The sequence below is a fragment of the Triticum aestivum genome, chromosome 1D (assembly GCF_018294505.1).
Source record: "Triticum aestivum cultivar Chinese Spring chromosome 1D, IWGSC CS RefSeq v2.1, whole genome shotgun sequence".
Classification (NCBI taxonomy): Eukaryota; Viridiplantae; Streptophyta; class Magnoliopsida; order Poales; family Poaceae; genus Triticum; species Triticum aestivum.
In genome coordinates, this window is record NC_057796.1 from 384,801,660 (window position 1) to 384,873,748 (window position 72,089).

At 45.3% G+C, this 72,089-nt stretch overlaps 1 protein-coding gene and 1 non-coding gene across 2 annotated transcripts; both read left to right on the top strand.

The window, feature by feature from the left end:
• Positions 1–17,169: 17,169 nt before the first annotated feature.
• Positions 17,170–20,422, top strand: LOC123182266 (ubiquitin-conjugating enzyme E2 7). Its single transcript, XM_044594776.1, has 6 exons — positions 17,170–17,429; positions 17,526–17,628; positions 18,719–18,816; positions 18,910–19,010; positions 19,534–19,611; positions 20,060–20,422. The coding sequence occupies exons 1-6, from the start codon at positions 17,378–17,380 to the stop codon at positions 20,135–20,137; spliced, it is 510 nt and encodes a 169-aa protein (XP_044450711.1). The 5' UTR covers positions 17,170–17,377; the 3' UTR covers positions 20,138–20,422.
• Positions 20,423–23,244: 2,822 nt separating this feature from the next.
• TRNAV-AAC (transfer RNA valine (anticodon AAC)) lies at positions 23,245–23,318 on the top strand. The gene has a single exon. It is a non-coding gene; the product is annotated as a tRNA-Val (tRNA).
• The last annotated feature ends 48,771 nt before the right edge of the window (positions 23,319–72,089 follow it).

A 72,089-nucleotide genomic window follows, 5' to 3' on the forward strand; every position in this document is an offset into this window, starting at 1 on the left:
TTCTGTTAATTAAATAATTCCAGAAATTCAAATAATCTTTGAAAATTCATATCTTTTAAACCGTAACTCGGATGAAAATGTTTTCTACATGAAAGTTGCTCAGAACGACGAGACGAATCCGAATACGCAGTCTGTTCGTCCACCACACCTCCCTAACCTATCGATCTAGCAACTTTCCCCCTCCGGTCCGTCTGTCCGAAAACGCGAAACATCGGGAATACTTTCCCGAATTTTCCCCCCCTTCACCGGTACCACCTACTGTCGCGTTAGGTCACACCTAGCACCGCTCATTGTCATGTCACGCATCGTCATGCTTATGTTTGCATTGTATTTACTGTTTCTTCCCCCTCTTCTCTCCGGTAGACTACTAGACCGACATTGCTGCTGCCTAGTTCGACTACGGAGTCGACGACCCCTCCTACTTGCCAGAGCAACCAGGCAAGCCCCCCCCCCTTGATCACCAGATATCGCCTACTCTACTCTCTACTACTTGCATTAGAGTAGTGTAGCATGTTACTGCTCTCGATTAATCCTATTCTGTTGCATAGCCTGTCATTGTTGCTACAGTTGTTTCCCTTACCTGCTATCCTACTGCTTAGTATAGGATGCTAGTTACCATCAGTGACCCTACATTCTTGTCCGTCTGCTGTGCTATACTATCGGGCCGTGATCACCTGGGCGGTGATCACGGGTATATAGTTATATACTATATACATGACACATGTGATAACTAAAGTCGGGTCGGCTCGTAGGAGTACCCGCAAGTGGATCTTTGTGGCGGAGCGACAGGGCAGGTTGAGACCGCCTAGGTGAGAGGTGGGCCTGGCCCTGGTCGGCGTTCGCGGATACTTAACACGCTTAACGAGATCTTGGTATTTGATCTGAGTCTGGCCATTTGGTCTATACGCACTAGCCATCTACGCGGGAGTAGTTATGGGTATCCCAGCGTCATGGTATCAGCCGAAGCCTTCGTGACGTCAGCGACTGAGTGGCGCGCGCCGTGTTGGACCACTTTGACGTAACCGCCGTGATCGTGTGGGTTGCTAGGTCTGCTCGCGGCCGCGTTCGCAACGTGCAGGTGTGCATAGGGCGATGGGCCCAGACCCCTGCGCGCTTAGGATTAGACCGGCGTGCTGACCGCTCTGTTGTGCTTAGGTGGGGCTGCGACGCGTTGATCTTACGAGGCCGGGCATGACCCAGAAAAGTGTGTCCGGCCAAATGGGATCGAGCGTGTTGGGTTATGTGGTGCACCCCTGCAGGGAAGTTTATCTATTCGAATAGCCGTGTCCCTCGGTAAAAGGACGACCCGGAGTTGTACCTTGACCTTATGACAACTAGAACTGGATACTGAATAAAATACACCCTTCCAAGTGCCAGATACAACCCGGTGATCGCTCTCTAACAGGGCGACGAGGAGGGGATCGCCGGGTAGGATTATGCTATGCGATGCTACTTGGAGGACTTCAATCTACTCTCTTCTACATGCTGCAAGATGGAGATGGCCAGAAGCGTAGTCTTCGACAGGACTAGCTATCCCCCTTTTATTCTGGCATTCTGCAGTTCAGTCCACTGATATGCCCCTTTACACATGTACCCATGCATATGTAGTGTAGCTCCTTGCTTGCGAGTACTTTGGATGAGTACTCACGGTTGCTTCTCTCCCTCTTTCCCCCCTTTCCTTTCTATCTGGTTGTCGCAACCAGATGCTGGAGTCCAGGAGCCAGACGCCACCGTCGACGACGACACCTACGACACTGGAGGTGCCTACTACTACGTGCAGCCCGCTGACGACGACCAGGAGTAGTTAGGAGGATCCCAGGCAGGAGGCCTGCGCCTCGTTCGATCTGTATCCCAGTTTGTGCTAGCCTTCTTAAGGCAAACTTGTTTAACTTATGTCTGTACTCAGATATTGTTGCTTCCGCTGACTCGTCTGTGATCGAGCACTTGTATTCGAGCCCTCGAGGCCCCTGGCTTGTATTATGATGCTTGTATGACTTATTTATGTTTTAGAGTTGTGTTGTGATATCTTCCCGTGAGTCCCTGATCTTGGTCGTACACATTTGCGTGCATGATTAGTGTACGGTCAAATCGGGGGCGTCACAAGTTGGTATCAGAGCCGACTGCCTGTAGGAATCCCCCTTTCCACACCCCTTGGTCGAAGTCGAGTCTAGACATTACAAAACTTTTTACTAACATGGTTGTGTGTCTTACGGGCCCACGTCGCCATTGGGTGGTACTAGGATCTTTTACTCCTCGACCTTTACTCTGGGACTCTGAACTCTCTTCTACTCGGGTTAAACGAATTTACTAACTTTAACACTAGGATCCCGTGACCGCATTCACCCCAAAGTTGGATAAGCCATAGTTGTTTCTTAGAATAGTATTTTGAACAATTCACACACTGTCATTTGACTCCTTTGAAACGTCTTTGCTTTCAGATGGAACCCACGAGGCAGGTCGTTCGCCACACGATGGCCATTGGTGCCTCGGGATCACCTGCGGTGCTAGCTGAGATGATGACCTATCTGGGTTATCGTTGGCACCCTGAGTACACCGTCTACGAGGAGTACCAGGACTATAACCAGGAGCAGTACCGTGCCATCGTCCACCTCTACTCTCGGGAGTACGACTCCACTACTGTGCTGCACACCGCACATGGTGTTGGTCCACGATGCTGCCTATGCTGCTCTGACACGTCTTCGTGGAGAGTATCGGGAGTTGGACACCTCCCCTTTCAGGCACATTGCTATCGCCTCTGATGTTGGTGCGGAGGGATACTATACTGCTGCCTACTCCACTGTCACCCGAGAGCCCTTCTACCATCAGCACCTGGTTCTGCATGCTGATGGGCTGGATCGAGCTAACCGAGCTCTTCGCCACGAGATGTACACCACCCGTCAGCACCTTTACCGTGCTCTGATGCTGCTGCACCCCTTTGTCCGATCTGGACAGGTACCGCGTACTGCGATCTACCCAGCCAGGACCGTGATGCCCCACGGTGTCGGTTGGCTAGAGGTGGGAGGCTACTCTCCCGCACTTGGTCCTCTTCTGCCACCTGAGCGTCGGGCTCTACACCTGAGTATCCGCGGCCCCCAGTCTGCTGACGTGGAGGGCTATCCGTTGCCTCACTACCAGCTGCCGGGCTACGATTACCTCCACAGTACCTCTTGGGACTGATGTAGGCTTGCTTGTAGTGTTAGATGCATTCGCCGCGAGCCTGTGTGCCGCTTATGATGTTTTAGTCAATGTACTGAACTCGGTGTACTGAACTCTATGCATGACCCCTTTTGTAAGTTATGCCGACTACTATGTAGTAGCTATCGTGCTCCTTTCATTATGCATGTTTCATCATGAATGGTCCTTGTCTTTGCAAATTTCTCAATGCTGAACCCCTGTTATATATTAGCAGGATGGTTAGACCAGGTGGTCGTGGTCGTGGTGGCAATGCCCCACCACCACCTGAGTACATGGCGGGTATGATCCAACAATTTGAACTGAACCGCCAGTTCATGGAAAATATGATGGCTCAGTTTCCTCGCCCCAATATGAACCAGCAGCCAGCCCAAGTGACTCTTCAAGATTTCATACGCCTCAACCCAACCATCTACCGCAGCTCAACTCAGCCTCTGGATGCTGATGACTGGCTCCGTGACATCACCTATGAGATGGAGTCTGCCGATGTAGCCCCTGCTAGCTATGTCAACTTTGCTTCCTTCTTTCTGAAGGGACCCGCAGCTCAATGGTGAGACAACCACAGGCGTACTCTGCCAGCTAGAACAATCATCACCTGGCCAGACTTCCAAGCTGCTTTCCGTGCCCGCTTCATTCCTCAGGGAGTCATGGACCGGAAGAAGCGTGAGTTCCGCAACCTCACCCAAGGCAACAAAACTATCGAAGCTTATCAGCGGGAGTTTCTGGACTTGTCCCGCTATGCTGAAGAAGACATTGCAACTGATGCACGCAGACAGGAGAAGTTCCGTGATGGACTACAAGCTGACATCAAGCTCGCACTTCTAGTGCATGACTTCGCCGATTTCGCCACCTTGGTGAATAAGGCCATCAATGTCGAGACTGGTCTGCAGGAATACCAGAGCTCTTAGTGGCGCAACCGTGACACGGGCTCATCTTCGGGCTCGCCCTCACAGAAGCGTAAGATATGGATCCCGAACAGCATGTATCGTCCAAATGCACCTGCTCCAAGGAAATCTTATGCTGCACCGCGTCTGCCTCCTCCACCAATCTAGGCAGTCAAAGCTACCAGCTCCCCCACCTGGGGCTCCTGTTCCCACTCCCGATAATGGTCTGTGCTTCAAGTGTGGTCAACCGGGTCACTTTGCCAGGAACTGCTATCAGAACCAGAATCAACTGGCCCTTCCAGCAGCTGGCCGTGGTAACAACCAGCCCCGCAACAACAATGCTAAGTCTTATGGTCGTGCTCATGCCAACCACGTTGATCTCAGCGAAGCTCAAGACCAGCCTGCTACTGTGATGGGTACACTCCTCGTAAATTCAGTACCAGCATCCGTTTTATTTGATACAGGAGCATCCCATTCATTCATATCAGCAGAATTTGCATTCCTGCATGGCATTAATTACGAAGAGATAAACACTCCGCTAGTGGTACACACCCCTGCGGGCCAATGTCAAACCTCTATGGTTAGTCACGATGTTACTGTTGAAATTGAAGGACTGGAATTTCTTGTCTCTCCCATCGTACTGAAGTCCTGTAGCATTGATCTCATTCTGGGAATGAATTGGTTAAAAGCGCATACTGCTTCAATCGTTTGCACCACTAAGACAGTCCATCTGCTACACCCTTCAGATGAGATAGTTACTTACCAAGCCCATCTGGTGCAAAATGCCGAGGCAAGGCTCTATGCATTGAACGCTGCTCCACCCGAGGGCATTGAAAACATTCCCGTCGTGCGTGAATTCCTCGACGTCTTCCCTAAAGAACTTCCAGGGATTCCCCCTGCTAGAGCTGTCGAATTCATCATCGACTTGAAACCAGGCACCACTCCTATAGCCAAGCGACCCTACAAAATGCCGCCGCATGAACTCCTTGAGCTTAAGGAGGAAATCGACAAATCTCTTCGCAAAGGATTCATTCGCCCAAGTTGCTCTCCTTGGGGAGCACCTTCTCTCTTTGTCAAGAAGAAGGATGGGACTAATCGATTGGTTCAAGACTACCGTCCTATAAACCAAGCTACCATTCAGAATAAATACCCCCTTCCTCGGATCAATGATCTGTATGATCAACTGGCAGGTTTGTCAGTGTTCTCTAAGCTCGACTTGAGGTTGGGCTACCACCAGATCCGTGTTCGCGAAGAGGATATCCCAAAGACCGCCTTCGTGACTCGTTATGGTTCATACGAGTACACCGTCATGTCTTTCGGTTTAACCAATGCTCCAGCCACCTTCTCTCGTCTGATGAACTATATATTCATGGATTACCTCGACAAGTTCGTCGTGGTTTATCTGGATGATATCCTGGTATTTTCCAAGAACGAAGAAGAACATGCCGAACATCTTCGACTTGTGCTGGAGAAGCTACGAGAGCATCAACTATATGCCAAGTTCTCCAAATGTGAATTCTGGCTACCGGAAGTAACCTATCTTGGGCATGTCATCTCTAAGGATGGTATTGCCGTCAACCCTGAACGAGTTCAGGCTATTCTTGATTGGACTCCTCCCAAGAACGTTAAGCAAGTCAGAAGTTTTCTCGGTCTCGCCAGCTATTGCCGTCGATTTGTCGAGAACTTCTCTAAGATCGCCAGGCCTCTGACTAACCTGTTGCATAAGGGCGTCAAGTTCCAATGGACAGACAAATGTCAGGAAAGTTTCCAGGCACTCAAAGACAAGTTGACTTCTGCTCCAGTTCTAGCTCCACCTGATACTAAGAAGGACTTCGTCATTTACTGCGACGCTTCCCGTCAAGGATTAGGCTGTGTCCTAATGCAAGACCGCAAAGTGATTGCTTATGCCTCTCGGCAATTGCGCCCTCACGAAGAGAACTACCCAGTTCACGACCTCGAACTTGCTGCTGTCATTCATGCGCTGAAGCAGTGGCGACATTACCTTCTCGGTAATCGTTGCGAGATCTTCACTGACCACCAAAGTCTGAAGTATCTGTTTACTCAGCCAGACCTGAACCTCCGTCAGCAGAGATGGATGGAGCTTGTTGCAGACTTTGACTTGGGTATTTCCTATACGCCAGGCAAGGCTAATGTAATGGCTGATGCCTTGAGCCGCAAGTCTTACTGCAACCACCTCCAGGTTCACAAAGTTCAGCCCTCGCTTGTTGAAGAATTCAGGAAGCTGAACCTCCATATTGTTCCTCCGGGTGCACTCGCTCCCCCTCCTAAGGAGTTTGGCAAGGTGAACCTCCACGTTGTTACCCAGGGTTCCCTCAATACCCTAGTTGCTAAACCAGATCTCGTGGATAGCATCAAAAGGCTACAGAAGTATGACTCTGAAGCCCACAAGATTAAGCGCTACCTCGCAGAAGGAAAGCCCTCATTCTTCACCATTGCTGAGATGGCACCCTATACTTCAAGGGCCGCCTAGTGGTGCCATGTTCAGAGAAAAACCTGGATATGACACAGGAAGTTATGAAATAAGCTCATGATACGCCTCTATGTATCCATCCTGGTAGTACAAAGATGTACCAAGACATCCGTCAGAGATTCTGGTGGTCTAATATGAAGCAAGCCATTGCTCGTTATGTTGCTGAGTGTGACGTTTGCCGTCGTATCAAAGCAGAACATCAAAGGCCTGCTGGAACTCTGCAACCTATCTCTATTCCTGAATGGAAATGGGACCATGTTGAGATGGACTTCATCACTGGATTTTCCAAAACACAGAAAGGTAATGATGCTATTCTTGTCGTCATTGACCGGCTTTCCAAAGTTGCACATTTCCTGGCAGTCAAAGAAACGATCACTGCTAGCCAGTTGGCAACGCTCTATATGTCCAGGATTGTTTCACTCCACGGTATTCCATTGGTTATCAGCTCAGACCGTGGTAGCTTATTCACTTCAAGATTCTGGGCTAGTTTCCAAGAAGCTATGGGAACTCATCTGTCATTCAGTACTGCGTTTCATCCTCAATCGCAAGGACAAGTTGAACGCGTCAACCAAGTTCTCGAAGACATGCTTCGGGCTTGCGTTATTTCCTTCGGCAAGAAATGGGAGGAATCTCTCCCGTATGCTGAGTTCTCTTATAATAATAGCTATCAAGCTAGTCTGAAGATGGTCCCCTTCGAAGTGTTATATGGACGAAAGTGCCGAACCCCTCTGAACTGGTCAGAAACTGGGGAACGTCCACTCTTCGGTCCGGATATTATCCAAGATGCCGAAGAACAAGTCCGCATTATTCGTGAGAATCTCAAGACTGCTCAGTCACGTCAGAAGAGTCAGTATGACCGTCATCATAAAGACATGGTCTATCAACCTGGCGAAAAGGCTTATCTTCGAGTCACACCTATGAAGGGTGCTCACCGCTTCGGGATCAAGGGCAAACTAGCTCCTCGCTATATTGGCCCATTCACTATTCTCGAAAGGCGTGGAAAAGTGGCATACCAACTGGAGCTACCGCCGAACCTTTCTCAGGTTCACGATGTGTTCCATGTGTCACAGCTCCGCCGTTGCTTCAAGGACCCAATCCGAGCTGTGGATCATGAAGTGCTCGAATTGCAGCAAGACCTCTCCTATAAGGAACATCCGGTCCGCATTCTCGACCAAGCTGAACGCCGCACCCGTCAGAAGGCGATCAAGTTTCTCAAAGTCCAGTGGTCGCACCATTCTGAAGATGAGGCCACTTGGGAACGAGAGGATCGTCTGCGCGAAGAATACCCCGCACTGTTTCCTTCTACCTCCTAAATCTCGGGACGAGATTTCTTGTAGTGGAGGAGATTTGTAACACCCCGAGAATCATGCTACAGTAACTCTCTGTGATTAAGCTAATCATGTTGCTAAACAGGGCTTGATCACATTTGAATCACATTTCTTTTCAAACTCCTAATTCAAACTTCAATTAAATTTAAAAGTGGAAAATAAAAGTTTTCAAAAATTTAAACAAAAATGTTCGGGCCATGCCAGAAATTGCACTGATAATTATTGTGGAGAAAACACATTTTTATAAAATGCCTAAATACTTTTAAATGAAATAAAGCAGAAAAGAAAATAAACAAATAAAAAGAAAATACAAAAGAGCACAGAACAAACAAACAAAAAAAGAAGAAGGAGAAGGCCCCCCCACTGGACCCCTGGCCCAACTGGGCCGACCCCCGGCCCAGCCGGCCTAGCCCACCTCTCCCACTCGCCCTCCCCTTCCCTGTTCCCCCGACCGGGGTCGGAACAGGGGCTGGTCCCTGCCGCACCCCCTCGCTGGCGACGGGGGAGGATAAGGACGCCAGCCCCCCCCCCCCGCCGCCTCCTCGGTCCCCTCTCCCACTCGCCCCCGCTCACCTCTCGGCCTCTGCGCCTCTCTCTTCCCCCCCCAGATCCGCGCCGCTCCTTCCTTCCCCACGCCCGACGCGGTCGCCGCCGTTCTCCGTCGTTCACACGGCCACCGTGCCCACCTCGCCGCCCCACGGTGTCTCCAAGGACCGCCATCACCCGCTGCTTCGTCTGGTGCAGCCCGTTGGAGACCGGAGCCCCTACAACGAGCACACCGAGCTCGTCTTCAACTTCGGTCGCCGGCGACCCCTTTCTTCCCCGGCACCGACCTGCTGCTCCTAAGCCTCTCACCGGCCTCCGTGTGCCGCGCGGTGAGCTTCTCCCCTCCTCCCCTGTCCTTTCGCTCTCGCGCGCCCCCTAGCTGATTCCCCACGCGCGCCCGAACGCAGCGCCGCGGAGTTCGTCGCCGGCGGGCCTCCGGTGACCAATTGGTCATGGGCGTATGCCCGTTAGCTTGACCGCATCATGTAGCACCCGCCTAGCTGGTTAGTTTGGCCGCTCGCGCGCTCTAACGCCGCACCCGCTCCAGCCCGAACTCCGGCGCCGCTTTTGCTCGTCGCCGGCGCCGTTTCCGGCAACTCCAGCTCCGGCCGGTCTCACCACGCGACGCGGCGGCCTCTCCCCGTTCGAACGCACCCACCCGCGCCCGTGTAGGCCCCCTGTAGACGAATCCCGACGGGGCCGAGCGCCCTCCGCCGCGTTTTCGTGCTCGCCGGCGTTCAACCGCCGGCCTGCTGAGCTGGCACACCTGGGGCCACCCCTGGGTCACTGCCAGCGGGCCCCGCAGGCCCCGTTGACTGGGTCAACCCAGTCAACGTGCTGACTGGGCAGGCCCAGCCACTGACATGCAGGCCCTGCCGCATAATTAACCAAAAAAATGTTTTTATAAATAAAACTAATTAATTAACCTGATCAGTCACTGACAGGTGGGCCCAGTAGTTTTACTAACTAAATTTAGATTAGTTTGAACTCTATTTAACCCACTGTCTATGACAGGTGGGTCCCCCGTGTCAGTTTTGACCAGTCAACCGGACTGTTGACCGCTGACGTCACTCATACGTCATGCTGACGTCATATCCCTTTTCTGTTAATTAAATAATTCCAGAAATTCCAATAATCTTTGAAAATTCATATCTTTTAAACCGTAACTCGGATGAAAATGTTTTCTACATGAAAGTTGCTCAGAACGACGAGACGAATCCGAATACGCAGTCTTTTCGTCCACCACACCCCCTAACCTATCGATCTAGCAACTTTCCCCCTCCGGTCCGTCTGTCCGAAAACGCGAAACATCGGGAATACTTTCCCGGATGTTCCCCCCCTTCACCGGTACCACCTACTGTCGCGTTAGGTCACACCTAGCACCGCTCATTGTCATGTCACGCATCGTCATGCTTATGTTTGCATTGTATTTACTGTTTCTTCCCCCTCTTCTCTCCGGTAGACTACGAGACCGACACTGCTGCTGCCCAGTTCGACTACGGAGTCGACGACCCCTCCTACTTGCCAGAGCAACCAGGCAAGCCCCCCCTGATCACCAGATATCGCCTACTCTACTCTCTACTACTTGCATTAGAGTAGTGTAGCATGTTACTGCTCTCGATTAATCCTATTTTGTTGCATAGCCTGTCATTGTTGCTACAGTTGTTTCCCTTACCTGCTATCCTACTGCTTAGTATAGGATGCTAGTTACCATCAGTGGCCCTACATTCTTGTCCGTCTGCTGTGCTATACTATCGGGCCGTGATCACCTGGGCGGTGATCACGGGTATATACTTATATACTATATACATGACACATGTGATGACTAAAGTCGGGTCAGCTCGTAGGAGTACCCGCAAGTGGATCTTTGTGGCGGAGCGACAGGGCAGGTTGAGACCGCCTAGGTGAGAGGTGGGCCTGGCCCTGGTCGGCGTTCGCGGATACTTAACACGCTTAACGAAATCTTGGTATTTGATCTGAGTAGTTATGGGTATCCCGGCGTCGTGGTATCAGCCGAAGCCTTCGTGACGTCAGCGACTGAGTGGCGCGCGCCATGTTGGACCGCTTTGACGTAACCGTCGTGATCGTGTGGGTTGCTAGGTCTACTCGCGGCCGCGTTCGCAACGTGCAGGTGTGCATAGGGCGATGGGCCCAGACCCCTGCGCGCTTAGGATTAGACCGGCGTGCTGACCGCTCTGTTGTGCTTAGGTGGGGCTGCGACGCGTTGATCTTACGAGGCCGGGCATGACCCAGAAAAGTGTGTCCGGCCAAATGGGATCGAGCGTGTTGGGTTATGTGGTGCACCCCTGCAGGGAAGTTTATCTATTCGAATAGCCGTGTCCCTCGGTAAAAGGACGACCCGGAGTTGTACCTTGACCTTATGACAACTAGAACTGGATACTGAATAAAATACACCCTTCCAAGTGCCAGATACAACCCGGTGATCGCTCTCTAACAGGGCGACGAGGAGGGGATCGCCGGGTAGGATTATGCTATGCGATGCTACTTGGAGGACTTCAATCTACTCTCTTCTACATGCTGCAAGATGGAGATGGCCAGAAGCGTAGTCTTCGACAGGACTAGCTATCCCCCTTTTATTCTGGCATTCTGCAGTTCAGTCCACTGATATGCCCCTTTACACATGTACCCATGCATATGTAGTGTAGCTCCTTGCTTGCGAGTACTTTGGATGAGTACTCACGGTTGCTTCTCTCCCTCTTTCCCCCCTTTTCTTTTCTAGCTGGTTGTCACAACCAGATGCTGGAGTCCAGGAGCCAGACGCCACCGTCGACGACGACACCTACGACACTGGAGGCGCCTACTACTACGTGCAGCCCGCTGACGACGACCAGGAGTAGTTAGGAGGATCCCAGGCAGGAGGCCTGCGCCTCGTTCGATCTGTATCCCAGTTTGTGCTAGCCTTCTTAAGGCAAACTTGTTTAACTTATGTCTGTACTCAGATATTGTTGCTTCCGCTGACTCGTCTGTGATCGAGCACTTGTATTCGAGCCCTCGAGGCCCCTGGCTTGTATTATGATGCTTGTATGACTTATTTATGTTTTAGAGTTGTGTTGTGATATCTTCCCGTGAGTCCTTGATCTTGGTCGTACACATTTGCGTGCATGATTAGTGTACGGTCAAATCGGGGGCGTCACATGGATGATGCTCGAGGAGGCTGGGGAGAGCTCTATTTATAGCCGAGCGATGAGAGGGGCTCGGGCTCCGCCGGAGGACACCTGGACACGACGCCAGTGAGCGAGGGGGAAGGCGACGCAGCTCACGCGGGCACTGTGGGCGAGCGGAGACGAGCACAGGAGCGAGGGGATGGCGACGAACACAGTGCGCAGCGCACTATTGGGTTGGCCGGACCGCGCCCGTGCTCGCTGCGGCGAGCTCCGGCGTTGGTGAGTGCCAGGAGAGAGTTATGAGGGTCGGGACGATGATCGAGGCGAAGTTTGGCAATGTTTGGCAGGCGGGGAAGCGATCACGCACTACTAGAAAAAGGCCTACTAGTGGCGCACGAGTTTTGCCTACTAATGGCGCACTACTGGTGCGCCACTAGCATCACGCCACTAGATTTTTTTACTAATGGCGCACCGTTGGTGCGCCATTAGTATCTGGTATACTAATGGCGCACCAGTGGTGCGCCATAACTATCGGACTTAGTAATGGCGCACCACATAGAAGTGCGCCATTAGTAACAAATTTTTTTCAAATATTTTTTCAGAAATATTTAAAAAAAATTCAAATTTTTTTTTATTTTTTTTCCAGAAATATTTTTTTCAAATTTTTTTCAAAAAGATGTTCAAATTTTTTTTCCAATTTTTTCTTAATCTCTGGTCACTATGGCTTAATCTCAGGTCAATATGCTTAATTTCAAGTCAAATCGCGCTAAGTGGTCAAACTTCCCGGAAGGTCACCCATCCTCACACTACTCCAGCCCGAGCACGTTTAACTTCACGATTCTATCAAACCCCAGCACCACCTCACTTAACAGCCACTTGTTGATATATCTATCATATCAATCCTATTAAACCTTGTTGATGTCTAGGACTTTGTTCATATTCATGAGTATGATGAAATTTTGAAAAATATTTCAAACTTCCCTGTCATATTACGAATCATTTTTTGAAAAAAAAAATCCAAAAAAAATTCAAAACCAATATTTTTTTCTGTTACTAGTGGCGCACCTAGCAACCAGTGCGCCACTAGTAAGTTTGAAATTTTTTGAATTTTTTTGCCTCCAGATCTTGAAAGCCCCGTATCTTTTTTTCTGTTAGGTTTTTGAGGATTTTGAAAATGTTTAACGGGGTTGCCCCCGTTAAATTCGGATGTAACTTTTCGAGTAGATGATTTTTCATATAAAAAACTTTTTCATCCGAGTTCGTATGCAAAAGTTATGCCCATTTTAAGAAATTCCAGAGAGATTTTGCAAATAAAGTCGAAATTCATATTTGTTAATTTTCCCAACAACTAGACCACATATCACATGGGAATCTTATTTTATTTTATTTTTTTGACATTTCCATCATTTTTTTTATTTTTTTTAAACTGAAAAGGCGGTCCGGGGGGGTGCATTCGGTGGAATGGGCCAAGTTACTAATGGCGCACCGTTGGGGTGGTGCGCCATTAGTAGTTCAACTACTAATGGCGCACCACCCCAACCGTGCGCCATTAGTAGTTTTTCAAAAAAAAATTGAAACAAAATTTGTAACAAAATTACTAATGGCGCACCTGTGAGTGGTGCGCCATTAGTAGTTCAACTAGTAATGGCGCACCGTGGGAGTGGTGCGCCATTAGTAGTTGAACTAGTAATGGCGCACCGTGTGCGCCATTAGTAGTTTAAAAAATAAAAATAAAAAAAATTTGAAAAAAAAATTTGAAACATAATTACTAATGGCGCACCGTGGTATGGTGCGCCATTACTAGTTGAACTACTAATGGCGCACCATCCCACGTTGCGCCATTAGTAGTTTTGAAAAAATTAAAAAAAAAATTACTAATGGCGCACCGTGGATGTGGTGCGCCATTAGTATTTTCACACTAATGGCGCACCGACACATGGTGCGCCATTAGTATTTAGTAATGGCGCACCACATATACAGTGCGTCATTAGTGGCCATTCCATCTATAGCCCTTTTCCTAGTAGTGACGCGAGCAACAGAGGTGCGGGCGCGACGCAGAGCGCGTCGGCCGTATGCCAGCACGCCTGGACGAACGCGGTCACCGCGTGAACTCTGACCTCAGGCCGAGCTAAGCCTAAACTTCATGTCTGGCGTGTAGTCCGTGGTAGATTGAGAGGTTACCACACTTTGGTTTGAGCTCAGGCGCAGTAACATGGATTTCAACTTCCTGGTAAGTTTCTGGACAGTAACTTTGAGAGCTTACTGTGGTCAAAATACTGAGAGTTGGGAGCTGGGCTTTGGAGGCTAGCAATCATCTACTAAGGTGATGATGCACAAGAAAATTCAGCCACAATTGAGCAAGTAAAATGGTAGTTGTTGTAGAAACTACCATTTCTGTCCAGAACAGAAAATATTTTTTGTAGCAAAAATATTCCAAAAAAGTGATGAAATATTTTTGCTCAGGAAGGTGCCCTAGGGTTCAAAGAATATTTGGGAATTTTCTCAGATTTTTATGGGCAAGAAAAAATGGGGTTGCTTTGGAACACAAGGGGCTAGTTAGGGTTTTAGAGAGAAAATGAATATTTTTCATTAGAGAAAAATATTCATAATATTATTTTGAGATGGATCAGAGAAGAAATGATGGCTTAGGGAGAGAAATAAGTCACTTGGGTGAAAGTCAAGGGGGTACCCAAGTGTTTAAGTCCATCTGAAGTGATTCAAAAATTTCACATTCAAATCCAAACCAACTGAAAATCAGGCAAAGAGAAGAGGGCAAAAACCAGGCTGTCACAGCGTGCCCTGGTGCCTCGTGGGCACCTGGGTGGCTCCCTCTAGCACTTCTTTTCTCCAATTTTTTTTATTTGAAAATAAACCTCCATGAAATTTCAGCTTATTTGGAGATGTGCAGAATAGGTATCTCTCACATAGCCTTTTCAGGTCCTGAATTCCAGCTGTCGGCAATCTCCCTCTTCAAGTAAATCTTGCATATTAAGAGAGAAAAGGCATTAGAATTACTCCATAAAGTGTTATATTGATTAAAAACACTATAAGTAACAGTAAGAAATCATGATGCAAAATGGACGTATCACACTCAGCTTCCGGGCAACGGCGCCAGAAAAAGCTTGATGGTTTGCAAGTGCACAGGGTTTAGTTGTATCTTTTTCGAAGTAAGAGTATCGATCCCACGAGGAGCGTATGAATCAATCTTTCATCTTTTGGATGGTGCAAAAAGTATGTTTGTAAGTTGTGAGTGATCCAAAGCGGAAGTACGGTAATAGAAATGATGTAGCAAGCATATAAGTGAATATTTCAATAAAAGTAAATAGCGAGAATTCCAAACAAGAGGCTTAAACCAATAGGGCTAAAGTGTTTCCAAGGAGTCCGGAATCCCCTCTAGTGTGCATTTATAGCGGTGCCTAAACACAATGCTACTTCGGATTCCTAAGCCACTTTACATGTTTTTATTTGTGGGCAGAGCCGGTACAGATACGTGCATACTCTCGGCAGCCCCGTATCACATACGCCACCATCGTTCTTCCCCACTCCGGTTACCAAACGGTGATTAAGAGGAAAAAGGTCCCCGTGAACGCAACCTATAGGTGGTCTCTGTTTTACCCCTGCTGCAATGATCCGCTACAAAGGGAGATGGGGCATGTCACGTCACCCGCCTCTGCAACCACACGGTTCGCCAACAGTAATAACCTTCCGTTCAAAATTGGCATACGTTGAATGGTCGACTTCACCCAACAGATGATTATTAACATAAACAGAAAAAGAGGATATTAAATCCTAATATCAATGATCTATTACACACTAGGGTTCATCCATACCCCCGAGAACTAGGGGAACTACTCACTCATGAAGACAACAAACATCATTAACAGCGGGGATGGATGGCATTAATGAATCACACATGTAACACACAAGTTATCCCCTTTAGAGTTCCTAAGATTACAATGAGTGGGAAGTGGATGACAATGACGATGATGATAGTGGGGATGATGTTGAAGCCTTCCCGGTAAGGGTGGTTGAGGCGGCGGCTCCTCCTTGCCGATTCCTCCCCCCGGATCACTCCGACCGCTAGGATTCCTGCTTCTGGACGAGTTTCTGGTGTCTCTGGGTGTCTCCTCCACGATCCGATTCCACGGGGTGAAAATAGTTGATCTGGCGGCGGCGATAGCACTCCATACGACCGTCCATACGAGTGGGCGCGGTCGTATGGAACGCCGTTTTTTGCTTTGACGGCTGTGCGACGACTGCTTTTTTGACCTTTTTGCTTGATTCTTTTTATGGTAAATGATCATCACTTTAAATACGGATTCCACTGCCATTTCTTGATATTTCTTCCATTTTGTCCAAAAAGTGTTACCTGAGAAAAATGACAAAAAGTAGAGCGTGAACGTGATAAAATTCCAGAAAGCCTACTGAGTAGGCACAAAAATACTAACAAAATAATCACGTAATTTGGACTCATCAAGCACCGCTGAGCTGCCCCGTTTCTGCGTCCTTGCCTCTGCACCAATCAGCACCACAGAGCCGCCCGTCCCTGCATCCTTGCCTCTGCACCAACCAGCACCACCAAGCCGCCCCGCTTCTGCCGTTCCATTCAATAATTAGCTATAACGTTTTCATGTATGTTTGTTGATTCCACTACCATGGAAGGTGGGACTATTCCAGAATAAATAACCACACATCTTTGCTAGCGCAACATTTTTACCACGGGCGCTGGCCCAACTTGGCCCATCTGAGGGACGAAAGAAGCCAGGTGGTAGCCCAGACGTACGAAATTACCAGACAATCGAAAGAAACAATTAGATCAGGGCCGCAGGTTGAATACCTAAAACAACAGGGACTATTCTATAACATTGCTGACGGTGAACGGGCAGAAGCAATCGGTACTTTATTTGTAGGTAAAGATAAATATTGTTTATATGACCCCAAAAATATTTATCTAAAAATAGCTACCCGTGCTAAGGCTTGTTTTATGTGATTACTGAGGGCATGTACAATGATTGATAAGTTAGTCTTATCTTAAGTCTTGTATGTAGTTTAGAGATGACAAAAAAATATGTCTACAATGTGTCATCTCTTAGCCTTATCTTTAATAACTAGCCATTCCTAAAAACGTGGTGAGACATATTATGCTAAGAGATCATCTCTTGTCTTCTCTTAAATAACAGAACACAAACTTTTTCTTATGAGTTCCCTCTCCTCCATCTCATTATTTATCCTACGTGACACTCATAAGATACCATCATTGTACATGTCCTAGGTGGCTGACCAACATCGGTGTGTGCCTCCCTGCCGCCTTGTGGGGCCATCCGTATGCCGCCGTGCCGCATCAGTGGGTGTTTTCATGGACGAGACAACTAGAGTTTTTTTTCATACCGTAGCTTGAGGTGTTGTGTTTGCACATAGGTTTCTCGCTAAATTTACTCGATGGTACATGCCCTATGTTCTTTCCTTTCCGGCCGAAGAAGATTGTCATTATAACTCGAGTATTATGGCCTATAAAAAGGGAGTTCGAAAGCTGTTTTAAAAAAGGAGTTCGAAATAATAACGAAGCGTATCTAAAATTAGCCGGGTCGTTGTCGATCACTACCGCGTCCGCGCGGCCGAAGCTTTTCGCTTCGCATATATCATCATCCGGCCTTTACCCCTGCCTTCCCTCCTCCCCTTCCCGGATTCCCACCCTCCACCTCCAAACGCGCACGCACGCGTCCACGAATAAAGGCCGAGGGCGGCGAGCCAGGCCCAATCGCCAAAAACCCTAGCGCCGATCCGATCCGATCGAGCTCTGCCTCCCCTCCCATGGCGGCCCCCCCGAGCCAGGCGAGCCTCCTGCTCCAGAAGCAGCTCCGAGGTACGGATCCGCCCCCCCTCTCTCTCCCCCTTCTCGCCCCCCGATTCGTCGCGATCGCGCGCTGATCCCTGCCCCGGCGTTCGTACTTTGTTGCAGATCTAGCGAAGAACCCCGTGGACGGGTTCTCGGCGGGGCTGGTGGACGACGGCAACGTGTTTGAGTGGCAGGTCACCATCATCGGCCCGCCCGAAACATTATAGTGAGCCCCGATCTTTTACGCTGTAATTCTGATTACTGCAGAGATATGTATGCATCGTCTTGATTCGTGAGTGTGTGTTAGTAGTCGTGTTGAGCTCCGATTGGTTTGCACGGGGTGAAGTGTGGGAATTGCATGTTTCGATGCCGATCCGCAGCGCTTACCGATGAATTTTGTCATAGTGGACGATATGTTTAGGTACTGCAGCATGCCGAATTGTATTGCACATGTATCTAGGTGTCACTCTGTGGGATTGCATAGTGGTTGCCGTCCCGGCATTATGTCTTCGTGGTGCTACAATTGAATCAACTGATGGGTTCCCATAAGCTATGACAGTGTTACTGACGAGTTGTAAGTCGGCACGGGCATTGTCCATCTTTGTCTACGAACAAATAGGTTATGTCAGTTGGCGAAGCTCACTAAACATAGGAGGGCAACAAAGTCTCTGGGTGGGGAAGCTTGTAAATATGTGTCCCTCTCGAGTAACACTTATTCGCTTCAAACAGATTAATTTGGAGGTATGAACTTTGATGAAAAACAATTCCGTGTAATTCTTATATGGCTTTGCTAGATCATTTGGACATGAAATATTTAACTAGGACTGCAGCAACTGACATATGATATAAACTATAAAGTTCAGAACCTCCCTTTACAAGGCATTAAATTCTGGAACCATAAGTTCTCTGTGATCTTGTGTTTTGATAAAATGTAGTTTTGAAAAGGACTAGACATATGCAAAGAATATTGTAATTCCTAACAATTTTGTACTTGCTTGTTTGGAATAAGGATATGAATTTCATCCTCAAATCTAGTCCTGACTTTTCAGATGTGTCAACGATGCTGACCTTTCCTCAAATGAAACTCAGCAAGGACCTAAGGATGATAAAACATACTCCCTCTGTCTCAAAATGTAAGACGTTTTTTGAAAACGGAGGGAGTACTTACATTTTGCGACAGAGGGAGTACTTAGGAGTCTTGCTATAGTGGTCTGAAGAGTTTGCATTAATGATATCTACCAATGAAATAGACGTTTAAGCTTATACATTTCTCTGTTTTCATGTATTTGAAATTAAAAGGGTGTTTTTGTATACAGTGATGGAGGCTACTTCAATGCAGTAATGACCTTTCCTCAGGATTATCCCAACAGTCCTCCATCAGTAAGGTTTACTTCTGAGATGTGGCATCCAAACGGTGAGCTCTTTCTAGCTCTCTCTGATTCTATGTCATCATGCCCATGAGCTCTTTGCTAGTTCTCTGACAATGTTTATGCTGTCGAATTCGCAGTCTATCCTGATGGGCGTGTGTGCATTTCTATTCTTCATCCACCTGGTGATGATCCCAATGGTTACGAGCTTGCAAGTGAACGGTGGACACCTGTGCACACAGTAGGGTTTCTTCTAGTCGCCCATGAGTATTTTTAAATATAATAATTATATGAAGTCTTAAATCTATTAACCTTTCACCCTGGTACAAAACCTGTATAGACCAGAAATTTAGAAGAACTGCTGCTTTTTAATCAAAATATATCCAAGGCTATCATCTGCATTATTTAAAAAAAAGCGGTTCCAGGCTGCTTTTTGTTTAGTGGTGGGACCTGTTTCCAGCTGTAGGGTTCTGATCATCCAAAGTGTTTAAACCTAGTGGCCGACCAGCTCTTTGCCCCTTTTGAAACAGAATTTTGCTGATAAGTTGTCTCAACATCAGATACTTATTTAAAAACTTCTGAGTTCAACCAGGTTAAAAGACTATTGTTTTATTATTTTAACATGTCTCTTGCAAAATAATCCTGAAATCATCTTATTGTACAGCCAAACAGATTGTATATTTCGTCAAATTATTCTTGAAGTGATTTGAACACCAACTTGCATGTAGTCTTTTCCTAATTTTGTTTCTGTTCATAACGTGCAGGTTGAGAGTATAGTTTTGAGCATTATTTCGATGCTCTCTAGTCCAAACGATGAGTCTCCAGCAAATATTGAAGCGGCTGTAAGTGTCCTCGTCATTTATTATAGGCTATCCTCTTTCTCTGTGTGCTGGACGTGTCAAATGGTTTAAACATTATTCCATTCTCATGTGCCTTCGTTGCAATGTTGAAAATTACCATTTATCTGATCTGCAGTAGCTTGTTTCAGTTTTGCTAACTGTTGAAGATATACATTATTGCTAGTTATCATCCAAAATTCCTTTATCCGCACATTGCCTGTGAATAAGTATCTTCAGTTTCTTCTTCTTTTCTTTTTATTGCTAAGTTGCGGAATAAAGCATGTTGTTGTCGCAGGTAGCATACTGTTTTCTACTGGTAGTATTAGCCAACATTTGGTGTGATTGGTTTCATCTCTGAGATTTTCTAGAATTTTTTGGAACATTATTTAGTCTGTGCATCTGGTGAACTTGCTTTGGTTTCTGAAGTTATGCATTGAATCTTGCCGTGCAGAAGGACTGGAGAGAAAAGAGGGCCGAGTTCAAGAAAAAGGTGAGGAGCCTTGTTCGCAAATCTCAGGAAATGCTCTGAAAAAGGAGGATCATATGGGGGAGTCCACAAGCGCTGCAATTCTCTTGCTTTCACCAAATGGGGCACCTGATGCCAGCACTTGCACTTCTCCCCTGTTTATTTTCCATTCAGCGTCGGTCGAATGGTGATGTTGGTCTTGTCTCTCCGAGACACTTGGGGTGCTGCCTATTATGAACTCTCGATTGTATTGTGGCATGGAGTTGGTCAATGTCAAGAAGTATTTTCGTGTGATGCCACTTAATCATAGTCATCGCCGTGAAACAAAGAAATTGGCTGTTCGTTGAATGGATCCTTCCCCAAGAATCTGCCCGCGACATGGTTATTCTGAATGTTAGCTCGTTCAGTGTATAACTGGTATTAATTGCTTTGGATGCGTGTACTTGATGTTAGTAGTACCTAGGGCGATGATAGGCGCTGGCGCGACGGCTCAAAAGTTTCGCCCTGTCGCGCCCCAGCCACCCGATGCATTCATTAGGGTCCATTCAGGAAAAAACGCCCCCCTCCCGCTGTGTGCGCTCCTGTCGAGCTCGACGCTCGCCGGTTTACTCGCCACCGATGCTCGTTGTCGTCAAATCGCAACAAAAAACAGTTGTGCAGGTGCTGCCGACCCGTTGCAGCATTAATGGCGACACGTCGTTGCTCATGGCCAAAGCCGGTGGTAGCAAAAAATTGGACCGGTTCCAGCAAAACAAATATATAGTGGTAGCAAAAATACGCTGGTTCTAGCACAAATCCCACATAGGTGTAGCAAAAATGGATACTAGTTTCAGCAAGACACAAAGCCGGTGGTAGCAAACAAAATGGCTGGTTCGAGCCAAATCCAAAGATTGGGGTAGCAAAAAAAATTCCTCTGATTCCAGCAAAAAAAATTGATGGTGGTAGCCAAAATGGATGCTAGTTCGAGCAAAAAAACAAAAACCGATGGTAGCAAAAGAAATTGGGCTGGTTCCTCGGAACAATTGTTGTCATCCCGCGATCCACCGTCGTCGTAGCTTCTGCGATGCCGGTTGTAGCTTCTGGACAACCGGTTGCAGCTTTTCTACGACCGGTAGCAGCAAAAACCTCGCCACACACCACAACGCCGTCAGTGGCCGCAGGCGATGCTGTGGCCTGTCGCATCAATTTCGTGACCCAGTTGTAGCACAAGCGGATGCGGGTTCCAGCAAATCTTGCAGGGCAGCCGTCACCCGGGAAGAAGTGGAGGTGGGCGGCGGTCATGGCCACTGCCTGGCAGAAGGGGTGTGTGTGTGTGGGACAGCCATGCCGGGTCGGGGCACCGTAGGGCGCAAAGCAGGGAGGAGAGGGAAGGGGGAGTGCAGAACCGCAGGCGTAGAAGGGGAGGTGGGCACCAGCCATGGCCACCACATGGCAGAAGGGAAAGGGAGGTGGGCATCCATGGCGGAGAAGGAGGTGAATTCAGTGGGGAAAGGAACAGAGGAAGGGGACGATAGATGAGTGTGTGGATGGATAAGGAAAGGGGAAAAGGTGGGGCGGTGCGCGGGTCCCAAAGAACATGTCTCGTGTGACGTGTGAGGAGCAGGGAGCGCGTTCGATCTCCCTAGTATCCTACGTGCCGCGTGCAACCGGCTGAAGTTTCAACCGGCATGCCGAACACAAGTGTTTTCCAAATACCTATCTGTGGCAATGCCTGCTTCAGGGAGGCCCCTGTCTTCCTTTGACGGTGGCGACCGCGGGGCTTGCACCTGGCCATGCCATTTCGCTGGCCACCTCCCTCCTTCCCAGCCGATGCTCCCTCCCTCCCATCGTCCCAGCTAATTTCCTAGACGCTTTCTGATCCCCCACCGATCTATCCACCCACCGTCGCGGCCTGCCTCGCATGTCGTGGTCCCCAACTCGTCATCCACGAGGGCGGTTGTGGCTTGGCCGTCATGGCAAGAGAAGGTATTGCCAAGAGGAGTAGGGGGTGATAGAAAAACAAGATAAAATAATGTTGACGCACTTACTGGGAAAATTTCTAGTGCTACGGGAGCACCTAAGTTTAGGTGCTCCGGGAGTTCCCCAACCGTTGATTTCAGATCTCATCTATGGATGTGCTGGAGCTGGACCTAATAACTGGACTTCTGAGAGTTTTTTTTGGCAAATATGCGTCATGTCACACTGTGGCCTTTAGACCTCTGATCCAACGGCTGAAAAGCTCCTGAAGCACCTAAACTTAGGTGCTCCTGTAGCACTGGATACTTCCCCCGCACTTACTTGTGGGTCTCGCGAGTTATAAATATATTGGGGCTGATAAAAAGGAGCCAGTGCTGGAGTTGAGTGCCTTATGAGAGGAGTAGGGGGTTCCTCACAACGGGCGCGTGCGCGCCTCTGTCCAATGTCAGCCACCCGTGTGCCACGACATCCTCTCCGTTCCTACAGGCAGGTCCCCCGCTCACCTGGTTCTCGTGCCTCTCTGGGAAGAGGCAAACAAAGAAGGTCTGGCATGGTGGGCGACAAGGTGATGGGACAGAATGGGCGAATTTGCTCAGGAGGGGAGGGAAGGAAGAAGTTGGCGGCAGAGGCTACATGAAGACGACAAGGGTCGATTGTCGAAAAAGGTCGAGGTGAGCAACGGTGGAGGCTGATTCCCGGAAACGATGCCCAAATTTTTGGCCGTGGAGTTCGATTTCGCATGAGTTGGTTAAGGAAAATTTCCCTCCCGCCATGCCCATAAAAGTATGGAGCAACTCCAAAATTATCACCCAAGTGCTCCAAATATGAAGACTGAGAGATCAAATATAAAGGGGCCACTAAATAATGTGGCGAAGAAGGCAGGTTTGGCTCTTCTAGAGTGTTTCTTTTACTAATATATCCTCCAGATTACGGTATTATTTTTTGAAATGATGATTATGGGGGTAGGAGGTATATAACTATTCTGCTAGAGTTGCTTTTATACACAAACTCGTATAACACATTCAGAAATATGCTCTGTGTGCTTATGCCTCATCTCTTCATTGATGCAAGTTCGCCAGAGGATGTACGGTTTGCCCATAGAGTAGTTGTTTTGGCAGTCCAGCCGCTTTTAATAAGAGGATGATGGTAACAGCATGGTTCAGTGACAAAAGCGATATAGTATGTAGCACGTTTTGTTTCCAATGGACAGAAGCGGTTTCGTGGTGTAGTTGGCTATCACGTCAGTCTAACACACTGAAGGTCTCCGGTTCAAACCCGGGCGAAGCCATAATTTTTCTCTGGAGTTATCATATTTTTTGTACCTTTTTTTCAAAATATTTTTGGTGTACGTTGCATTCATTCACATATGGAAACGAAAGTAAATCGTGTGACCTGTACAAAGTGACATACGGAAGCAACATACAAATCCATTGCAAAACTAACCATGACATTTTTTAAATAGAATTCTTGATTGATTGTAGTTACTTTTTCTCTCTAAAAAAAGAAAAGATTGTAGTTACTTCTTAATGGAACATGTTGTTGGGAACGCAGTAATTTCAAAAAAATTCCTACACACACAAGATCTATCTAAGTGATGCATAGCAACGAGAGGGGAGAGTGTTGTCCACGTACCCTCGTAGACCGAAAGCGGAAGCGTTATGACAACGCGGTTGATGTAGTCGTACGTCTTCACGATCCGACCGATCCTAGTACCGAAAGTACGGCACCTCCGCGATCTGCACACGTTCAGTTCGGTGACGTCCCATGAACTCTAGGTCCAGCTGAGTGTCGGGGGAGAGCTTCGTCAGCACGACGGCGTGATGACGGTGATGATGAAGTTATCGATGCAGGGCTTCGCCTAAGCACTACAACGATATGACCGAGGTGGAAATCTATGGAGGGGGGCACCGTACACGGCTAAGACAACTGTCAACTTGTGTGTCCTAGGGGTGCCCCCTCTCCCGTATATAAAGGAGCAAGGGAAGGGGGCTGGCGGCCTCATAGGGTGCGCCCCAAGGGGGGAATCCTACTCCTACTAGGAGTAGGTTCCCCCTTTCCTAGTCCAACTAGGAGGGGAAGGAAAGAGGAGGAGGGGAGAAGGAAAGAGGGGGCGGACCCCCAAGCCCTAAACCAATTCGGTTTGGGCCTGGGGGGGCGCGCCCCACAGCTCCCTTGCTGCCCTCTATTTCCACTAAGGCCCATGAAGGCCCATTGACCCCCCGGGGGTTCCGGTAACTCCCCGGTACTCCGGTATTTATCCGGTGACCCCCGGAACCTTTCCGGTGTCCGAATATAACCTTCCAATATATCAATCTTTATGTCTCGACCATTTCGAGACTCCTCGTCATGTCCGTGATCTCATACGGGACTCCGAACAACCTTAGGTACATCAAAACACATAAACTCATAATACCGATCGTCACCGAACGTTAAGCGTGCGGACCCTACGGGTTCGAGAACTATGTAGACATGACCGAGACTCGCTTCCGGTCAATAACCAATAGCGGAACCTGGATGCTCATATTGGTTCCTACATATTCTACGAAGATCTTTATCGGTCAAACCGCATAACAACATACGTTGTTTCCTTTGTCATCGGTATATAAAGGAGCACGGGGAGGGGGCCGGCGGCCTCATAGGGTGCGCCCCAAGGGGGGAATCCTACTCCTTCTAGGAGTAGGTTCCCCCTTTCCTAGTCCAACTAGGAGGGGAAGGAAAGAGGAGGAGGGGAGAAGGAAAGAGGGGGCCGGACCCCCAAGCCCTAAACCAATTCGGTTTGGGCCTAGGGGGGCGCGCCCCACAAATTCCTTGCTGCCCTCTATTTCCACTAAGGCCCATGAAGGCCCATTGACCCCCCCGAGGGTTCCGGTAACTCCCCGGTACTTCGGTATTTATCCGGTGACCCCCGGAACCTTTCCGGTGTCCAAATATAACCTTCCAATATATCAATCTTTATGTCTCGACCATTTCGAGACCCCTCGTCATGTCCGTGATCTCATACGGGACTCCGAACAACCTTCGGTACATCAAAACACATAAACTCATAATACCGATCGTCACCGAAAGTTAAGCATGCGGACCCTACGGGTTCGAGAACTATGTAGACATGACCGAGACTCGCTTCCGGTCAATAACCAATAGCGGAACCTGGATGCTCATATTGGTTCCTACATATTCTACGAAGATCTTTATCGGTCAAACCGCATAACAACATACGTTGTTTCCTTTGTCATCGGTATATAAAGGAGCACGGGGAGGGGGCCGGCGGCCTCATAGGGTGCGCCCCAAGGGGGGAATCCTACTCCTTCTAGGAGTAGGTTCCCCCTTTCCTAGTCCAACTAGGAGGGGAAGGAAAGAGGAGGAGGGGAGAAGGAAAGAGGGGGCCGGACCCCCAAGCCCTAAACCAATTCGGTTTGGGCCTAGGGGGGCGCGCCCCACAGCTTCCTTGCTGCCCTCTATTTCCACTAAGGCCCATGAAGGCCCATTGACCCCCCCGAGGGTTCCGGTAACTCCCCGGTACTTCGGTATTTATCCGGTGACCCCCGGAACCTTTCCGGTGTCCAAATATAACCTTCCAATATATCAATCTTTATGTCTCGACCATTTCGAGACCCCTCGTCATGTCCGTGATCTCATACGGGACTCCGAACAACCTTCGGTACATCAAAACACATAAACTCATAATACCGATCGTCACCGAAAGTTAAGCATGCGGACCCTACGGGTTCGAGAACTATGTAGACATGACCGAGACTCACTTCCGATCAATAACCAATAGCGGAACCTGGATGCTCATATTGGTTCGTACATATTCTACGAAGATCTTTATCGGTCAAACCGCATAACAACATACGTTGTTCCCTTTGTCATCGGTATATAAAGGAGCACGGGGAGGGGGCCGGCGGCCTCATAGGGTGTGCCCCAAGGGGGGAATCCTACTCCTACTAGGAGTAGGTTCCCCCTTTCCTAGTCCAACTAGGAGGGGAAGGAAAGAGGAGGAGGGGAGAAGGAAAGAGGGGGCCGGACCCCCAAGCCCTAAACCAATTCGGTTTGGGCCTAGGGGGCGCGCCCCACAGCTTCCTTGCTACCCTCTATTTCCACTAAGGCCCATTGATCCCCCGGGGGGTTCCGGTAACTCCCCGGTACTCCGGTATTTATCCGGTGACCCCCGGAACCTTTCCGGTGTCCGAATATAACCTTCCAATATATCAATCTTTATGTCTCGACCATTTCGAGACCCCTCGTCATGTCCGTGATCTCATACGGGACTCCGAACAACCTTCGGTACATCAAAACACATAAACTCATAATACCGATCGTCACCGAACGTTAAGCATGCGGACCTTACGGGTTCGAGAACTATGTAGACATGACCGAGACTCACTTCCGATCAATAACCAATAGCGGAACCTGGATGCTCATATTGGTTCCTACATATTCTACGAAGATCTTTATCGGTCAAACCGCATAACAACATACGGTGTTCCCTTTGTCATCGGTATATAAAGGAGCACGGGGAGGGGGCCGGCGGCCTCATAGGGTGCGCCCTAAGGGGGGAATCCCACTCCTACTAGGAGTAGGTTCCCCCTTTCCTAGTCCAACTAGGAGGGGAAGGAAAGAGTAGGAGGGGAGAAGGAAAGAGGGGGCCGGACCCCCAAGCCCTAAACCAATTCGGTTTGGGCCTAGGGGGGCGCACCCCACAGCTTCCTTGCTGCCCTCTATTTCCACTAAGGACCATGAAGGCCCATTGACCCCCCCGGGGGGTTCCGGTAACTCCTCGGTACTCCGGTATTTATCCGGTGACCCCCGGAACCTTTCCGGTGTCCGAATATAACCTTCCAATATATCAATCTTTATGTCTCGACCATTTCGAAACTCCTCGTCATGTCTGTGATCTCATACGGGACTCCGTACAACCTTCGGTACATGAAAACACATAAACTCATAATACCGATCGTCACCGAACGTTAAGCATGCGGACCCTACGGGTTCGAGAACTATGTAGACATGACCGAGACTCACTTCCGATCAATAACCAATAGCGGAACCTGGATGCTCATATTGGTTCCTACATATTCTACGAAGATCTTTATCGCTCAAACCGCATAACAACATACGTTGTTCCCTTTGGCATCGGTATGTTACTTGCCCGAGATTCGATCGTCGGTATCTCAATACCTAGTTCAATCTCGTTACCGGCAAGTCTCTATACTCGTTCCATAATGCATCATCCCGCAACTAACTCATTAGTCACATTGCTTGCAAGGCTTATAGTGATGTGCATTACCGAGAGGGCCCAGAGATACCTCTCCGAAACACGGAGTGACAAATCCTAATCTCGATCTATGCCAACCCAACAAACACCATCGGAGACACATGCATATCATCTTTATAATCACCCAGTTACGTTGTGACGTTTGATAGCACACTAAGTGTTCCTCCGGTATTCAGGAGTTGCATAATCTCATAGTCATAGGAACATGTATGAGTCATGAAGAAAGCAATAGCAACAAACTAAATGATCATCGTGCTAAGCTAACGGATGGGTCAAGCCAATCACATCATTCTCTAATGATGTGATCCCGTTAATCAAATGACAACACATGTCTATGGCTAGGAAACTTAACCATCTTTGATTAACGAGCTAGTCTAAGTAGAGGCATACTAGTGACACTATGTTTGTCTATGTATTCACACATTTATTAAGTTTCCGATTAATACAATTCTAGCATGAATAATACACATTTATCATGAAATAAGGAAATAAATAATAACTTTATTATTGCCTCTAGGGCATATTTCCTTCAGTCTCCCACTTGCACTAGAGTTAATAATCTATATCACATCACCATGTGACTAACACTCATAGTTCACATCACCGTGTGATTAACACCTATAGTTCACATCGCCATGTGACCAACACCCAAAGGGTTTACTAGAGTCAATAATCTAGTTCACATGGCTATGTGATTAACACCCCAAGAGTACTTAGGTGTGATCATGTTTTGCTTGTGAGAGAAGTATAGTCAACGGGTCTGTCACATTCAGAGCCGTATGTATTTTGCAAATTTTCTATTTCTACAATGCTCTGTATGGAGCTACTCTAGCTAATTGCTCCCACTTTCAATATGTATCCGGATTGTGACTTAGAGTCATCCGGATCGGTGTAAAAGCTTGCATCGACGTAAATCTTTATGACGAACTCTTTTATCACCTCCATAACCGAGAAATATTTCCTTAGTCCTCCAGTGATCTACTCCTAGATCAAAATTGTACTCCCTTGCCAAACTCAGGGCAGGGTATACAATAGGTCTGGTACACATCATGGCATACTTTATAGAACCTATGGCTGAGGCATAGGGAATGACTTTCATTCTCTCTCTATCTTCTGTTGTGGTCAGGCTTTGAGTCATACTCAACTTCACACCTTGCAACACAGGCAAGAACTCTTTCTTTGACTTCCATTTTGAACTACTTCAAAATCTTGTCAAGGTATGTACTCATTGAAAAAAATTATCAAGCGTCTTGATCTATCTCTATAGATCTTGATGCTCAATATGTAAGCAGCTTCACCGAGGTCTTTCTTTGAAACACTCCTTTGAAACACTCCTTTATGCTTTCCAGAAAATTCTACATTATTTCTGATCAACAATATGTCATTCACATATACTTATCAGAAAGGCTGTAGTGCTCCCACTCACTTTCTTGTAAATACAGGCTTCACCGTAAGTCTGCATAAAACTATATGCTTTGATCAACTTATCAAAGCGTATATTCCAACTCCGAGATGCTTGCACCAGTCCATAGATGGATCGCTGGAGCTTGCATATTTTGTTAGCACCTTTAGGATTGACAAAACCTTCTGATTGCATCATATACAACTCTTCTTTAATAAATCCATTAAGGAATGCAGTTTTGTTATTCATTTGCCAGATTTCATAAAATGCAGCAATTGCTAACATGATTCGGACAGACTTAAGCATCGCTACGAGTGAGAAAATCTCATCGTAGTCAACACCTTGAACTTGTCGAAAACCTTTCGCGACAAGTTGAGCTTTGTAGATAGTAACACTACCATCAGCGTCCGTCTTACTCTTGAAGATCCATTTATTCTCAATGGCTTGCCGATCATCGGGCAATTCCACCAAAGTCCATACTTTGTTTTAATACATGGATCCTATCTCAGATTTCATGGCCTTAAACCATTTTGCGGAATCTGGGCTCATCATCGCTTCCTCATAGTTTGTAGGTTCGTCATGGTCTAGTAACATGACTTCCGGAACCAGATTACCGTACCACTCTGGTGTGGAACGTACTCTGGTTGACCTACGAGGTTCGGTAGTAACTTCATCTAAAGTTTCATGATCATCATCATTAATTCCTCACTAATTGACGTAGGCATCATTGGAACTGATTTCTGTGACGAACTACTTTCCAATTCGGGAGAAGGTACAATTACCACATCAAGTTATACTTTCCTCCCACTCACTTCTTTCGAGAGAAACTCCTTCTCTAGAAAGTATCCATTTTTAGCAACGAATATCTTGCCTTCGGATCTGTGATAGAAGGTGTATCCAACAGTTTCCTTTGGGTATCCTATGAAGACACATTTCTCCGATTTGGGTTCGAGCTTATCAGGTTGAAATTTTTTCACATAAGCATCGCCGCCCCAAACTTTAAGAAACGACAGCTTAGGTTTCTTGCCAAACCACAGTTCATATGGTGTCATCTCAATGGATTTAGATGGTGCCCTATTAATGTGAATGCAGTTGTCTCTAATGCATAACCCCAAAACAATAGCGGTAAATCAGTAAGAGACATCATAGATCGCACCATATCTAATAAAGTGTGGTTACGATGTTTGGACGCACCATTACGCTATGGTGTTCTGGGTGGCATGAGTTGCGAAACTATTCCGCATTGTTTCAAATGAAGACCAAACTCGTAAATCAAATATTCTCCTCCACGATCAGATCGTAGAAACTTTATTTTCTTGTTACAATGTTTTTCTACTTCACTCTGAAATTCTTTGAACTTTTCAAATGTTTCAGACTTATGTTTCATTAAGTAGATATACCCATATCTGCTCAAATCATCTGTGAAGGTCAGAAAATAATGATACCCGCCGTGAGCCTCAACACTCATCGGACTACATACATCAGTATGTATTATTTCCAATAAGTCAGTTGCTCGCTCCATTGTTCCAGAGAACGGAGTTTTAGTCATCTTGCCCATGAGGCATGGTTCACAAGCATCATGTGATTCATAATCAAGTGATTCGAAAAGCCCATCAGCATGGAGTTTCTTCATGCGCTTTACACCAATATGACCTAAACGGCAGTGCCACAAATAAGTTGCACTATCATTATTAACTTTGCATATTTTGGCTTCAATATTTATGAATATGTGTATCACTACAATCGAGATCCAACAAACCATTTTCATTGGGTGTATGACCATAGAAGGTTTTATTCATGTAAATAGAACAACAATTATTCTCAAACTTAAATGAATAACCGTATTGCAATAAACATGATCAAATCATATTCATGCTCAACGCAAACACCAAATAACATTTATTTAGGTTCAACACTAATCCCGAAAGTATAGGGACTGTGAGATGATGATCATATCAATCTTGGAACTACTTTCCAACACACATCGTCACTTCACCCTTAACTAGTTTCTGTTCATTCTGCAACTCCCGTTTCGAGTTACTACTCTTAGCAACTGAACTAGTATCAAATGCCGAGGGGTTGCTATAAACACTAGTAATGATATGGGGTGGCCCGATCTTCTCAGTAAGCTCGTGGTGGTATGATGATGATGATAGATAACTGGGTGTCACCGATGAACTCTCCTCGCTAGATCCCTGATGCCAATGCAACAGCTCTCTACCCTTCGGATATTCACGACTTCACACACTTGCGCAATGTAGCCGTCGACCACGAAACGGTATAATTGCAATTCACTAATTCCCAATGGAACAGCAGATTACACTCAACTTGTAGTTCAAATCTCCAGATCGATACGAATTGGAGATGCAATTTCAGATGAATGCTTGATAGCAAGTTCAACGAAACTAGGGTTTAATTTTAATGTGGTCTAACCCTAATTGTGGGCCCCCCCAAGAGTACTTATAGAGGTGGGGCCGTCCACCACTCAAACCAAACCCGAACCCAACTTGGGTTCAGCCCAAACTGACTCAGTTCGACTCAAACAGATACAAACTGACCCAATGGTTGGGTGCAGCCAACTAGGCGCGCAGGCCGTATGTGTAAGGCGCACAACCACTTGGTGTTGCGCCATATGTGGCCTCCTGCGTGGTGTCCTCCTCATGTTGGTCGCCGTCCTGCCTCTCCTCCCTCGCGTCCATGTGCATGATCACCACGTCTTGCTCTAGCTGCTTCAACTCCTCGTTCCCTCGTGCTATGCCTTCTTCTCCCATGAACCTGAGTATGCAAACACACAAAGACTTAGGCAGTAAACAATTCTTATTAATGAAATAATCAGAATCTATTAAGAGCAAATTCACCTGTTGTTCTATTAGCTTTGCACGGGCTCTTGTAATAGTTCCAATTCTGATTTCATCATTGGACTTCCTCTTTGCATCAATTGGTTGGTCAACATCATGAGATGGAAGAATAGTAGGGATGTCCTCATCACCTCCCCCCCCTTCAAAAGGCGTCGACCTCGACGCTCCAAGGTCTTCTCCATCATACGGTGACAAATCAGCAACGTTGAAGCTGTTGCTAACGCCACCAAACTCAGCAATAGGAATATCAATCGAGTAGGCATTGTCATTTATCTTGGCTAGCACCTTGTAAGGACCAGCTCCACGCGGCCGCAACTTGGAACGCCGCAGATGTGGGAACCTATCCTTGCGCAGATGCACCCAAACCATATCTCCAGGCTGAAACAAAACTTGCTTTCTTGATTGGTTTCTTGCAGCAGCAATGTTCTTGGCTTTCTTCTCAATAGCCTCCCGTGTCTTCTCATGAATTTTCTTCACATAATCTGCTCGTTTTGATGCCTCCATGTTTACTCTCTCATGCAATGGAAGAGGCAGCAAATCTAGTGGTGTGATAGGTTTGAAACCATACACCACCTCAAAAGAACAAAGCTGGGTAGTAGTGTGCACCGCTCTGTTATATGCAAACTCAACATGTGGCAAACACTCCTCCCACTCACATAGATGTTTCTTGATCATAGCTCGCAGCAATTGTGACAATGTTCGATTCACCACCTCTGTTTGACCATCATTTTGGGGATGCCATGTAGTACTGAACAACAGCTTCCTTCCAAGCTTTCCCCGTAGGGTCTTCCAGAAGTAGCTCATAAACTTCACGTCCCTGTCAGAAACAATAGTCTTCGGCACTCCATGCAAGCGTATGATGTCCCTGAAAAATAGGTTAGCAATATGCGACGCATCGTCGCTTTTGTGGCATGCAATAAAATGTGCCATCTTAGAAAATCTATCCACTACCACAAATATAGAATCATGACCTCGTTTAGTGCGTGGCAAACCTAACACAAAATCCATACTTATATCTTCCCATGGTGTGGTAGGTGTAGGTAGTGGTGTATACAAACCGTGAGGCTTTAGTTTTGACTTGGACTTGTTACATGTAATGCAGCGCCTAACAAACCTGTCCATGTCGCGCCTCATCTTGGGCCAATAAAAGTGGTCAGCTAGCATGAGCAACGTCTTCTCACGCCCAAAGTGACCCATCAATCCTCCTGCATGTGATTCCTGGAACAATAGCAAACGCACCGACGATTCTGGAACACATAGTTTGTTAGCACGAAACAAAAATCTATCATGTATTTGGTACTTGTCCCATGCGTTTCGAAGCATACACAAACGATATGCTTCAGCAAAATCATGATCAATTGCATACAAATCACACAAACTCTCTAAACCAGGAATTTTAACATCGAGATGTGTCAATAACATGTTCTTCCTAGATAGAGCATCGGCAACAACATTATCTTTCCCTTTCTTATGCTTAATTATGTAGGGAAACGACTCAATGAACTCAACCCACTTAGCTAGGCGCCTATGCAAGTTAGATTGAGCTTTCAGATATTTTAAAGCTTCATGATCAGAATGTATGATGAATTCTTTTGGCCACAAATAATGTTGCCAAACCTCAAGAACTCTAACAAGCGCATACAATTCTTTGTCATAAACAGGATAATTCAGTCTAGCACCAGAAAGTTTCTCGCTGAAATAAGCAATAGGTCTACCTTCTTGCATCAACACACCAACAATCCCTATACCACTAGCATCACATTCAACTTCAAATTGCTTAGAAAAATCAGGTAGCGCAAGTAATGGTGCAGAAGTTAGCAAACGTTTCAGCTTATCAAATGCATGATCTTGTGCAGCGCGCCAAACAAAAGGCACTCCTTTCCTAGTTAATTCATTCAATGGTTCAACAATAGTACTAAAATCTTTCACAAAACGCCGATAGAAACCAGCAAGACCGTGAAAACTTCGTACTTGACTAACATTGATGGGAGTAGGCCAGTTTTGAATTGCTTCAATTTTAGATGAATCTACTTCTACCCCATGCTTAGATACAACATATCCCAGAAATATGACCTTATCTTTTGCAAATGTGCACTTCTCAAGATTATCATATAATTTAGCATCACGCAACACTTGCAAAACTTGTCTAATATGATCACAATGTTCAGATTCATTGCGGCTGTAAATAAGTATGTCATCAAAATATACAACCACGAAACGGCCAATAAACTCTCGCAAAACATGATTCATTAATCTCATGAATGTACTAGGTGCATTAGTAAGACCAAAAGGCATAACTAGCCACTCATATAAACCAAATTTAGTTTTGAAAGAAGTTTTCCATTCATCCCCTTCTTTCATCCTAATTTGATGATAACCACTACGCAAATCAATTTTAGAGAAAACAGCAGCACCACTCAATTCATCTAGCATATCCTCCAAGCATGGAATAGGATGACGATATCGAATAGTGATGTTGTTAATAGCTCTACAATCGACACACATGCGCCATGTACCATCTTTCTTAGGCACCAAAATAACAGGAACAGCACAAGGACTAAGAGAAACACGAATACCCTTTGTCTAGTAGTGCTTGCACTTGCTTCTGTATTTCCTTCGTCTCTTCGGGGTTGGTCCTATATGGCGCTCGGTTGGGGAGGGTAGCGCCTGGTATGAGATCAATTTGGTGCTCAATTCCACGCAATGGTGGCAGCCCCGCTGGTACCTCCTCTGGAAACACATCGCCATATTCCTGCAAAACAGTAGACACACCAGGAGAAACAGGTTGCATATCATTAGAAACTAAAACCTCACCTTTGTACATAAGCACAAGAGGCATGGCTGTAGGATCCTCTCGAAATTCTCTCATGTCTTCTTTGGTGGCTAATATAAGCAAACTAGGCTCTCTTGCACTTTTCGTTATAGTGTCACCCACGGCTATTACATTGTTCTCTCGTGCAGGTGGCTGTTCGATATTCACTTCTGTTTTCTGACGAGACTCATTCACAATTTGTTGTGGTAACATAGGTTGTAAGTTGGTTTTCTTGCCCTTGAACTCCAAGTGATAGGTATGGGCACGGCCATTGTGCTGCACATGGCGGTCATAGAGCCATGGCCGACCCAATAAAAGATGGCAAACTGTCATAGGAACCACATCAAATTCAATGGAATCCTTGTATGGTCCTATCTCAAAATTTACGCGCACCATATGATTCACCTTCATCTCACTATTGTCACTCAACCATTGTATGTAATATGGATTTGGGTGAGGTAAATATTTCAGATTTAGCTTGGCACATAACTCCTTGCTTGCAAGATTGTGGTAGCTACCTCCATCAATGATCACCTTACAAGCTTTGTTGGGGCCAACTAGTGCTTTTGTTTGGAACAGATTGCAGCGCTGTGAATCAGCATGTGGCTGCACACTAAGAGCACGCTGTGAGACAACAATAGTAGGCGCTGGAGAAGCAAATGCATCTATGCTGCCTTCACTTGTGAACCCATCATCATCGGAAGCATATGGGTCAACGTCATCTCCAGTCTCATATTCATTGTCATCGTTCACAATCATCACTTTTCTGTTTGGGAACTCTCGCTTGAAGTGTCCCTTGCCTCCACATGTATGACATAGTATATCGCGATTACGGGCTGTAGACATGTTGGAACCTGAGCTAGCAGCAGGAGCAGCAGGTTTCTTTGATTGTGAAACAGTGGAGGCTGGTTTTGTTGCAGAAGAAAGGGGCGGCTGGCAGCACCCTCACCAGACGTGTAAGGGGGCGGCTGTGTTCTGTTGGAGAACCGCCCAGCTGTAGCATAACGGGCTTTAATTTGAGCTTCTTCGACCAACTGGGACTCGGCTTTCTCTTGCATGATGTAGCAGCTCATTCATTGTATTATATTGGTGATGCCTAACAATACCCTTGATGTTATATTTCAGCCCATGGAGAAAACATTGCATAGACATCTCAACAGATTCTCTAACTCGTGCACGCTGCAGCAACATCTCCATCTCCATGTAATATGCATCAACTGTCATGGAACCTTGCTTCAATTGTGTCAATTTATCATAAACTGTCTGCAAGTAATTAGTGGGAACAAAACGAGCTCGCATGGTCTCCTTCATATTGCGCCAAGTAAGAATAGGTAACTCATTGTCTTCCCGTCGTTCGCGCACAATGCTATCCCACCAACGCAAAGCATAACCATCAAATTCTGAGGAAGCAAGCTTGATCTTCCTATCTTCAGTGTAATCATGCAAACGCCATAGTTTCTCCATCTTGAGCTCCCATGTGAGGTACTCTTCTACATCAGTGGAGCCTTCAAATCTGGGAATTGTGAACTTAGGCTTGCCCAAACCATCATCCTCCTGAAGTGGTACACGTCGAGCACCAAGTGGTGGTGGGCGAACAGGCCCTTGAAAGCCACGCCCACGACCGTTATTGCCCATCATGTTTTCATTGTCTCCATGGACACTATCATCATCGCCATGGCCCTCATGTTGGCGTTGCTCAATAGCTACACGCAGTCCATTGACTGAAGTTGTCAATTGTTGTATGCTTGTTTGGAGATCATTGACTTGTGTTTGCATAGCATTGACTGTAGTTTCAGTTGCATCCACTTTCATTTGTACAGCTTGAATATCAGCATCAATATTGTCAGTGGATCTATTGATAAGCCCTGTCAAATGATCACGGAGAGCTTCATATTCCTTCCATGTAACACACTCATCACCATCCTTTTTCTGCATCACATCAACACCATTCTCAGACATGATTAGCAGGTTAGTGTACTAAATCAAAAATCGTTTTGGTGGAACACTCACAACTCACTGAAAACTGACAAGAAAAGGAAATCTTACCGTTCCAAAGTGAATAGCAATGCACACTTACCAGGTCGGATAGAAGACTAGTGCACGGATGTGATGAAGTGAATACCAGGGTATAAGAGCTACCACACGACAGAGCAGGATTATATTTGGTGGAGCTGTAGGTATGGTACCCTATCTACATCGAAGACAAGTCCTAGTGCTGATCGTGTGATACACACCCAAAGAAACTCACGCAGTGGAGATAAATGGGGCAATTGCAACTCTGAAAATGAGCGTAAATTTGATGTATGTGTCGGAGTAATGCTCGTGTTGCAATGCACAGGGAGAGACGCTAGCAAAAAGCTCAGGGTATACGGGCACAAGATTGCTCACTACTAGTGCAAATACCAAAATAATATAATTCGAAGACTGCAATAGATAGCAGCAACTTCTAGCCAATGTCTCTCTCTTTTCTTTCTTCCTTTTTCTTATTCACGCTTTCTTTTTCTCTTTTTTTTTGCTCTTTTTTTATTCACTCTTTTTTTGTATGGTTGCTACAGTAAAACCATATCAATCTTGGAACTACTTTCCAACACACGTCGTCACTTCACCCTTAACTAGTTTCTGTTCATTCTGCAACTTCCGTTTTGAGTTACTACTCTTAGCAACTGAACTAGTATCAAATGCCGAGGGGTTGCTATAAACACTAGTAATGATACGGGGTGGCCCGATCTTCTCAGTAAGCTCGTGGTGGTATGATGATGATGATAGATAACTGGGTGTCACCGATGAACTCTCCTCGCTAGATCCCTGATGCCAATGCAACAGCTCTCTACCCTTCGGATATTCACGACTTCACACACTTGCGCAACGTAGCCGTCGACCACGAAACGGTATAATTGCAATTCACTAATTCCCAATGGAACAGCAGATTACACTCAACTTGTAGTTCAAATCTCCAGATCGATACGAATTGGAGATGCAATTTCAGATGAATGCTTGATAGCAAGTTCAACGAAACTAGGGTTTAATTTTAACGTGGTCTAACCCTAATTGTGGGCGCCCCAAGAGTACTTATAGAGGTGGGGGCGTCCACTACTCAAACCAAACCCGAACCCAACTTGGGTTCAGCCCAAACTGACTCAGTTCGACTCAAACAGATACAAACTGACCCAATGGTTGGGTGCAGCCAAATAGGCGCGCAGGCCGTATGTGTAAGGCGCACAACCACTTGGTGGTGCGCCATATGTGGCCTCCTGCATGGTGTCCTCCTCCTCATGTTGGTCGCCGTCCTCCCTCTCCTCCCTCGCATCCATGTGCATGATCACCACATCTTGCTCTAGCTGCTTCAACTCCTCGTTCCCTCGTGCTATGCTTTTTTCTCCCATGAACCTGAGTATGCAAACACACAAAGACTTAGGCAGTAAACAATTCTTATTAATGAAATAATCAGAATCTATTAAGAGCAAATTCACCTGTTGTTCTATTAGCTTTGCATGGGCTCTTGTAATAGGTCCCATTCTGATTTCATCATTGGACTTCTTCTTTGCATCAATTGGTTGGTCAACATCATGAGATGGAAGAATAGTAGGGATGTCCTCATCAAGTAAAGTACACATAAATAACATGTATATCAAATATACCTTTGTTCACTTTGCCATCCTTCTTATCCGCCAAGTATCTAGGGTATTTCCACTTCCAGTGACCAGTCCCTTTGTAGTAGAAACACTTAGTCTCAGGCTTAGTTCCAGACTTGGGCTTCTTCACTTGAGCAGCAACTTGCTTGTCATTCTTCTTGAAGTTCCCCTTCTTCCCTTTGCCCTTTTTCTTGAAACTAGTGGTCTTTTCAACCATCAACACTTGATGCTTTTCTTGATTTCTACCTTCGCCGATTTTAGCATCGCGAAGAGCTTGGGAATTGTTTTCGTCATCCCTTGCATATTATAGTTCATCACGAAGTTCTAGTAACTTGGTGATAGTGATTAGAGAACTTTGTCAATTACTATCTTATCTGGAAGATTAACTCCCACTTGATTCAAGCAATTGTAGTACTCAGACATTCTGAGCACATGCTCACTCGTTGAGCTATTCTCCTCCATCTTGTAGGCTAAGTACTTTGTCAGAGGTCTCGTACCTCTCGATTCGGGCATGAGTCTGAAATACCAATTCCAGCTCTTGGAACATCTCATATGCTCTGTGGTGTTGAAAACGTTTTTGAAATCCCGGTTCTAAGCCGTATAGCATGGTGCCCTAAACTATCAAGTAGTCATCATACCGAGCTTTGTCAAAACGTTCATAACATCTGTATCTGCTCCTGCAATAGGTCTGTCACCTAGCGGTGCATCAAGGACATAATTCTTCTGTGCAGCAATGAGGATAATCCTCTGATCACGGACCAAGTCCGCATCATTGCTACTATCAACTTTCAACAGATTTTTATCTAGGAACATATCAAAATAAATGGGGAGCTATATCGCGAGCTATTGATCTACAACATAGATATGCTAATACTACCAGGACTGAGTTCATGATAAATTAAAGTTCAATTAATCATATTATTTAAGAACTCCCACTTAGATAGACATCCCTCTAGTCATCTAAATGATCACGTGATCCAAATCAACTAAACCATGTCCGATCATCACGTGAGATGGAGTAGTTTTCAATGGTGAACATCACTATGTTGATCATATCTACTATATGATTCACGCTCGACCTTTCGGTCTCCAGTGTTCCGAGGCCATATCTGCATATGCTAGGCTCGTCAAGTTTAACCCGAGTATTCTGCGTGTGCAAAACTGACTTGCACCCGTTGTATGTGAATGTAGAGCTTATCGCACCCGATCATCACGTGGTGTCTCGGCACGACGAACTTTCGCAGCGGTGCATACTCAGGGAGAACACTTGTACCTTGAAATTTAGTGAGAGATCATCTTATAATGCTACCGCCGAACTAAGCAAAATAAGATGCATAAAGGATAAACATCACATGCAATCAATATAAGTGATATGATATGGCCATCATCATCTTGTGGCTTTGATCTCCATCTCCAAAGCACCATCATGATCACCATCGTCACCGGCGCGACACCTTGATCTCCATTGTAGCATCGTTGTCGTCTCACCAACTATTGCTTCTACGACTATCGCTACCGCTTAGTGATAAAGTAAAAAAAATTACAGGGCGATTGCATTGCATACAATAAAGCGACAACCATATGGCTCCTGCCAGTTGCCGATAACTCTGTTACAAAACATGATCATCTCATACAATGAAATTTAGCATCATGTCTTGACCATATCACATCACAACAAGCCCTGCAAAAACAAGTTAGACGTCCTCTACTTTGTTGTTGCAAGTTTTACGTGGCTGCTACGGGCTGAGCAAGAACCGTTCTTACCTACGCATCAAAACCACAACGATAGTTCATCAAGTTAGTGTTGTTTTAACCTTCACAAGGACCGGGCGTAGCCACACTCGATTCAACTAAAGTTGGAGAAACTGACACCCGCCAATCACCTGTGTGCGAAGCACGACGGTGAAACCAGTCTCGCGTAAGCGTACGCGTAATGCCGGTCTGGGCCGCTTCATCCAACAATACCGCCGAATCAAAGTATGACATGCTGGTAAGCAGTATGACTATTATAGCCCACAACACTTTGTGTTCTACTCATGCTTATAACATCTATGCATAGACCTGGCTCGGATGCCACTGTTGGGGAACGCAGTAATTTCAAAAAAAATCCTACGCACACGCAAGATCCATCTAGGTGATGCATAGCAACGAGAGGGTAGAGTGTTGTCCACGTACCCTCGTAGACCGAAAGCGGAAGCGTTATGACAACGTGGTTGATGTAGTCATATGTCTTCATGATCCGACCGATCATAGTACCGAAAGTACAGCACCTCCGCGATCTACACACGTTCAGCTCAGTGACATCCCACGAACTCTAGATCCAGCTGAGTGACGGGGAAGAGCTTCGTCAGCACGACGGCGTGATGACAGTGATGATGAAGTTACCAATGCAGGGCTTCGCCTAAGCACTATAACGATATGACCGAGGTGGAAATCTATGGAGGGGGGCACCGCACACGGCTAAGACAACTGTCAACTTGTGTGTCCTAGGGGTGCCCCCCTCTCCCGTATATAAAGGAGCAAGGGGAGGGGGCCGGCGGCCTCATAGGGTGTGCCCCAAGGGGGGAATCCTACTCCTACTAGGAGTAGGTTCCTCCTTTCCTAGTCCAACTAGGAGGGGAAGGAAAGAGGAGGAGGGGAGAAGGAAAGAGGGGGCCGGCCCCCAAGCCCTAAACCAATTCGGTTTGGGCCTAGGGGGGCGCGCCCCACAGCTCCCTTGCTGCCCTCTATTTCCACTAAGTCCCAATGAACCCTCGGGGGGTTCCGGTAACTCCCTGGTACTCCGGTATTTATCTGGTGACCCCCGGAACCTTTCCGGTGTCCGAATATAACCTTCCAATATATCAATCTTTATGTCTCGAGAATTTCGAGACTCCTCGTCATGTCCGTGAGCTCATCCGGGACTCCGAACAACCTTCGGTACATCAAAACACATAAACTCATAATGCCGATCGTCACTGAACGTTAAGCGTGCGGACCCTACGGGTTCGAGAACTATGTAGACATGACCGAGACTCACTTCGGGTCAATAACCAATAGCGAAACCTGGATGCTCATATTGGTTCCTACATATTCTACGAAGATCTTTATCGGTCAAATCGCATAACAACATATGTTGTTCCCTTTGTCATCGATATGTTACTTGCCCGAGATTCGATCGTCGGTATCTCAATACCTAGTTCAATATCGTTCCCGGCAAGTCTCTTTACTCGTTCCGTAATGCATCATCTCGCAACTAACTCATTAGTCACATTGCTTGCAAGGCTTATAGTGATGTGCATTATCGAGAGGGCCCAGAGATACCTCTCCGAAACACGGAGTGACAAATCCTAATCTCGATCTATGCCAACCCAACAAACACCTTCGGAGACACCTGTAGAGCATCTTTATAATCACCCAGTTACGTTGTGACGTTTGATAGCACAGTAAGTGTTCCTCCGGTATTCGGGAGTTGCATAATCTCATAGTCATAGGAACATGGATGAGTGATACGTCTCCATCGTATCTACTTTTCCGAACACTTTTGCCCTTGTTTTGGACTCTAACTTGCATGATTTGGATGGAACTAACCCGGACTGACGCTGTTTTCAGCAGAATTGCCATGGTGTTATTTTTGTGCAGAAATAAAAGTTCTCGGAATGACCTGAAATTTCACGGAGAATATTTTTGGAATTAATAAAAAATAATGGCGAAAGAATCAAGGCCAGGGGGCCCACACCCTGTCCACGAGGGTGGGGGCGCGCCTACCCCCCTGGGCGCGCCCCCTGCATCGTGGGCCCCCTGGAGCTCCACTAACCTCAACTCCAACTCTATATATTCACGTTCGGGGAGAAAAAAATCAGAGAGAAGGATTCATCGCGTTTTACGATATGGAGCCGCCGCCAAGCCCTAAAATCTCTCGGGAGGGCTGATCTGGAGTCCGTTCGGGGCTCCGGAGAGGGGAATCCGTTGCCGTCGTCATCATCAACCTTCCTCCACACTAATTTCATGATGCTCACCGACGTTCGTGAGTAATTCATCGTAGGCTTGCTGGACGGTGATGGGTTGGATGAGATTTTTCATGTAATCGAGTTAGTTTTGTTAGGGTTTGATCCCTAGTATCCACTATGTTCTGAGATTGATGTTGCTATGACTTTGCTATGCTTAATGCTTGTCACTAGGGCCCGAGTGCCATGATTTCAGATCTGAACCTATTATGTTTTCATGAATATATGTGAGTTCTTGATCCTATCTTGCAAGTCTATAGTCACCTATTATGTGTTATGATCCGGTAACCCCGAAGTGACAATAATCGGGATACTTACCGGTGATGACCGTAGTTTGAGGAGTTCGTGTATTCACTAAGTGTTAATGCTTCGGTCTGTCACTCTATTAAAAGGAGGCCTTAATATCCCTTAGTTTCCAATTGGACCCCGCTACCACGGGAGGGTAGGACAAAAGATGTCATGCAAGTTCTTTTCCATAAGCAGGTATGACTATATTCAGAATACATGCCTACATTACATTGATGAATTGGAGCTAGTTTTGTGTCACCCTATGTTATAACTTTCGCATGAGGAATCGCATCCGACATAATTATCCATCACCGATCCAATGCCTATGAGCTTTTCACATATTGCTCTTTGCTTAGTTACTTTACCGTTGCCACTGTTACAATTAATACAAAACTGCCACTGTTACTTTTGCCACTGTTACCATTACTTCCATACTACTTTGCTACTACATACTTTGCTGCAGATATTAAGTTATCCAGGTGTGGTTGAATTGACAACTCAACTGCTAATACTTGAGAATATTCTTTGGCTCCCCTTGTGTCGAATCAATAAATTTGGGTTGAATACTCTACCCTCGAAAACTGTTGTGATCCCCTATACTTGTGGGTTATCAAGACTATTTTCTGGCGCTGTTGTTGGGGAGCATAGCTCTATTCTTTGACTCACTTGGGATTTATATCCGCTGATCACTATGAGGAACTTGAAAGACGAAAGAACTAGGATTTTTCCCTCAACTACGAGGGGAGGTAAGGAACTGCCATCTAGCTCTGCACTTGATTCTCCTTCTGTTTTGAGTAAACTTGCGACACCTAAACGTGCTTCTGCTATTAATTCTGATATGTCGCATGTTATTGATGATGCCACTTCTGCTATGCATGATACTTATGATGAAACTACTTCTATGCTTGATACTACTGTGCCATTAGGTGAATTTTTTGATGAACAACTTGCTAGGGCTAGATAGAATGAAATTATTGAAACTGATGATATTGATGAAAATGATGATGAAGATTCTCCCCCTAGATATGAATTGTATGTTGTGCCTGAGGGTTATGTTATGGATGAAGAAACTGCTAGAGACTTTCTTGCTTGCAATGATAGATATGATCTTAAGAAATTATTAGCTAAGCTGAAAGAAAAATCTTTGAATGCTAGAATGAAATATGACCCTGCTTTTGCTACTTCACCTATCTGTATTACTGATAAGGATTATGATTTCTCTGTTGATACTGAGATAATTACTTTGGTTGAATCGGATCCTTTTTATGGCTATGAATCTGAAACTGTTGTGGCACATCTTACTAAATTAAATGATATAGCCAACCTATTACTAATGATGAGAAAACTCGCTACTACTATATCCTTAAGTTATTTCCGTTCTCATTAAAGGGTGATGCTAAAACATGGTTTAATTCTCTTGATCCTGGTTGTGTGCGTAGTCCCCAGGATATGATTTATTACTTCTTTGCTAAATATTTCCCCGCTCACAAGAAACAAGCTGCTTTAAGGAAATATATAATTTTGTGCAAATTGAAGAAGAGAGTCTCCCACAAGCTTGGGGGAGGCTTCTCCAATTACTTAATGCTTTGCCTGATCATCCTCTCAAGAAAAATGAAATACTTGATATCTTTTATAATGGACTAACCGATGCTTCGAGAGGCCACCTGGATAGTTGTGCTGGTTGTGTTTTCGGGGAAAGAACTGTTGATCAAGCTGAATTGCTATTGAATAATATGTTGACTAACGAAATTAATTGGACACTTCCTGAACCAACTCCTAAGCCAACTCCGAAGAAAAGGGGTATTCTATTTCTCAGTCCTGAAGATATGCAATAGGCAAAGAAATCTATGAAAGAAAAAGGTATTAAAGCTGATGATGTTAAGAATTTACCTCTTATTGAAGAAATACATGGTCTTAATTTGCCGCCTATTGAAGAAATACACGGTCTTAATAACCCGACACAGGTAGTAAAGGTAAATTCTCTCTATAGATTTGATGAAGGTGATATTCCTCGTTATAAGTCTGCTAGCCAATGCTTAGATGAGTTTGATAATTTTATTGTTAAACAAGAAAACTTCAATGCTTATGTTGGTAGAAAATTGAAACGAAATGCTTATATGATTGAACACTTGAGTGATTATATATCTAGAGTTAAAGGTGAACTTAAACTCGTTAGTAAACATGTTTCTATGGTTACCACTCAAGTAGAACAAGTGCTTAAAGCTCAAAATGATTTGCTAAATGAATTAAATAATAAGAAAAATGATAATGCTATTAGAGTTATGACTAGAGGGGGTAAAATGACTCAGGAACCTTTGCATCCTGAGGGCCACCCTAAGAGAATTGAGCAAGATTCTCAGAGAACTAATGTTGATGCACCTAGTCCTTCTATAAAGAAGAAAAAGAAAAATGATAGGACTTTGCATGCTTCTAGCGAACCTGTTGTTGACACACCTGAGAATCCCAATGATATTTCTATTTCTGATGCGGAAACACAATCTGGTGATGAACATGAACCTAGTGATAATGTTAATGATAATGTTCATGTTGATGCTCAACCTAGCAATAACAATGATGTAGAGATTGAACCTGTTGTTGATCTTGATAACCCACAATCAAAGAATCAACGTTATGATAAGAGAGACTTTGTTGCTAGGAAGCACGGTAAAGAAAGAGAACCATGGGTTCAGAAACCCATGCCTTTTCCTCCCAAACCATCCAAGAAAAAGGATGATGAGGATTTTGAGTGCTTTGCTGAAATGATTAGACCTATCTTTTTGCGTATGCATTTGACTGATATGCTTAAAATGAACCCTTATGCTAAATACATGAAGGATATTGTTACAAATAAGAGAAAGATACCGGAAGCTGAAATTTCCACCATGCTTGCTAACTATACTTTTAAGGGTGGAATACCAAAGAAACTTGGAGATCCAGGGGTACCAACTATACCATGCTCCATTAAAGGAAACTATGTTAAAACTGCTTTATGTGATCTTGGAGCCGGTGTTAGTGTTATGCCTCTCTCTTTATATCGTAGACTTGATTTGAATAAGTTGACACCTACTGAAATATCTTTGCAAATGGCTGATAAATCAACTACTATACATGTCGGTATTTGTGAGGATGTGCCTGTTGTGGTTGCAAACGTTACTATTTTAACGGACTTTGTTATTCTTGATATTCCCGAGGACGATAGTATGTCGATTATCCTTGGTAGACCCTTTTTGAATACCGCAGGGGCTGTTATTGATTGCAACAAAGGCAATGTCACTTTTCATCTTAATGGTAATGAGCATACGGTACACTTTTCGAGGAAACAACCTCAAGTCCACAGTATCAATTCTATTGGAAAATTTTCAACTATTACTATTGGAGGTTTTGAATTTCCTCTTCCTACTGTTAAAAAGAAATATGATATTCTTATTGTTGGGGACGTGCATATCCCCGTTGAGGTAACCAAGTGTTATTCGAAATTTCTCCGGTTTCATGTGATTCGGAATGGGTTTGTTAAGAAGACTTGATCAACCTTGTTAGTGGATTCCTTTTGATGAGCATGAGATGGATGAAGTTAGAGAGCACAACCTTCTGTACCCTCCTTTTACTTTCTGTTATTTAGATTAAATAAAGCAAAAATAGTATTTTCTGTTTGTTTTCTGAATTATCCTTGCAATAAAAAATACCCCGAAAATAAAAGTTCTCCAAATGCCCTGAAATTGAAATATGATATTTTCCAGAATATTTAAGAATATCTCGCACTGAGAACACATCAGGGGAAGCCACCACCTGGCCACGAGGGTCCAGGGCGCGCCATGTTGGGGAACATAGTAATTTCAAAAAATTTCCTACGCACACACAAGATCATGGTGATGCATAGCAACGAGAGGGGAGAGTGTTGTCCACGTACCCTCGTAGACCGAAAGCGGAAGCGTCAGCACAACGCGGTTGATGTAGTCGTACGTCTTCACGATCCGACCGATCAAGTACCGAACGCACGGCACCTCCGAGTTCAGCACACGTTCAGCCCGATGACGTCCCTCGAACTCTGATCCAGCCGAGTGTTGAGGGAGAGTTTCGTCAGCACGACGGCGTGGTGACGATGATGATGTTCTACCGACGCAGGGCTTCGCCTAAGCACCGCTACAGTATTATCGAGGTGGACTATGGTGGAGGGGGCACCGCACACGGCTAAAAGATCAAATGATCAATTGTTGTGTCTAGGGTGCCCCCTGCCCTCGTATATAAAGGAGCAAGGGGGGAAGGTGCGACCGGCCAGGAGGAGGCGCGCCAGGAGGAGTCCTACTCCCACCGGGAGTAGGACTCCCTCCCTTCCTTGTTGGACTAGGAGAGGAGAGGGAAGGAGAGAGGGGGAAAGAAAAAGGGGGGCGCCCCCCCCCCCCCTTGTCCAATTCGGACTTGGGGGGGGGAGGGGCGCGCGGCTGCCCCTTGGCCGCCTCTCCTCTTCCACCAATTGGGCCGATGAGGCCCAATAGCCTCCGGGGGGGTTCCGGTAACCCCCCGGTACTCTGGTATATATCCGATAACCCCCGAAACCATTCCGGTGTCCGAATATAGTCATCCAATATATCAATCTTCATGTCTCAACCATTTCGAGACTCCTCGTCATGTCCATGATCACATCCGGGACTCCGAACAACCTTCGGTACATCAAAACATATAAACTCATAATATAACTGTCATCGAAACGTTAAGCGTGCGGACCCTACGGGTTCGAGAACTATGTAGACATGACCAAGACACGTCTCCAGTCAATAACCAATAGCGGAACCTGGATGCTCATATTGGCTCCCACATATTCTACGAAGATGTTTATCGGTCAGACCGCATAACAACATACGTTGTTCCCTTTGTCATTGGTATGTTACTTGCCCGAGATTCGATCATCGGTATCTCAATACCTGGTTCAATCTCGTTACCGGCAAGTCTCTTTACTCGTTCCGTAATACATCATCCCACAACTAATTCATTAGTTGCAATGCTTGCAAGGCTTAAGTGATGTGCATTACCGAGAGGGCCCAGAGATACCTCTCCGACAATCGGAGTGACAAATCCTAATCTCGAAATACGCCAACCCAACAAGTACCTTTGGAGACACCTGTAGAGCACATTTATAATCACCCAGTTACGTTGTGACGTTTGGTAGCACACAAAGTGTTCCTCCGGTAAACGGGAGTTGCATAATCTCATAGTCATAGGAACATGTATAATTCATGAAGAAAGCAATAACAACATACTAAATGACCGAGTGCTAAGCTAACGGAATGGGTCAAGTAAATCACATCATTCTCCTAATGATGTGATCCCGTTAATCAAATGACAACTCATGTCTATGGCTAGGAAACATAACCATCTTTGATCAACGAGCTAGTCAAGTAGAGGCATACTAGTGACACTCTGTTTGTCTATGTATTCACACAAGTATTATGTTTCCGGTTAATACAATTCTAGCATGAATAATAAACATTTATCATGATATAAGGAAATAAATAATAACTTTATTATTGCCTCTAGGGCATATTTCCTTCAGTCTCCCACTTGCACTAGAGTCAATAATCTAGATTACACAGTAATGATTCTAACACCCATGGAGCCTTGGTGCTGATAATGTTTTGCTCGTGGAAGAGGCTTAGTCAACGGGTCTGCAACAATCAGATCCGTATGTATCTTGCAAATTTCTATGTCTCCCACCTGGACTAAATCCCGGATGGAATTAAAGCGTCTCTTGATGTGCTTGGTTCTCTTGTGAAATCTGGATTCCTTCGCCAAGGCAATTGCACCAGTATTGTCACAAAAGATTTTCATTGGACCCGATGCACTAGGTATGACACCTAGATCGGATATGAACTCCTTCATCCAGACTCCTTCATTTGCTGCTTCCGAAGCAGCTATGTACTCTGCTTCACATGTAGATCCCGCCATGACATTTTGTTTAGAACTGCACCAACTGACAGCTCCACCGTTCAATGTAAACGCGTATCTGGTTTGCGATTTAGAATCGTCCAGATCAGTGTCAAAGCTTGCACCAACGTAACCATTTACGATGAGCTCTTTGTCACCTCCATAAACGAGAAACATATCCTTAGTCCTTTTCAGGTATTTCAGGATGTTCTTGACCGTTGTCCAGTGATCCACTCCTGGATTACTTTGGTACCTCCCTGCTAAACTTATAGCAAGGCACACATTAGGTCTGGTACACATCATTGCATACATGATAGAGCCTATGGCTGAAGCATAGGGAACATCTTTCATCTTCTCTCTATCTTCTGAAGTGGTCGGGCATTGAGTCTTACTCAACTTCACACCTTGTAACACAGGCAAGAACCCTTTCTTTGCTTGATCCATTTTGAACTTCTTCAAAACTTTGCCAAGGTATGTGCTTTGTGAAAGTCCAATTAAGCGTCTTGATCTATCTCTATAGATCTTGATGCCCAATATATACGCAGGTTCACCGAGGTCTTTCATTGAAAAACTCTTATTCAAGTATCCCTTTATGCTATTCAGAAATTCTATATCATTTCCAATCAGCAATATGTCATCCACATATAATATTAGAAATGCTACAGAGCTCCCACTCACTTTCTTGTAAATACAGGCTTCTCCAAAAGTCTGTACAAAACCAAATGCTTTGATCACACTATCAAAGCGTTTATTCCAACTCCGAGAGGCTTGCACCAGTCCATAAATGGATCGCTAGAGCTTGCACACGTTGTTAGCTCCCTTTGGATCGACAAAACCTTCCGGTTGGATCATATACAACTCTTCTTCCAGAAATCCATTCAGGAATGCAGTTTTGACATCCATTTGCCAAATTTCATAATCATAAAATGCGGCAATTGCTAACATGATTCGGACAGACTTAAGCATCGCTACGGGTGAGAAGGTCTCATCGTAGTCAATCCCTTGAACTTGTCGAAAACCTTTTGCAACAAGTCGAGCTTTATAGACAGTAACATTACCGTCAGCGTCAACCTTCTTCTTGAAGATCCATTTATTCTCAATGGCTTGCCGATCATCGGGCAAGTCAACCAAAGTCCACACTTTGTTCTCATACATGGATCCCATCTCAGATTTCATGGCCTCAAGCCATTTTGCGGAATCTGGGCTCACCATCGCTTCTTCATAGTTCGTAGGTTCGTCATGGTCTAGTAACATAACCTCCAGAACAGGATTACCGTACCACTCTGGTGCTGATCTTACTCTTATTGACCTACGAGGCTCAGTAACAACTTGATCTGAAGTTCCATGATCATCATCATTAACTTCCTCACTAATTGGTGTAGGCATCACAGAAACCGGTTTCTGCGATGAACTACTTTCCAATAAGGGAGCAGGTACAATTACCTCTTCAAGTTCTACTTTCCTCCCACTCACTTCTTTCAAGAGAAACTCCTTCTCCAGAAAGATTCCGAATTTAGCAACAAAAGTCTTGCCCTCGGTGTGATAGAAGGTGTACCCAACAGTCTCCTTTGGGTATCCTATGAAGACACATTTCTCCGATTTGGGTTCGAGCTTATCAGGTTGAAGTTTTTTCACATAAGCATCACAACCCCAAACTTTAAGAAACGACAACTTTGGTTTCTTGCCAAACCACAGTTCATAAGACGTCGTCTCAACGGATTTTGATGGTGCCCTATTTAACGTGAATGCGGCCGTCTCTAAAGCATAACCCCAAAACGATAGCGGTAAATCAGTAAGAGACATCATAGATCGCACCATATCTAGTAGAGTATGATTACGACATTCGGACACGCCATTGCGTTGTGGTGTTCCGGGTGGCGTGAGTTGCGAAACTATTCCGCATTGTTTCTAATGAAGACCAAACTCATAACTCAAATATTCTCCTCCACGATCAGATCGTAGAAACTTTATTTTCTTGTTACGATGATTTTCAACTTCACTCTGAAATTCTTTGAACTTTTCAAATGTTTCAGACTTATGTTTCATTAAGTAGATATACCCATATCTGCTTAAATCATCTGTGAAGGTGAGAAAATAACGATATCCGCCACGAGCCTCAACATTCATCGGACCACATACATCTGTATGTATGATTTCCAACAAATCTGTTGCTCTCTCCATAGTTCCGGAGAACGGCGTTTTAGTCATCTTGCCCATGAGGCACGGTTCGCGAGTACCAAGTGATTCATATTCAAGTGGTTCCAAAAGTCCATCAGTATGAAGTTTCTTCATGCGCTTTACACCGATATGACCTAAACGGCAGTGCCACAAATATGTTGCACTATCATTATCAACTCTGCATCTTTTGGCTTCAATACTATGAATATGTGTATCACTACTATCGAGATTCAACAAAAATAGACCACTCTTCAAGGGTGCATGACCATAAAAGATATTATTCATATAAATAGAACAACCATTATTCTCTGATTTAAATGAATAACCGTCTTGCATCAAACAAGATCCAGATATAATGTTCATGCTTAACGCTGGCACCAAATAACAATTATTTAGGTCTAAAACTAATCCCAAAGGTAGATGTAGAGGTAGCGTGCCGACCGCGATTACATCGACTTTGGAACCATTTCCCACGCGCATCGTCACCTCGTCCTTAGCCAATCTTCGCTTAATCTGTAGCCCCTGTTTCGAGTTGCAAATATTAGCAACAGAACCAGTATCAAATACCCAGGTGCTACTGCGAGCATTAGTAAGGTACACATCAATAACATGTATATCACATATACCTTTGTTCACCTTGCCATCCTTCTTATCCGCCAAATACTTGAGGCAGTTCCGCTTCCAGTGACCAGTCTGCTTGCAGTAGAAGCACTCAGTCGCAGGCTTAGGTCCAGACTTGGGTTTCTTCTCCTGAACAGTAACTTGCTTGCTGTTCTTCTTGAAGTTCCCCTTCTTCTTCCCTTTGCCCTTTTTCTTGAAACTGGTGGTCTTATTGACCATCAATACTTGATGCTCCTTTTTGATTTCTACCTTCGCAGCCTTTAGCATTGTGAAGAGCTCGGGAATCGTCTTATCCATCCCTTGCATGTTATAGTTCATCACGAAGCTCTTGTAGCTTGGTGGCAGTGATTGGAGAATTCTGTCAATGACGCTATCATCCGGAAGATTAACTCCCAGTTGAATCAAGTGATTATTATACCCAGACATTTTGAGTATATGCTCACTGACAGAACTATTCTCCTCCATCTTGCAGCTGTAGAACTTATTGGAGACTTCATATCTCTCAATTCGGGCATTTGCTTGAAATATTAACTTCAACTCCTGGAACATCTCATATGCTCCATGACGTTCAAAACGTCATTGAAGTCCCGGTTCTAAGCCGTAAAGCATGGCACATTGAACTATCGAGTAGTCATCAGCTTTGCTCTGCCAGACGTTCTTAACGTCGTCAGTTGCATCGGCAGCAGGCCTGGCACCCAGCGGTGCTTCCAGGACGTAATTCTTCTGTGCAGCAATGAGGATAATCCTCAAGTTACGGACCCAGTCCGTGTAATTGCTACCATCATCTTTCAACTTTGCTTTCTCAAGGAACGCATTAAAATTCAACGGAACAACAACACGTGCCATCTATCTAGAATCAACATAGACAAGCAAGATACTATCAGGTACTAAGTTCATGATAAATTTAAGTTCAATTAATCATATTACTTAAGAACTCCCACTTAGATAGACATCCCTCTAATCCTCTAAGTGATCACGTGATCCATATCAACTAAACCATGTCCGATCATCACGTGAGATGGAGTAGTTTCAACGGTGAACATCACTATGTTGATCATATCTACTATATGATTCACGCTCGACCTTTCGGTCTCCGTGTTCTGAGGCCATATCTGTTATATGCTAGGCTCGTCAAGCTTAACCTGAGTATTCCGCGTGTGCAACTGTTTTGCACCCGTTGTATTTGAACGTAGAGCCTATCACACCCGATCATCACGTGGTGTCTCAGCACGAAGAACTTTTGCAACGGTGCATACTCAGGGAGAACACTTATACTTTGATAATTTAGTGAGGGATCATCTTATAATGCTATCGTCAATCAAAGCAAGATAAGATGCATAGAAGATAAACATCACATGCAATCAATATAAGTGATATGATATGGCCATCATCATCTTGTGCTTGTGATCTCCATCTCCGAAGCACCGTCATGATCACCATCGTCACCGGCGCGACACCTTGATCTTCATCATAGCATCGTTGTCGTCTCGCCAATCTTATGCTTCTACGACTATCGCTACCGCTTAGTGATAAAGTAAAGCATTACAGGGCGATTGCATTGCATACAATAAAGCGACAACCATATGGCTCCTGCCAGTTGCCGATAACTCGGTTACAAAACATGATCATCTCATACAATAAAATTTAGCATCATGTCTTGACCATATCACATCACAACATGCCCTGCAAAAAAAGTTAGACGTCCTCTACTTTGTTGTTGCAAATTTTACGTGGCTGCTACGGGCTTAGCAAGAACCGTTCTTACCTACGCATCAAAACCACAACGATAGTTTGTCAAGTTGGTGCTGTTTTAACCTTCGCAAGGACCGGGCGTAGCCACACTCGTTCAACTAAAGTTGGAGAAACTGACACCCGCCAGCCACCTGTGTGCAAAGCACGTCGGTAGAACCAGTCTCGCATAAGCGTACGCGTAATGTCGGTCCGGGCCGCTTCATCCAACAATACCGCCGAACCAAAGTATGACATGCTGGTAAGCAGTATGACTTATCTCGCCCACAACTCACTTGTGTTCTACTCATGCATATAACATCAACGCATAAAACTAGGCTCGGATGCCACTGTTGGGGAACGTAGTAATTTCAAAAAATTTCCTACGCACACGCAAGATCATGGTGATGCATAGCAACGAGAGGGGAGAGTGTTGTCCACGTACCCTCGTAGACCGAAACCGGAAGCGTTAGCACAACGCGGTTGATGTAGTCGTATGTCTTCACGATCCGACCGATCAAGTACCGAACACACGGCACCTCCGAGTTCAGCACACGTTCAGCCCGATGACGTCCCTCGAACTCCGATCCAACCGAGTGTTGAGGGAGAGTTTCGTCAGCACGACGGCGTGGTGACGATGATGATGTTCTACCGACGCAGGGCTTCGCCTAAGCACCGCTACAGTATTATCGAGGTGGACTATGGTGGAGGGGGCACCGCACATGGCTAAAAGATCAAACGATCAATTGTTGTGTCTAGGGTGCCCCCTGCCCTCGTATATAAAGGAGCAAGGGGGGAAGGTGCGACCGGCCAGGAGGAGGCGCGCCAGGAGGAGTCCTACTCCCACCGGGAGTAGGACTCCCTCCCTTCCTTGTTGGACTAGGAGAGGAGAGGGAAGGAGAGAGGGGGAAAGGAAAAGGGGGCGCCGCCCCCCCCCCTTGTCCAATTCGGACTTGGGGGGGGAGGGGCGCGCGGCTGCCCCTTGGATGCCTCTCCTCTTCCACCAATTGGGCCGATGAGGCCCAATAGCCTCCGGGGGGGTTCCGGTAACCCCCCGGTACTCTGGTATATATCCGATAACCCCCGAAACCATTCCGGTGTCCGAATATAGTCATACAATATATCAATCTTCATGTCTCGACCATTTCGAGACTCCTCGTCATGTCTGTGATCACATCCGGGACTCCGAACAACCTTCGGTACATCAAAACATATAAACTCATAATATAACTGTCATCGAAACGTTAAGCGTGCGGACCCTACGGGTTCGAGAACTATGTAGACATGACCGAGACACGTCTCCAGTCAATAACCAATAGCAGAACCTGGATGCTCGTATTGGCTCCCACATATTCTCTCGAACCTTTTCAATTTGGTATGTTATACATAGATCATCAATTGCACATCATATTTTATTGCATTTTGACAAATCCCCGATAAATCCTAAGCAACTCAAGGACCCTCGGAGAGAGTTGGGGATTTTCTCGAATTTTCATATTTGATTTTCATCAAATAATAAAACGAGGATTTTGGTTTTAATTATTTTTCCCTCCGGAAAATATTTCATTAAAAATAAATGGGAGGAGAAAATATGACTTCTCCAAAACAATTGAAATATTGGAGGAAAAGTGTTAAAATCATTTATTGGAATTTATTCGCAATTTTAATTGCATTAAAAAAATAGTGCACGTTTTCAAAAATTTATTTTGTGTCAAAAAAATGTTCACCCTATTCTAAATTTTCTAACTAGACGGGAAAAAATTGTTTTATCTTTTTTGGATTTTTATTTATTTCTCTACGAATTTTTCGGCGGAACGTTTTAAAAAAAACTGCGCCGCGCCCGACCTGGTCGAGGCCTAGCCGAGCCGCCGGCCCACCCCGCATCTCCTCCCCGCGTACGCAGCGCCGCCGCCGCGCCGTGTCCGGCTCGAGCACGGGAGCCCCGCCGCCTTGCCCCCTCCTCCAAGCCGCCACCCCCCCTCTTATAAGCCGCCGCCGCCCCTCCCTCTCACCCCGTCGCCGCCCCGAGCCCGCCCACACCGCCGCCGCTGGGAGCCCGCACCGCCGCCGCCTAGCGCCGCTGCCCCGCTCGCTGCTTGCGCCGCCGGAGCCGCCCCTCGCCGCCCCGAACCCCGCCGCACCCCGCAGCACCCGCCGCCCCTTGCCGGAGCCAGCCGAGCCACGCCGGAGCCCGCCCCGACGAGGTATTACCTCGCCGTCGTTTGCCGTTTTTTTATTAAAAAAACCGTTCGTTAAAAAAAACCCTAGATCGGTTTATTTCTTCGGTTTTGTATTTTGTGAGCGTTCACTGACCCGTTCGTTTTAACGAACGCGTTCGTCGGATTTTCTCTGTTAACAAACGTCCGTTCTTTAACCGTTCGTTCGTTTTTCTTTTTCGTCGGATTTTTCCGCGATTATCTCAGATCTCGATTTCTGATCGAATCTTCGTTTCTGTTTAACTTTTCGCTCGTTTATCGGAATCAGGCGATTCAAGCGCCTAGAGTTTCGTCTCGAAATTCTCTTTCCGTTTAACCTACTCAAACAAGTTTTTGCTATTGTAAAATTTGACCTAGATCCAGATTAGTAAACGAAGCTTGTTTCTTTCGCCGTTTGACTTTCGTTGCTTCGTTCGAGTTGATTCTTTTTGCAACCCGGAGTTTTTAAGTTGAACTTTCTGGTTGGATCTTTCATTCGAGTTTTACCTGTGCATTAGATGAGTACTGATTGTCTGCTTGTTTGTCTGCGATAGAGTACCCGGAGTGTGCCGCTTGTTACTTCGAATCGCTAGGTTTCTCGGATCATCAGCAAGCCAAGTAACACTTTGATCATACTTTCCATACCCAGTTTTATTGCATTAGATCTATTCCTCAAACAATTGCATGATTAAGATCTAATTAAATTGTGGGATTTGGGAAGTAGTTGATGAGGTAGTACCTATTGCCCTGTTTATAATCAAACCCTTGGGAGTTACTTCTACGTTGCTATTATATTGCTATGCTATGCTCGTAGACGTGGATTGGGTTTGAGAGATATTCATGACAGATGTGAGATTGTTAATAATGGTTTACCTAAGGTGGCAACTAAAACTCACATCTGGGTGGATTGAGGCACCTGGAGAATCCAGTGTTGTCTGTTTGTATAAGGACCGCCACCCAGGCTCAAAGGGATCATAAGATTATTCATGCTAGAAACTTCCGTGTGCAGCCACAAGCTATTATGGGCTCTAGCATAGTTGAGTAGGTTACATGATCTCTTGAAGAGGTGGGCTAGCAGATGTAGGGGAAAGTAGGTGTACCGGTCCACCCGGAGTAAAGAGTGATTGTTCCTGAAAGACTGTGTCTCGGTCATCCGTTTCTCAAACATCATGCAGTGCGAGAATCAAGCGGAGGCGATCGAGTCTTGTGGGGAAAAGTGCGCAAACCTCTGCAGAGTGTACAAACTAATCATGGTTAGCCGTGTCCCCGGTTATGGACAATTTGAGTATCTAGTACCTGGATTATCATTTGAATCTCATCACCATGTTACTTTTAAATAATTTTGTTGGGTTAATGATGACTTTTAATTGGGATTGAGATGTTGTCAACCATCTCAATGTTTCACAACCACCATGATAGTTAAATAAAATTTATTCCTTTGAAGTAGGGAAAAATTGGCTTTTCGCAAAAACTTAGCTGTAGTGCTTTCCACCAGCCATATATGCATGTAGTATAGCATTATTATTGTTCATTATTCTCTATGTGTTACATTGCCAGCATATTCCATGTGCTGACCCATTTTCGGGCTGCAATGTTTCATGTTGCAGACTTTTCAGACGACGAGTAAGGTGCCTTAGGTCGTGGTCTTATACTCAGTGATGCCGCTGGAGTTGATGGACTCACTTATCTTCCAAGTCTTCCGCTGTTATCGTTTTTAGATGGCCTTAAGCCATATTTATCATACTTAATCTCTTTGGAGATATTCGATGTAATAAGTGTGTGATTGCTACTCTGTTATAAATCCTCCATTTGTACTGTGCGTGTCAGCATTACTGATCCAGGGATGACACTAGTGCACAGCAGCACAGACCATTTGAGGTCTGGTCGCTACACTCGAACTCCGATCCAGCCGAGTGTTGAGGGAGAGTTTTGTCAGCACGACGGCGTGGTGACGATGATGATGTTCTACCGACGCAGGGCTTCGCCTAAGCACCGCTACAGTATTATCGAGGTGGACTATGGTGGAGGGGGGCACCGCACACGGCTAAAAGATCAAACGATCAATTGTTGTGTCTAGGGTGCCCCCTGCCCCCGTATATAAAGGAGCAAGGGGGGAGGTGCGGCCGGCTAGGAGGAGGCGCGCCAGGAGGAGTCCTACTCCCACCGGGAGTAGGACTCCCTCCCTTCCTTGTTGGACTAGGAGAGGAGAGGGAAGGAGAGAGGGGGAAAGGAAAGGGGGCGCGCCGCCCCCCCTCCTTGTCCAATTCGGACTTGGGGGGAGGGGCGCGCAGCTGCCCCTTGTCCGCCTCTCCTCTTCCACCAATTGGGCCCATGAGGCCCAATAGCCTCCGGGGGGTTCCGGTAACCCCCCGGTACTCCGGTATATATCCGATAACCCCCGGAACCATTCCGGTGTCCGAATACAGTCATCCAATACATCAATCTTCATGTCTCGACCATTTCGAGACTCCTCATCATGTCCGTGATCACATCCGGGACTCCGAACAACCTTCGGTACATCAAAACATATAAACTCATAATATAACTGTCATTGAAACGTTAAGCGTGCGGACCCTACGGGTTCGAGAACTATGTAGACATGACCGAGACACGTCTCCGGTCAATAACCAATAGCGGAACCTGGATGCTCATATTGGCTCCGACATATTCTACGAAGATCTTTACCGGTCAGACCGCATAACAACATACGTTGTTCCCTTTGTCATTGGTATGTTACTTGCCCGAGATTCGATCGTCGGTATCTTAATACCTGGTTCAATCTCGTTACCGGCAAGTCTCTTTACTCGTTCCGTAATACATCATCCCACAACTAATTCGTTAGTTGCAATGCTTGCAAGGCTTAAGTGATGTGCATTACCGAGAGGGCCCAGAGATACCTCTCCGACAATCGGAGTGACAAATCCTAATCTCGAAATACGCCAACCCAACAAGTACCTTTGGAGACACCTGTAGAGCACCTTTCTAATCACCCAGTTACGTTGTGATGTTTGGTAGCACACAAAGTGTTCCTCCGGTAAACGGGAGTTGCATAATCTCATAGTCATAGGAACATGTATAAGTCATGAAGAAAGCAATAGCAACATACTAAACGATCGAGTGCTAAGCTAACGGAATGGGTCAAGTCAATCACATCATTCTCCTAATGATGTGATCCCGTTAATCAAATGACAACTCATGTCTATGGCTAGGAAACATAACCATCTTTGATCAACGAGCTAGTCAAGTAGAGGCATACTAGTGACACTCTGTTTGTCTATGTATTCACACAAGTATTATGTTTCCGGTTAATACAATTCTAGCATGAATAATAAACATTTATCATGATATAAGGAAATAAATGATAACTTTATTATTTCCTCTAGGGCATATTTCCATCACGCCCACCCCCTGGGGCGCGCCCCCTGCCTCGTGGGCCCCACGTGGCCCCCTCCACTTATTCCAGCACCCACACACTTCGTCTTCCTCCAGAAAAAATCACCACAGAGCTCAAACTCATGTTCTAGCTCGTTTTGCTGCGATTTTTGATCTCCTTGCTCAAAGCTCCACCCACAAAACTGTTTTGGGGGATTGTTCTTCGGTATGTGACTTCTCCAATGGTCCAATTAGTTTTTGTTCTAGTGCTTTATATATTGCAAAAAAATTCTGCTTAGGTGATCCTATTCTTGAGCTTGCATGTCAAATTTATATGGTCCCAAGTAGTTCTAATGCATGATATAGTCTCTAGGCACTTGTGGGAGTAGTTGCTATCAATTTTGTTGAGTTTGGTTCACTTTTATCTAAGTTACTAAAAATTTCAGAAATTTTCAGAAAAGGATGAAGAGATTTTTGAGGGGCTCTTCGAGCCGAAGCTCGAAGGACAAGCATAGTGAAGAGGATAAGAAGCCCAAATATAATCTTCCTCGCACTGCGGAGGCCTCACCGACTTCATCCACGACCAGCTCGAACAGAGTCTATTTATCAGTGGGATCCGGAGGAGATCGCTACCCAGCGGCACCCTGAGGACCCTCCTCAATACACCGGAGAGAGCAGCTTTGATCCGTGGGCATAGACCAACTTAGGCCAAAAGCCTAAGCTTGGGGGAGTACGTATTTCTCACCGATATTACATTCATGTTCACACACTCATGCCAGTTGTCGGTGCTCATACTTTTTCACTGTACTATCCATGCTAGTTTATTTTCTTTTCTAGACTTCTTCTTGTGTGTTTGAAAAATGAAAGTGCGTTAAGTTGACTAGAGGGGGGTGAATAGGCGATTTTTATGAATTCTTCACTAAGGAATTTCAGGGTGAGGAAATTCCTAAGCGAAGAACTACTTGCAGCGGAATAAGTGCTCAGATGTAAACATAACAGAACACAAGCATGGTCATCATGATGAAATGAGGACAAGCACAGAGTACAGAAAGCGTAAACACGGGATAACACAGGATGAAGACAAACAGACTGAAGAAATTGAACTGAGGAAATTGAGAAAGACTTCAGTCGAAGTCTTCAAACAGATATGAACAAGCACACAACAACTGTAATGAGGAAATGAAAGAGTTGAGGAAATAGAACCAGTAGGCTTGGTGAAGACAATGATTTGGTAGACCAGTTCCAACTGCTGTGACAGTTGTACGTCTGGTTCGAGCGGCTAGGTATTTAAATCTGAGGACACACAGTCCTCACCGTATTCTCCTTGATCTAAGGTCGCACAGACCTCGCCCAATCACTCGTGGTAAGTCTTTAGGTGACTTCCAAACCTTCACAAACTCGGTCACTCGGCGATCCACAATTTCCTTTTGGATGCTCTAGACCATGATGCCTAACCGTCTCGAAGATGCACAGTCTTCAAAGGTAACAAGCGTCGGATCCACGCAGGATCAATCTCTTCAGTGATGCTCAATCACTTTGGGTTTGTAGGTGTTTGGGTTTGGGTTTTCCTCACTTTATGATCTTCGCTCAAAGTCCTCGGAGGATTGGATGCTCTCAAATGACAAGTGTCAGTTTCTCTCGGAGCAGCCAACCAGCTAGTGGTTGTAGGGGCGGCTATTTATAGCCTAGGGAGCAGCCCGACATGATAAGACATAAATGCCCTTCAATGATATGACCGTTAGGTGGGTAGATATTTTGGGACAGCTGGCGCGTAGCACAGCAATGGTCGGAAATTTGACTATCAAATTCCTCAGGGCTATCATGTTCCTCACTGTGTAGGCAATCCGCACTGGCGAATTCCTAACTCCTTAGTCAGAACAAATTCCTCAGCGACCAGAAGAACTTCGTCTCTGTCACTGAAGAATATGACTGAACTGTATGAGATTGCCAATGGCTTCACTCGAAGGGATTGCTAGGTGTAGGATTTTGAGTTGAGCATCACATGGACATTTTTCCTTAGTATTTCCTCGCCCCCCTTTAACAGTACGGTGTTTCTTGTGACTCAAGAAAGAGAAAATGAAACTATGAAAACAAAAGTCTTCACGCTCCATGTTCCTCGAATGAATACCAAGTCTTCAAGGTCACACCAATTTCTTCACTTTCAAAGTCTTCAGAAATCCAAAGTCTTCAGTCGAAGAACTTCATTTTTAGGGGTCGACTTTCTCTGTAAATATCAAACTCCTCATAGACTTATAGACCTGTGTACACTCATAAACACATTAGTCCCTTAACCTATAAGTCTTCAATACACCAAAATCACTAAGGGGCACTAGATGCACTTACAATCTCCCCCTTTTTGGTGATTGATGACAATATAGGTTAAGTTTTCAACGGGGATTATCATATGAAGTGTAATTACTGATATTGAGGAATTTGATTGCAAGATATAGAAGAACTCCGCCTGAAGATGTGCATAGTGAGGAATTTGCTTTTGAAGCAATGCACACTTGAAGAGTAGACTCATGGAGATCTACGCATTTGACATATAATATGAAGAATTTGAAATGCATGATGAAATATGGTGACTGATGTAATTCAGCATGCGTGCATTAACATTAATGAGGAGTAAGCATGCAGAAGAACACAGCAAAAGCATCAGACCACCATAGAGTTTAAGTTTACAACTCGATCCAACAAAGTCATCAAAAGAACGAGAGTTGTAACTTAGCAAAAAAACGCCCATATATGTAGACCCGCTTGAAGACTAACTCAAATTTCTCCCCCTTTGTCATCGAATGACCAAAAGGGTTGAAAATGAGGACTAACGCCCCTGAAGAATATCAAGTTGATGGAGGAGCGCCAGCGTTGTTGGGGTCAGTTGTTGTTGTAGGGCCTGCCGCAGTGTCGTCCAAGTCTTCATATTCATCGGTTTCGCGTGATGAAGAATATGAGCTGGCCACCAAGGAAGGAACCTTGACCTTCTTGAATTTCTTCGGAGGAGGAGCAGACCAGTCAAAATCTTCCTTGAGACCCTTTTGCTTCAGATCTTCTTCACCATACAGATTTGACAGAATAGCCCAGGTGCGACTGAAGACTTCATGGAGGTAGAAATGGTTTTTCTTCACTGCATTGTGTGTAGCAGTCATGTTGTGAAGAATAGAACCAAACTGACGCTTAACCCATTTGTGGTTTCGATCCACCTTCTGGTGAAGACTAAGAAGCAGCTCACGGTTTGTCATCACTCTTGGAGTTGTGGCTTGAGGATTTGGCTTTGAGGCATGAGCAGCAGAATCATGAGTAGCAGAATCATCATTGGTGGAGTAAGATGCAGCTTTGCGAAACTGACCATCCAATGGACGAATGCCTTCATCAATAACAGCAGGTGCCTTGCCCTTTTCATCAGCTGAGGAATATGTCCGATTGAGGACTTCAATTGGGGGCAAGTAGCTGAGATGATTCTGAAAATCAGCCTTGTAGTTGAGTGAAGACCTTATTCTGAGGTATCTCATAATCCATGGTGCGTAAGGCTTCAACTCAAATAGAGAGAGTGCAACATTGGCCAGAGTCCTCATGAAGAAATCATGATAATTCACAGGAATGCCATGCATGATATTGAACAGCAGATTCTTCATGATGCCAACGACTTCTTCATCAGACGAGTCGTGGCCTTTGATTGGACTCATAGTCTTCGTCAGAATGCGATAGACTGTTCTGGGCACATATAGAAATTCCTTCACGAGGAACTTGGTCCTTGGAGCTTGAACGGGCTTCAGAGGCTTCATAAGCACTTGTATGTAATGAGCAGTGAGTTCAGGCTCCTGGTACAGGCAACGAGCTCCTTCAAGGGGTGGACAGATGGGCAGGGCGTGAAGTAATTCAGAGGCCGGTGCCTTATAATGAGTGTTTTCGGTCATCCAGTCCAACACCCAAGATTTGATATCATCAGCATCGCTTGTGATGTGCAGGGTTGCATAGAATTGAAGAATAAGCTCTTCATTCCAATCACAAATATCCGTGCAAAAATTGAGCAGTCCTGCATCATGAAGCACACTGAGGACTGGGGTAAAGCAAGGCAATGATTCCATATCCACATGAGGAATGTGCTCGTGGTCGAAGACTTTGTCCTTGTTGAAGAGTAGTGAAGAATAAAAATTTGCTTGGCTGGCAGTCCAGAAGCGTTTCCTTCTAAGACGAGCAGAGTCATACGGGTTGTAGTCAGTGAAGAAAACATGCTCCCCGAAGAAGTCATTAGCCTTGAATTTCTGCTTCTTCGAGAAGGGATCCTTTGGCTTGGGATGAGGAGTATCAGTCAATTGCATCACCACCTCAGGAATCGTAATCTCAGGCTCCACGGGCTGAGGAATTTCAGGTTCTTCTTAAGTGACATCCTCGGTCTTCACTTCTTCATTAACATTTTCTTTAGCACTAGTGGCTGGAATCTCTTCATGGACAGATGGGGTTGCACGAGGTTCTTCAGATCCCATTTGTACTTCAGTGTTGACAGGGGACTGAGGAATTTGTTGCAGTGGTGTGAACAGAGGAGAGTTGGGATGCTGACTTTCCCAAAAGTCATCATTCAGCACTGGGGTTGTACACCCAATGTCCACATCTTCATCTTCACTCATTTCTTCAATGCTGGCCTCTTCAGCAGTGAACTAAGGCATGGGCGATGAGACTATTGGGGTTGAAGGGATTGCATCCGCTTCAATTTCTTCGTCCAACTTCTCTGAAGAAGCAGCAGAAGGAATCTCTTCATCTGATTCACTTGGAATCACATATTCTTCATCAAAAGGAACAAGGTCCTTTGATGGCATGGATGAGACAGGAATGGCATCAATTGGATTTGCAAAAGAGCTAGTCAATGGCTTCATCTTCTTCGGAGCTGAAGAATCTGATGAAGTTGATGCTTTCCTTTTCTTCACTGCTGCACGCTCTGCAGCCTTGGTCTTCTTCACATCTGATGCAGATGGAAGGATCGGAGTTGGTGTAGGTGCAGGAGGAGCAGAGGAATTTGGTTCAATTACTTTAGGCACAACTGATGCAGTTTCCCTGACTTCTTCAGTTTCTTCAGGCGCAACACTAGTGGTTGCCCTGGCAATTTCTTCAGCGGCTGGAATGCAGTCATCAGCCCTGGTACTCTGAGTTTCTTCAGCAGCCTGAATGTCATCAGCGGTGCTGGCATTTTCTTCAGTCGGCTGAGCAGATGCCTCAGCCTGAGGATTTTCTTGTTGCGTTGGGGCTGCAACATTGGAAGTGAACTTTTCAGTGAAATTCACAAACCTGACTTTGGCTCCAAGCCAGTTAGCGCGGTATACGTCAAATTCATCACTGAGTTTCTTGATCTTAGATTGAATAGTGACAAGTTCTTTAGTTGTCATAGAGACAACGTGTTTCTTCAGGAAAGGCTCCTTCTTGTACTGCGCTTTCTTGATCTGCCTGGCCTTTTCAAATTTCCATTTTTCTTCTTGAATGAAGGCAGTCAGCATATGACTTTGGCCAGGAGTCAGCTTGAAATCAGGCATAGGAGTGTTTGGGTCCTTGTGCCAGAGATCAATGTAATCAAGGATCAACTTTGGATCCAAAAGCAGAGGCACATTTGTGCCTTTGGCTCTAGCGGCCTTGAGCTGCCTGTCTCTGATGATTTCAGCAAGTTCTTCATCATCAGCTTCGTCTTCATCAGACGGCACTTGAAAGGTGACCTGCATTTTGTGAGGACTTGGTCGAGAGCCTCATCCAGCAATGGCCTTTTTCTTCAGCAGAGAGGGGCCAGTTGATGAATTTGGTGCAGCTGAGGAACTAGCAGAAGCTCCTGAGGCAATAGAGATGCCTGCTGTCCTTTGGCACGTGGCGAGATGCACAGGTGCTGAGGATTTGGTCGGAGCTGCTGAGGACTTTGGCGGAGGAGCTGAGGACTTTGGAGGAGCTGGAGCAGCTTGAGGAGTTGGCCGTGAGGGCTTTGGAGAATCTGGCCGTGAGGGCATTGCTGAGGAACTTGGCCGTGAGGGCATTGAGGGTGAAGCACTTGGCTTATGAGCAGGCTTTTTAGCCATGGCCTTCTTTGGCTTGCTTGCAGAGGCCTCGGCAGTGGTAGCAGCAGCAGCAGCAGAGTCTTCATTAAATTTCCTCACTGCTTCCTTAGCCATCTTGGCTAGTTTGGCCTAGCGCTTGGCCCATTCATCAGGATAATCCTCACCATGCTTGAGGCTGGTAGGATCAGCTACTTGGCCAGGTGCCAATGGAGGTCTTGGGCATGGAGGATTTAGAGCGAATTTCTTCATATACTTGGGAGTAACATATCTGTACTCCCTCCATTCCCGTGCCCATCTCCTTTCTATCCGTTGTATGCGCACCTTGCACTGATTTTTGTCCTCCTTGCTAAACTTGGCCTCATCAGGAGTGCAATAATCCTTGTATATGTCATCAGGGATCTCAAAAGCAGTATTGATCTCAGGCCTTTTTCCTCCTTTCTGTGGCTTCTTACCGTCAGCCATTTTCTTCAGCTGAGGAATATGAACAACTGAATTTTCTGAAGAGGTATGCAACTTTTCTTCGAGGAATGCTGCAAATGAGTTAAGTTGATGAGAACCTAGTGATTCAGCAGCGGACATGTGTACCTGTGAACAGAGTATAGTTGCGAGGAATTTGGAGAGGTCATATGCGTTCTCAGAGGTTTTTCAAAAAGAACAAGTTTGAGGAATTTGACCAGATGAGTCTTGAAAAATTTCACTAAGCGTTCTTTGTCTTAGGTTCCAGAGTTGTACAGATCGAAAATCCACACAATTGAGGAATCTTGAAGAAAAATGTTGCTTAGAGAAACAGATCAAGAACAGATGACAGGTGAGGTGTTTTAGTGCGTGAAGATTTGAAGAATAAAACACCTTTGAAGATTTTGTAGAAAACATTTGAATCAAAGAGGGTAGTAAAATTAACTTTTAATTACCCTGGACGAAGAACACGACGAACTGGGAAGTGTAGATGTGAAGTTCGTTAGTTCAGATCTTCCACGCCCTAACTTGGCAAAGGAAGACAGCTACGGCGGCGGTGGAGTGAAGAAATCCACAGCCGGCGCGAGTACGACGGCGACGAGGTCGAGGCAGTGAAGCCCTTCCTCACCGGCGATGATGAAGTAGCGGCGGTGCTAGGGTTTGAGAAGCTCGAGCGGGAGTGAGGTCGAGCGGAGTAAAAATGAAGTGAGGAAGGGGAGGGGTATTTATAGCCGAAGTGAAAAACTGTTCGCCCGAAGAAATTGGACGAACGTGCCCCTGACCCTTCTCATTCGCTTGACATGTGTCACCCACGTACTGAGAGGTGGCGATCGTGTGAGATCGTGGGTGAATAGATAAACATTTCACAGAATGCGGAACGGTTTGAGCGACAAAGCCGAAAATTTAGATAAGATAAGCTTTAAAGTTCCGTTCACAAAATCTTCAGCTGACAAGGACATAGTGAAGATTTTGAACGAGTTTCAAATGGAACGCACATGAAGAATTAGTGAATAGACTGGGTTGAGTTTAGCATAGAGGGGGAAGGGTCCGATCACATTCACTTAGTAGAAAAAGCAACTTGAAGAATTAGCAATAAGTGAATGCTATAGAGGACATAAACTCATATATATAATTAGCCAATGAAGAAAAACGACGGAAATGGTGAAGACAATGCAAAGTTGAAGAAAATGAACAACTGAGGAATTTCAAAAAAAACTGAGGAAAAACTCAAATTGAAGATTTTTAACTTTTGGTGGTGGCGTGACCCACCGTATAAGAATGATGATTCCAGACACCGCGTACAATTGTCGTAGGGCTCTGAGAATCAAATTCTTTGTTAATTTCTTCACACTTAGAGTGTTAGTCTTCATTGATTGAAGAAAAACGTTTCTTCGCGTGCTGCACATCTAAGTCATCAATTTTGCATAAGTGTTAGGATGAGTGTCCTTTTCAAAGAACATTCGAAGATTGTAGGATATTTAGCTCACACCGCAACTTGCTAAATCTCTTCTCATCCAAGGGCTTTGTGAAGATATCGGCTAGCTGTTCTTCAGTCTTCACATGCTCAATAGAAATGTCGCCCTTCAACACATGATCACGATGAAAATGATGACGAATTTGAATGTGCTCTGTCTTCGAGTGCTGAACTCGGTTGTGAGCAATCTTGATTGCACTCTCATTGTCACAGTAGAGAGGCACATTCTTCATGTTGACACTGTAGTCCTTGAGAGTTTGCTTCATCCACAGCAATTGAGCACAGCAAGAACCAGCAGCAATGTACTCAGCTTCAGCAGTAGACAGTGATACAAAGTTCTGTTTCTTCGAGGACCAACAGACCAATGATCGTCCGAGGAAATGGCATGTGCCTGATGTTGACTTACGGTCCACACGATCACCAGCATAGTCAGAGTCTGAATATCCAATGAGATCAAAGCCGAGCCCTTGGGGTACCATAATCCAAGTGTTGGTGTGTGAGCTAGATATCGAAGAATATGCTTCATAGCCTTATGGTGTGATTCCTTTGGTGTAGCTTGAAATCGGGCACACATGCAAACACTAAGCATAATATCTGGCCTAGATGCACATAAATACAATAAAGAGCCAATCATTGAGCGGTATACCTTTTGATCAAAGTCAATACCATTTTCATCAGTGCATAGATGGCCATTTGTGGGCATTGGAATTTTGACCCCTTTGCAATCTTGCATGCCAAATTTCCTCAGCACATCCTTGAGGTATTTCTCCTGAGATATGAATATGCCATTGTGTTGTTGACGAATTTGAAGACCTAAGAAGAATTTCAATTCTCCCATCATAGACATTTGATATTATTCACTCATCATATAGGCAAATTCATCACTGTAACGTTGGTCAGTACAGCCAAAGATAATATCATCAACATAAATTTGGCACACAAACAATTCACCATCATAAGATTTAGTGAAAATAGTGTTGGGGAACGTAGTAATTTCAAAAAAATTCCTACGCACACGCAAGATCATGGTGATGCATAGCAACGAGAGGGGAGAGTGTTGTCCACGTACCCTCGTAGACCGACAGCGGAAGCGTTATCACAACACGGTTGATGTAGTCGTACGTCTTCACGATCCGACCGATCAAGTACCGAACGCACGGCACCTCCGAGTTCTACACACGTTCAGCTCGATGACGTCCCTCGAACTCCGATCCAGCCGAGTGTTGAGGGAGAGTTTCGTCAGCACGACGGCGTGGTGACGATGATGATGTTCCACTGACGCAGGGCTTCGCCTAAGCTCCGCAACGGTATTATCGGGGTGTAATATGGTGGAGGGGGGCACCGCACACGGCTAAAATATCGTATCTCAATTGTGTGTCTTTGGGGTGCCCCCCTGCCCCCGTATATAAAGGAGCAAGGAGGAGAGGGCCGGCCAAGGGGAGGTGGCGCGCCCAAGGGGAAAGGAGAAAGAAGGAAGGGGGTGCCCCCCCTCCCTAGTCCAATTCGGACTAGCCCATGGGGAGGGGTGCGGCTACCCTTTGGAGTCTTTTTCTCCTTTCCCGTATGGCCCATTAAGGCCCAATATGAATTCCCGTAACTCTCCGGTACTCCGAAAAATACCCGAATCACTCGGAACCTTTCCGAAGTCAGAATATAGTCGTCCAATATATCGATCTTTACGTCTCGGCCATTTCGAGACTCCTCGTCATGTCCCCGATCTCATTCGGGACTCCGAACTCCTTCGGTACATCAAAACTCAATAAAACTGTCATCGTAACGTTAAGCGTGCGGACCCTTCGGGTTCGAGAACTATGTAGACATGACCAAGACACCTCTCCGGTCAATAACCAATAGCGGGACCTGGATGCCCATATTGGCTCCCACATATTCTACGAAGATCTTTATCGGTCAGACCGCATAACAACATACGTTGTTCCCTTTGTCATCGGTATGTTACTTGCCCGAGATTCGATCGTCGGTATCTCGATACCTAGTTCAATCTCGTTACCGGCAAGTCTCTTTACTCGTTCCGTAATACATCATCCCGCAACTAACTCATTAGTCACAATGCTTGCAAGGCTTATAGTGATGTGCATTACCGAGTGGGCCCAGAGATACCTCTCCGACAATCGGAGTGACAAATCCTAATCTCGAAATACGCCAACCCAACAAGTACCTTTGGAGACACCTGTAGAGCACCTTTATAATCACCCATTTACGTTGTGATGTTTGGTAGCACACAAACTGTTCCTCCGGTAAACGGGAGTTGCATAATCTCATAGTCATAGGAACATGTATAAGTCATGAAGAAAGCAATAGCAACATACTAAACGATCGGGTGCTAAGCTAACGGAATGGGTCAAGTCAATCACGTCATTCTCCTAATGAGGTGATCCCGTTAATCAAATGACAACTCATGTCTATGGCTAGGAAACATAACCATCTTTGATTAACGAGCTAGTCAAGTAGAGGCATACTAGTGACACTTTATTTGTCTATGTATTCACACATGTATTATGTTTCCGGTTAATACAATTCTAGCCTGAATAATAAACATTTATCATGATATAAGGAAATATATAATACTTTATTATTGCCTCTAGGGCATATTTCCTTCAGTCTCCCACTTGCACTAGAGTCAATAATCTAGTTCACATCGCCATGTGATTTAACATCAATAATTCACATCACCATGTGATTAACACCCATAGTTCACATCTCTATGTGACCAACACCCAAAGGGTTTACTAGAGTCAATAATCTAGTTCACATTGCTATGTGATTAACACCCAAAGAGTACTAAGGTGTGATCATGTTTTGCTTGTGAGAGAATTTTAGTCAACGGGTCTGTCACATTCAGATCCGTAAGTATTTTGCAAATTTCTATGTCTACAATGCTCTGCATGGAGCTACTCTAGCTAATTGCTCCCACTTTCAATATGTATCTAGACCGAGACTTAGAGTCATCTAGATTAGTGTCAAAACTTGCATCGACGTAACCTTTTACGACGAGCCTTTTGTCACTTCCATAATCGAGAAACATATCCTTATTCCAGTAAGGATTATTTTGACCGCTGTCCAGTGATCTACTCCTAGATCACTATTGTACTCCCTTGCCAAAATCAGTGTAGGGTATACAATAGATCTGGTACACAGCATGGCATACTTTATAGAACCTATGGCCGAGGCATAGGGAATGACTTTCATTCTTTTTCTATCTTCTGCCGTGGTCGGGTTTTGAGTCTTACTCAATTTTACACCTTGTAACACAGGCAAGAAACTCTTTCTTTGACTGTTCCATTTTGAACCACTTCAAAATCTTGTTAAGGTATGTACTCATTAAAAAAACTTATCAAGCGTCTTGATCTATCTCTATAGATCTTGATGCTCAATATGTAAGCAGCTTCACCGAGGTCTTTCTTTTAAAAAACTCCTTTATGCTTTGCAGAATAATTCTACATTATTTCCGATCAACAATATGTCACTTACATATACTTATCAGAAATGTTGTAGTGCTCCCACTCACTTTCTTGTAAATACAGGCTTCACCGCAAGTCTATATAACACTATATCCTTTGATCAACTTATCAAAGTGTATATTCCAACTCCGAGATGCTTGCACCAGTCCATAGATGGATCGCTGGAGCTTGCATATTTTGTTAGCACCTTTAGGATTGACAAAACCTCCTGGTTGCATCATATACAACTCTTTCTTTAATAAATCCATTAAGGAATGCAGTTTTGTTTATCCATTTGCCATATTTCATAAAATGCGGCAATTGCTAACATGATTCAGACAGACTTAAGCATAGATACGAGTGAGAAAATCTCATCGTAGTCAACACTTTGAACTTGTCGAAAACCTTTTGCGACAATTCTAGCTTTGTAGATAGTAACACTACTATCAGCGTCCGTCTTCCTCTTGAAGATCCATTTAATCTCAATGACTCTCCGATCATTGGGCAAGTCAATCAAAGTCCATACTTTGTCCTTATACATGGATCTCATCTTAGATTTCATGGCCTCAAGCCATTTTGCGGAATCTGGGCTCATCATCGCTTCCTCATAGTTCGTAGGTTCGTCATGGTCAAATAACATGACCTCCAGAATAGGATTACCATACCACTCTGGTGTGGATCTCACTCTGGTTTACCTACGAGGTTTGGTAGTTACTTGATCTGAAGTTTACATGATCATCATCATTAACTTCCTCACTAATTGGTGTAGGAGTCACAAGAACAGATTTCTGTGATGAACTACTTTCCAATAAGGGAGCAGGTACAGTTACCTCATCAAGTTCTACTTTCCTTCCACTCACTTCTTTCGAGAGAAACTCCTTCTCTAGAAAGGATCCATTCTTAGCAACGAATGTCTTGCCTTCGGATCTGTGATAGAAGGTGTACCCAACTGTCTCCTTTGGGTATCCTATGAAGACACATTTCTCCGATTTGGGTTTGAGCTTATCAGGATGAAACTTTTTCACATGAGCATCGCAACCCCAAACTTTAAGAAACGACAACTTTGGTTTCTTGCCAAACCACGGTTCATAAGGCGTCGTCTCAACAGATTTTGATGGTGCCATATTTAACGTGAATGTAGCTGTCTCTAATGCATAACCCCAAAACGATAGTGGTAAATTGGTAAGAGACATCATATATCGCACCATATCTAATAAAGTACGGTTACGATGTTCGGACACACCATTACACTATGGTGTTCCAGGTGGCGTGAGTAGTGAAACTATTTCACATTGTTTTAACTGAAGGCCAAACTCGTAACTCAAATATTTTACCTCTGCGATCATATCGTAGAAACTTTTATTTTCTTGTTACGATGATTCTCCACTTCACTCTGAAATTCTTTGAACTTTTCAAATGTTTCAGACTTGTGTTTCATCAAGTAGATATACCCATATCTGCTCAAATCATCTGTGAAGGTCAGAAAATAATGATACCTGCTACGAGCCTCAATATTTATCGGACCACGCACATCTGTATGTATGATTTCCAACAAATCTGTTGCTCTCTCCATAGTACCGGAGAACAGCGTTTCAGTCATCTTGCCCATGAGGCACGGTTCGGAAGCATCAAGTGATTCATAATCAAGTGATTCCAAAATCCCATCAGTATGGAGTTTCTTCATGCGCTTTACACCAATATGACCTAAACGGCAGTGCCACAAATAAGTTGCACTATCATTATTAACTTTGCATCTTTTGTCTTCAATATTATGAATATGTGTATCACTACGATCGAGATCCAACAAACCATTTTCGTTGGTGTGTATGACCATAGAAGGTTTTTATTCATGTAAACAGAACAACAATTGTTCTCTAACTTAAATGAATAACCGTATTGCAATAAACATGATCAAATCATATTCATGCTCAACGCAAACACCAAATAACACTTATTTAGTTTCAACACTAATCCCAAAAGTACAGGGAGTGTGCGATGATGATCATATCAATCTTGGAACTACTTTCAACACACATCGTCACCTCGCCATTTTACTAGTCTCTGTTTATTCTGCAACTCCCGTTTCGAGTTACTACTCTTAGCAACTGAACCAGTATCAAATACCGAGGGGTTGCTATAAACACTAGTAAAGTACACATCAATAACATGTATATCCAATATACCTTTGTTCACTTTGCCATCCTTCTTATCCACCAAATAGTTGGGGTAGTTCCGCTTCCAATGACCAGTCCCTTTGCAGTAGAAGCACTTAGTCTCAGGCTTAGGACCAGACTTAGGCTTCTTCACTTGAGCAGCAACTTGCTTGCCGTTCTTCTTGAAGTTCCCCTTCTTCCCTTTGCCCTTTTCTTGAAACTA

Bases quoted from the DNA above. Each gene is read 5' to 3' on its own strand.
- LOC123182266 (XM_044594776.1), top strand. From the start codon at position 17,378: ATGGCGGCCCCCCCGAGCCAGGCGAGCCTCCTGCTCCAGAAGCAGCTC. The intron at 18,817-18,909 runs GTGAGCTCTTTC...TCGAATTCGCAG, and splicing joins TGAGATGTGGCATCCAAACG to TCTATCCTGATGGGCGTGTG. The intron at 19,612-20,059 runs GTAAGTGTCCTC...CTTGCCGTGCAG, and splicing joins CAGCAAATATTGAAGCGGCT to AAGGACTGGAGAGAAAAGAG.